The sequence below is a fragment of the Lytechinus pictus genome, unplaced genomic scaffold, assembly GCF_037042905.1.
Source record: "Lytechinus pictus isolate F3 Inbred unplaced genomic scaffold, Lp3.0 scaffold_19, whole genome shotgun sequence".
NCBI classification, from domain to species: Eukaryota; Metazoa; Echinodermata; class Echinoidea; order Temnopleuroida; family Toxopneustidae; genus Lytechinus; species Lytechinus pictus.
In genome coordinates this window covers 19,233,329-19,305,417 of record NW_026974140.1, presented here as the reverse complement: position 1 = coordinate 19,305,417, position 72,089 = coordinate 19,233,329, and the positions used below count along the sequence as shown (strand labels likewise).

At 35.0% G+C, this 72,089-nt stretch overlaps 2 protein-coding genes, 1 long non-coding RNA gene and 1 other non-coding gene across 4 annotated transcripts in view; 3 read left to right on the top strand and 1 right to left on the bottom strand.

Annotated features, from left to right (window-relative positions):
• LOC129260193 (medium-chain acyl-CoA ligase ACSF2, mitochondrial-like) overlaps positions 1–11,982 on the top strand; it is a 12,931-nt gene extending 949 nt beyond the window's left edge. Inside the window, exons 2-13 of the mRNA XM_054898220.2 lie at positions 1–213; positions 897–1,079; positions 1,599–1,720; positions 2,178–2,349; positions 3,008–3,106; positions 3,970–4,109; positions 4,597–4,768; positions 5,133–5,240; positions 7,044–7,195; positions 7,373–7,514; positions 7,983–8,093; positions 8,866–11,982. The exon at positions 1–213 is cut by the window's left edge and continues 1 nt beyond it. Of these exons, the coding sequence (XP_054754195.2) occupies positions 1–213; positions 897–1,079; positions 1,599–1,720; positions 2,178–2,349; positions 3,008–3,106; positions 3,970–4,109; positions 4,597–4,768; positions 5,133–5,240; positions 7,044–7,195; positions 7,373–7,514; positions 7,983–8,093; positions 8,866–9,000 (1,749 nt within the window). The 3' untranslated portion in view covers positions 9,001–11,982. The remainder of the gene's footprint in view (positions 214–896; positions 1,080–1,598; positions 1,721–2,177; positions 2,350–3,007; positions 3,107–3,969; positions 4,110–4,596; positions 4,769–5,132; positions 5,241–7,043; positions 7,196–7,372; positions 7,515–7,982; positions 8,094–8,865) is intronic.
• TRNAW-CCA (transfer RNA tryptophan (anticodon CCA)) lies at positions 6,547–6,618 on the top strand. The gene has a single exon. It is a non-coding gene; the product is annotated as a tRNA-Trp (tRNA).
• A 5,136-nt stretch (positions 11,983–17,118) lies between the features above and the next one.
• On the bottom strand, positions 17,119–36,954 carry LOC129260739 (uncharacterized). The gene is made up of 5 exons (XM_054898694.2): positions 36,858–36,954; positions 33,993–34,019; positions 27,179–27,474; positions 24,237–24,306; positions 17,119–20,168 (listed from the first exon to the last, which is right to left on the bottom strand). Exons 1-5 carry the CDS (start codon positions 36,952–36,954, stop codon positions 18,364–18,366), a joined length of 2,295 nt encoding a protein of 764 aa, XP_054754669.2. The 3' UTR covers positions 17,119–18,363.
• A 1,964-nt stretch (positions 36,955–38,918) lies between these two features.
• Positions 38,919–44,299, top strand: LOC135157704 (uncharacterized). The gene is made up of 4 exons (XR_010296677.1): positions 38,919–39,027; positions 42,258–42,347; positions 42,715–42,935; positions 43,454–44,299. It is a non-coding gene; the product is annotated as an uncharacterized LOC135157704 (long non-coding RNA).
• The last annotated feature ends 27,790 nt before the right edge of the window (positions 44,300–72,089 follow it).

The window sequence follows — 72,089 nt, the reverse complement described above, 5'->3', positions numbered from 1 at the left end:
ACTGTTCCGTGTTACCATGACTACTCGTCAGTAAGGACCAAATACACCTTGAGTTACATCCATGGTCATGACGTCATTCCCAATTCACCTGTTCCTCCTATAAAGACTATTGGTGAGTTTGTTGATGAGAGTACTGAGAAGTATCCTGATAATGATTGTGTCGTCTTCTCAGAGAATGGACAGAGGCAAACATTTCAACAAATCAGAGACAAGGTGAAAATATAATAATTGAAATTGAAATTGAAACTGAAGATTGTGGTAAATAAAGTTTCAATTTCAGTTTACATGATCATTATTGCAACCGTATACCTCTTGGCAGATGCATATCGGCTGACTTAAAGGGGCTTTCACACCGAAGTTTAGGAAAGGGGCATGGGCGGGATCGAAATTTGGGATAAGGATCGAGAAGAATGTTTGCTTTTGTCATTATTTGCAATATGTTCATAATACTTTCATCGTGTTTACCTTTTGGTTGAGATGGGTGGTCATGTAGGATTGGTATGTGTGTATGGCTCTTACTTTTTTATTTTGATAACTTTTTTTTTCATGTCTATCGATCAAAGACAATATACGTAACATATATGCTTACAGAGAAATATTGGCATACAGAGACTTGTTTTTTTTTTTAATGTCATATTTTTGTTGTTGACCCCCCCCCCCCCTTCTTGGTAATTCCTGATACCACAACAGATGTCGAGTTATATCGCACCCGGAGACCAAACAGGATTATTTGGGGTGGTTTTTTTATTTTTTTTAAACATATATACATTTTTCTTGATATGATTTTGAATTTTCTTCCCGAGTGGTGTCAATATGGATGTCATTTCATGTAGGTAGATTTAGTCACTTCATACTGCCCCCATCGTCTGAAAATCATGTTTATTCTTTTATTTCAGGTTGATAGTTTAGCTGCTGGTCTAGTCTCTCTTGGAGTAGTAAAAGGTGATAGAGTTGGTATCTGGAGTCCAAACACCTTAGAATGGATCTTAACTCAGTATGCTACAGCTAGGATTGGTGCAATCCTTGTTAATTTAAACCCAGCTTATCAGATCACTGAGATTGAATACACGCTCAAAAAGGTTATTAAATCCTTTATCACTTTCATGATATGCTTTCTAATTATTTGTCGTTTAATTAAAATATGTACATATATAATTTTTCTATGATTACCGATCTTAATGGATAGAATAAACTCCTTCAAATTGAATTTTCAAGATATCGATTTTGCCCCATGTGACTGAAGGGCATTTTTATGAGACCGTCATCAATTTCAAGCCGAACCGCTCACGATGGTGGTCTCCTGGATTCATTGATTACTTGTTTTTATTTTTTTATAAGAGAAAAGTTTATATTCACATCGTCATTTTTAATTCATTATATATCATGACTCTATTGTTTATATTTTGGAACATCTTTGTAAATTTATTTTTATATTATGAATTTTATCATTTTGAACACAGAAATAAAAACAGATAAGTAGAAAATGAAAAAGTCATTGTTTTACTTTGTTTATTTTTACTTGGTTTATTATATTGCCCATACTTCGTATAAAAATCTTTCCATCAAAGGGTATAATATTCTCAATATCATTTGTACAGGTTGGCGTTAAGGTTCTGATCGCGCCTGAGAATTTTAAGACCCAACATTATTATAAGATGGTAACAAACCTCTGCCCAGAGATGACATCCATGATTGGAGCTGGTAAAATCAAAAGCAAAAGGTAAATTAGCTTAATCTGCAAGTAAATAGTTGCTCTTATCTGACAGTAAATAACATGGTAGCTGGATGAAACCATGGTAATCGTTGAGTGTTGGATTTTTTTTTTTCAATTCAACAGTAAATTATTTTGTGTATTATGAATATATCAAATCAAAACATGAGGTGACGGTGTGAAATGTTATTGATTCTATTGGAGATGGAAGGAGGTACATGCTTGCAATGGGTAATTTACTCTTTCGATATCTAATTCGTTCACATTTTTTTTTTGGGGGGGGGGTCGAGATGAATTCAAACTTTTAAAAAGTTCGTTCACTAATTTTTCTTATCATGGCTAAAAATTGTGAAAACGAATATATGAATATTCATGAAATTGATGTTAATGCTAATTTTTTTTTAATCAAAAGTGTCATCATATACCTAATTTACAAAATCACCTGTTAAATTGATATTTCTACTAGCCTCCCTGATCTCGAGTCTGTAATCATCTTTGACAGCGAGAGTGTGAGTTTGCCAGGGGCTTATGCTATTAATGACGTCATGAATATGGGACGAACTGAGCATTATGACAGCATTGATCGCTGTAGGAAAAGTCTCCAATCTGATGACGTCATCAATATCCAGTTCACTTCGGTAAAACAATGAGTTTTATTTCGGGGGGGGGGGGGTAATTACGATGTAACAATGTAGTAAGCGACTTATACTACTCTTTAAAATACTTTAAACAAATCTCAGATTATGAAAGGTATAAACCAGGATGTGCTGGCGAGAGATTCCGTTCTACGAACTAGCCGTTACTACAGAGTTTAAAACTGTCTGTCGTATTTTTATGATTGTCCAATTCACAAAACTTTTGTCAAAATTTTGGTTGGTATTGATAACACGTTCTCAAAAATGACAGCCGAATAACATCCCTATACCGAGTACACAGTGAACTAACAACTCCATGTCTTAAAAGCAATTTTAAAAGAGGAAGATCAATATTTCATAACGCTTGATAAAGTTACCATGCTTATTAAACTTAAAAGCACCATTATCTCGTTGTTCTTATGACTGTCCATCTTGTCATCTATGCAGTTTGTTCCTTTTCCATCATATATGATATTTATTTTATATGACATCATAATTTTGTTGAGCGTCTCTTTCCTCATTTAGTCAATTTCTCCATTGTTCTGTCTCTGCTTTAATTTCACAAATAAATGTTGTAGCATCTCGTAAAGGAATGATACTCTTAATAGATCGTTACTTTCATGATTGTTTATAAAATACTAATTCTTCTTTAATTTTAAAGGGTACTACAGGGATGCCTAAAGCCACCTGTTTGACTCATTACAATCTGATTAGTAATCTCAGCATTCAATCATTCGTTCATTCGGTGAAATGTGAACAGGTAGGAAGATATGATGATCATTATTATAATGATTGTGGCGATGATGTTGATGATGATGATGATGATAATAACATGAGGGAGAATACAAATAATGATCATAAATATAATAGAAAGCTTGATTGAAGGATTTTATTGAAAATATCCATTCTCGCAGTACAAAGACTGAATTGCAATGGTTACAATGTATGTACAAGATAAAATAAATAATACAATTAAACATTTGATTCGAGAAATAAATAGTAAATGAAATAGTTACATGCATGCACAATTGAAAGTAGTACTTTTTGTAACAATTATTAATGAGAAATAAAAGTGTATTCACTGGGAATAAGTTGTACTTTTTCGGACTTTGTCAATAATTCATATATGGCATTGACTTATGAAATGGGTATCATACGAAATATTGAAAGTTCGTGTCTAAATCATGAGTTTAGAAGGAAAACTAAACAATATGTATTGCACAAGCCTATAATGATAACAACAGCAGTCCTCTATACTACTACTACTACTACTACTACTACTACTACTACTACTACTACTACTACTACTACTACTACTACTACTATACTACTACTACTACTACTACTATTACTGCTACTACTACTACTACTACTACTACTACTACTACTACTACTACTACTACTACTACACTACTACTACTACTACTACTACTACTACTATTACTACTACTACTACTATTACTACTTCTACTACTAGAGGTTTTCTACAACAGTAAGGAAATGAATATTTCAGTGGAGTTCTAAATTACCTCTCTGGATATGTTTAGGCAATAGAGGTATAATACTTCTAGTTTTGATCGTACCATATTTTGTTGGCATGTTTTTTATGAATACTTTTAACAGGTCAATTGTTTGCCTGCTCCCTTGTTTCATACCCTTGGTATGTCGACATCGCTCTTCGGAATGATGAGGGGTATGACCACGGTATATCCATCAGCTGGTTATAATAGTGGAGATATACTACGTGCTATTCAAGATGAGAAGTAAGTAGATTATGGCTAGGCTTATTAAAAAAGCTGACTCCATACGATGAATAGGCATTTTCAGAATAATATCATGAGCTTTCAATAAAAAAAAAACTCATGAACCAATGATGAAATATTACGGTGACTTCAGAAACGGCGGATCACCGCTAAATTTTTGGAAATCCCCCATCGATCATTTTTACGAAAAGTTGAACTATGTCACTGAGCAAGCGACGCGATGCCCCCACTATTTTCAGTTTTAACAGTAAACTTCATGAGACATCTTCTGGGATCTTAACTCCCTCATTACTTTTGTACATATTTTACTAAAACTTAACCAGAAACAAACAAAAAATATTCAAGGGACGCGCATTGTTAAGTGGGTTAACAATAATACGGAACATTATCGGTGCATTTGTTGCAAATGAAATTTCAATTTTAAATTATCGTATTGTGACGGAAAATACAAATATATACATATCCATAATCTTGTTTCTTTTGAAAGATGTTCACATTTCTTCGGCCCTCCTACCATGCTGATTGACATGTTACATCATCCAGACTTTGTGACCTTTGACCTTAGTAGTTGGAAGACTGTGTATACTGGTGGTAGTCATATACCAATTGAGATTATTAGACGAGTAGCTGAAGAAGTACCCTCTATCAACGAATTACTTGTAAGATTTATTTTCTTTCGTGTGGGAGACAGTAGACAATATATATATAACGGTGATTATTCAAGAAAGAATGGTTTTAAAAACTTTCATATTTTTCCTGAATGGGACACGCAAATGCACTATATATTATATTCTCCCACTTTTAAATTGTAGCTTGATTTAGTCATTATAATCTGAGCAAACGTAATTAGGATCAGTCTAAACACTTTTCCATTGAAGTGTATACATATTTTTATTTATTCCACGAGTTTTGAATGTTGATTTCTGGATGAAAAGCATACTCTACAATGGTAATTGTGGGCCGTCATTTAACATTTTGAGAACAGCATCTATTCATTATTAATATATATATTTTTTTGGTCAGTTGGTTTATGGAATGACTGAGTCTACAGGAGCCACATGCTCGACCCTTAATAGTGACCCGGAAGAAGTTCGTTACTCCACTGTTGGAAGACCCATGCCATGGAGTGAGGTATTCATAGTCTTTAGATTAATTTTACACATTGTAATATTTTGAGGGATTTTTTTTTATTACCTTGTCAGGGTAGTCACTTTATAGATTGTCTGATCTTCCAAGAATTCGTTGAAAAGTGTTCCGCTAGACATCCAAATGTTAAATTTGTTGTGGGCTTCTACACTTTAATTGGTTTTAAGCATGGGTGTCGATCTGTTTTTATTAATTTCAGTTTAAAGGGAGCAGTTGCTTTACTAGTCTATAAAAAAAGGGGTAGACATGGCGTAAAGGGCAAAATTTATAAAAAGCTGTGAGCGATCGAGCAAAATTTTGACATGATATTTTAAAATATGTTATCATATTTCACTTATTTTATTTTATTCCTTTTTTTCTTGATCGTAATTTTTTTTTGGGTCCATTCCCCAAAACCCCACATCTGTATGATAGCTGTATTTCTACAACAAGGCTAGGTAAGGGCTAGATCAATATTGTGAGCGCGAAGAGCGAGCTGAATTTAAAAAAATACCTGAAAATTATCAATTTTGAGGACTCTTTACGGTTTTCATGGTGATATACAATTATACACTCTTAATTTTCAATTCTCACTTTTGTTTTACATACGTTCTCCACTTATTTGCATGATGAACCTGAATAAAGCAAACTACCAAATATCAAGTGATATTCAAAAGGGTGGTAAAATGAACAAGGCACACCATGCGCTTGGTTGCGGCGATCGAGGGACAAAATTTCAAAAAGATAATACCATGTATTAAAAACCTAAACAAGAAAATGTTATGATATTTCATCCTGTAATTTTATCTTTCTCCATCCATCTGCTTGTAACAGTTTGTGAAAAGAATGAAATTTATGACAAAACCATATCAATTGTCATAATGCGTAACTACGATTGCCATCATCATCATTATTATTACTATCTTTATTATAATAATTACAATGGGTATTACTATTAATATCAATATCTTCTTCTTCTGCTGCTTTCTTCTCCTGCCTCATCCTTCATTTTTGTTGTTTTTCTTTTCCCATTCTCAATGGTCTTTAAAACATAATTACGATTTTCAAAGACCGACACTCTTCAATGATCTTATCAGACAGACATATTTTGGTAGAAGGATTAAAACAAGATTATGAATTATTGTTCTATGGGAAATAACAGTTTTAAAACGATAAAAGATTATCCAAAAAAAAATCACTCAGACATTGTATTGGACTATTGGTACCGGTGTATTGTACAAAATCACTTGTGAAAGAATGACAAATATTGCATCATGCCAAAGTTTGATGTAGATAATGAAGAGTTTGTCTTGATTCCGTGGCGCAACGGTAGCGCGTCTGACTCCAGATCAGAAGGTTGCGTGTTCAAATCACGTCGGGATCAATCGTAGTTTTTTTTTAAAACTAGATCCTTTATTATTTCTTCTTCTTTTCCTTCTTCTTCCGGTCTTCTTCTTCTTCTTCGTCTTCTTCCTACTACTACTACTACTACTATTATTAGTAGTAGTAGTAGTATCATATTCGTTGTAATAAAATATTATGATGCTTAGATTATTTTGGGTGGGTTATAACACAGGCCATCCCCCACCTGAAATATTGAGGGATATTCCCCCCCCCCCGGACCGACACCCACGGTTTTAAGTAAATGATTAATATACAAATTCTGTGAATCACCATCATCATCATCATAATCATCATCGTCATCAACAAGGCATCCCCACCACTACCCTCGTCTACCACCACCGTCATCTAATGATCACCGTCATCGTCGTCCTCATCATCAACATTATCATTGATGCTATTTTTCAGATGAAAATATCGAATCCGTCAACTGGTGATGTAGTCGCTGTAGGAGAGGAAGGTGAACTTTGCATCCGGGCTCCTTGGGTGATGGTTGGTTACTGGGGTGATGAAGAGAAAACAAAAGAAACATTAGATGATAAAAGATGGCTTCATACAGGGTAAGAAACGTTCGTTTAGAAAATATGAAATAGGTGTACGCGTCATACCATATCGATGGAGTCGATCTAAGCTTCATACATAGATTTGTACATTTATAGATTTGCCAATTCATTTTTCTAGATTTTTCCAATCTCTCATAACTTTTTTCTTTTTTTTCCTTGTCATTTGTCAATCAGAGATTTAGCCAAAATGGATTCTAATGGTTACATCAGTATTGTAGGTCGAATCAAAGATGTTGTAATCAGAGGAGCAGAAAATATATCAACTATCCAGATTGAACAATGTCTTCATACCCATCCTAAAATAGAAAATGTTCAGGTAACCATGACAACTATCCCTACAGTTAAGTGTCACACAGTGTGTTCACATATGTGAACATATTTACACGCCGTTAAAGTGCTTAAATTCAACAGTGTGAAGATGTGAACACCTCGACACTGTGACTGTTCACATCGTGTTCACATTGTCGACTATGTGAATATGTGATTGTTAAAATGCTCAAATTTAACAATGTGAAGGTGATTTCACATTGCGTTCCACACGTGAACACACTGTGTTTTTCCAGATATGAATATCAGCATACTTAAACGTGCCACTCTTCATCAAAAGAACCTGATATTACCTTTTATAAAAGTTTAAAGTCTACCTGGCATCATGGGTATTGTCTTTTCTAGAGAAATTGTGTGTGTGTTGCCTTGCAGTAGTATTAGGTTGTAGTTTTATCTAGTATTTTCTTTGAAGTAAATATGGTTATTGCTTATTCTTTTAACCTAATTGTGTATGTAGGTCGTTGGTGTACCTGACGAGAGAATGATTGAGGAACTCTGCGCATGCGTAAAGCTGAAGGCAGGAGAATCCTGCACAAAAGAAGAAATTCAAGAGTTTTGCCGAGGGAAGGTAATGTCTATGAATCTTAGATTTCATCTTCGTTTAGTTCATTTATAAGCATAAGAGCATGCGAGAACGTGTTCGTTTAGAAATTCCAAAGCCTTGGTCCAGTAGATACAGGATTAAAAAATCTTAGATGCATCTATCTTTATTTTACGTCCGTCGGAGAGAGTGTAAAGCCATCGAGAAGAAAATTGTCAACCAGGTGTTTTTACAGTACATATTACAGAATACATTCAATGAAAATAAAATATATACGAGAATGAATACGTAGGTGAACATGAATATAGTGTATCATTTTGTTTCAATGTTCTCCTTCTTAATATTCCTCTTCTCATTACTCTTGCATTTCTTAATTGTTTCATTTCTTTCTGACCCCCATCCCCTCTATTTTCGCTCCATCCCTGGAGTCGACTATTACTCAATCCTCCGTCGTTTCTATTTCTCATCTAATGTTTCTATTGTTTGTACTTCCAAACTCGACTTGTCACATTTCTCTTGATTTAAACCTTCTTTTTGTCGTACTCTTAAGTTTTGCTATATTGATTGTTTGTATCTTATATTCGCTTTGTTGCTAGTATATTAATCTCATGAATATTGAATTTATTTTACTGATTATATTTTGTCCTTCAGGACCATGATGTAAAACAGCCATTGTGCTGATACATGTTTTTATCCTGAATAAATATTTTGAAATAAATAAATAAATATTATGTCGATGTTTAATTATAAGTCATGCCTATCAAGATAATCCCCTCTCTTTCTTATTTTGTTTGTTCAGCTATCTCATTACATGGTTCCACGATATGTTGAGTTTGTGAAGACGTTTCCACAGACCACATCTGGAAAGGTAAAAAAGTTTCAGCTCAAAGAAGAAATGAAACAAAAACTCAACCTAGAGGAGAAAAGAGACTGAAGAAAACGTAAAGCTTATATACGTGGTTGTTATCTACCATAAGACTGGATAAGTTTTGCAATTCATTTTCAATAAACGGCACTATCAAGGAATGGTGTTGACACAAATATGAATCGGCAAAGACAAGGAGCTGAAAATATATCAGTAAATAAATAAAAGAATTGAAATAGGCACTAATTATACAACCCGGGACATTGAAATGGTGAAGTAAAAAGCTCAGATAATAACAGGAAAGGGGATCTTCTCTGCATAAATTTATTTCCATGTTCAATTCTTTACAAAGGGGCGTCTAACCCACCCATGTGATATTGAAATAGGGGGTAGAAGAAAAAAAATGCACAAAATATAACGTTTTATTCAGATACGACCTCTCCCATTTCAAAATACACTGTTGCTGCCCTTGGGTCCATTAATCAGAGGTGAATAGGGGTTATATTTGTGTATAAAAAATAACATTTGTGACAATGTTTATTCAAGGTAATCAGTAGCTTTGGTGGAAACAATCGAAATAAGAGTTGGTTTATGATAAGGGTGACTGAAAAGTTTATTAACAACACTTCAATGAAATGAAAATGTTCGAGGCAATATTTTTCATCGAAGGAAAGTTTTAAAATCCAAACCAAGTCTTAATTGATAATGAGCATAACCTATTGAGTTTAATCAACAGACTGTTATTTGTTATGAAGAAAAATTAACTCACCCCTGGCTCAAAGATATATCTTTCATTTAGAAATGTAGGAACTCCCTAAAACCCTAAAAGGTCTGGGGCCATGATGCCCCCCCCCCCCCTCGACGCTTCGCGCAATATTTCCGAAACACAAAAAGATAGCGCCGCAAAATTTTATGGCCCGTATTCTGAACTCGGTTTTAAATAAACCCTGGTTTAAAGTTGGGGTTTAACTATGGAGCGCCAATTGGAACACAAATCACTATCAGTACATTTTCAATTTATTAACTCATATGACACCCAAATTGTTCATAATTGTCTCGGAATGATAACTGAAGTATTTTTCTTCATTATGAAATCAAAAAGAAACAAAATAGTAAACATAGGAAATATACAATATAAACATAATTTTGAAATTTTTGGCTCCCTATAATTTTAGCACAGAGTTAGACCGTAGTCTAAGTTAATTCTGACTTCAGAATACGGGCCTTCTTTCTTTGAAGTCTCGCGCAACGACCATGCATACGGGTGTAGCATCGCGACGCCACGTGACTTTTTACGAGACAATGTCATGCCGAAAATGGCTAATTTTTATACTTTGTGTACAAAGTCTATGGGAGATGAAATTCATAAAAGGGTGTAATTTTTCATTCTAATTGGTCTGCTCAATATTAATTTAGGGTTTAATTTAGTTGTTAAATGGTCTGTAATAATTTCTATTAAAAACAATGAAAAACAAAAGATAAAAAAACAGAGAAATACATAAGAAATTCTAAAAACAACGAAATGCATAAGGGAAAAAATGGCTTTCGCAATTTTTCTTTAAGAAAACCTTTATATTAGAGTACAAAGATGACATCTGGAAAAAAAAACAGGAAGAAGATTTGAAGTGAAATTGGGAGTTGAATTTGCAAATAATGTTTTTCAAGAATTAATAAATTTGCATATGTTATTCATAATGAATAAAAAATATTTATTTTCAGATTTTTTTAATACTGGCTTCTAGTTAATGTGGCAAAGAATATGCGTGACAAATTTCGGCGCGATCGCGCTATTGGCGGCTGAGATCAGAAGGGGGGTGGGGATCATGCCCCCCAGTCCTCAATACATCTCAAATAGCCCAGTCCTTTAAGGGTTAATGTGGTTTAGTTACTCAAATTCTTGAATGTCAAACCAACTGGATCTGATATTGAATAAACTATATTGTCCTTAATTCGATGACTATTCAAAATGCATTGATAATCAGAATAAAGGAATATATTTTACATTTTGTCTGTTGTTTTTATCGGATAAACGGAATAAATTATTGACATTCGAAGCACGTTATTGATCACTCGATTTCTTAATTTATTTGACGAAAGTGAGGGTATGAAATGGATGACCAAACCCGTATAAGGCTAAAGATAACTGCCATAAGGGCCACACTGGATGCTTTCATTATTTGCCAGAAAAAAAAAAAAAATCTCTTCCCAATTATATTTGAACGAAAACACTGAAAACAATATTGTTAAAAAAAGTCCTAACAATTCTCTCTTTCTCCTATATCCTATACACTCCTTCAATTTTGTCTTAACACTCTTAGAAGGAAGGGTTAGAGGGTTCAAAGCTTGCCCCGTAATTGGAACCTTTAAAGGTTCTCCATAAAAGGTTGTGTATTTCCTTGAACAGCCACTTTGGAAACTTTTAGGATCTTTTAAAACCTTTCAAAGTTCTTGAGTATGTATAGAACCTTTGTGCTGTAATTTCTCAGCTGAGTAGGGCGATCCATCCAATGTTATTTATCATGTATGATTATGTTGTAATTTTGTAGTTGGGTAAATCAAATCAAATCAAATCAAACCTTTTTTAGGGGAACACTCTTTCTCGAGGATTGCAAATACGGGACAGAAAGGTACTAATTCGCACCATTATTTTTTTCTGAGTGTATTTTCCCCTTCTCTCTCCTTCCTTTCTTAATTCCTTCCTTCTTTCCCCTCTCTTTGTTTGTTTCTTTCTTTCCATTTTTTTACATCAATCTTACATCCTTCGAGAAAAAAAAGGAATAAATGTGATGTTATACTATGAAATAAAAAAAGAATAAGTGGGATATGAATGCCTATTCAGGAGAACATACCTTGAACTGTTTCATTGAAATGTCAAAACTTTAATATTCCTTGACAAAATTTAATGATTTTTTTCAGTGTTTTGTTTGTGAGATTTTACTCAATCCTTGAGTACCCTTTCCATAGATATAATTAGAAATAACTAGATTCTTGTGAAAATAAATATATTCTATTATTGACAATTAAATGGTATTTTCTTTTCATTTTGACAAGAAAAAAAATGTCTTCTATTAGTGTCTCTCTGATTAATCAAAATGTGAGCAGATTGTGTTTAGAGTATACATTATTATCAAACACTACTTTCACTACAATCAATATTACACATGAATATCTCTGTACGCCACCTATTATAACAGAAAGACAAAAATAAGATTTTATCTGTGAATAAATAACATTTAATGATTTTTACCTCCAAATAGATTATCCACAAGGTGTACTAAAAATAGATTCTTCAAAAACAGTTCCTTCTGATCAAATTGATAAAATGGATGGTCAGGAATGTCATATCTGACAGATGTAGGGGGTATTTCATTAAACAAAATAATAGTCAATGAATTTCAATGACTATATGTTACAAGCTACTGAATTGCTTGCATCTGATTGGCTGAGAGCACATTTGTCAATGAAAATCACTGACAAGATGCTTTATGAAACACTCCCAATCTTATACAAAGATAAAACTTCTAAAAATAAAGAGCAGAAACGGACTGAGGGTTGACAGCATTTTCCAATTTTATCAACATGCTGTCACATCTCAGCCCTTTCAACAGATGACTTACCCCCTCCCATCCTCACAGTGTACTAATATCATTCTCTTGATTGGCTTTAGCTATAACCCCTACAGCCCTGTAAACATAATGATCATCGGAGCACATGATGAACACTAGATGTATACTAACCCGCATTCGCCCACAATCAGTATTCATAAAACAATACTCATCTAATTGATATCATAACATCAGAAATGAAAAGAATTATGCTACCTACTTATAAGAAAATTTTCAAAATATCAATTACATAAATCAACCAAGAATTTCAAATAAAAATAATCTCATTTTAAATTCTAATTCATGGGAACTATTGTTCGAGAGGAACAATGACATTGGAATCTTTACAATGACGTAATGGGGTCTACGTTTTCATTCCACGATGATATTATTTAACTTTGCATATTGTATTAAGCCTTATCATAAGACCAAATAATACAAAAACTCACATTTGAAGGGTGTATATCCATTTTCAAAGAAATAAAATGAGAAATGATTTCCTTGCCTTTACCAAATGTTCTAATAAAATGTTCTTGACTTTTGCAACAAATTTGTATTAAAGCAATGGACACACTCATTTTAGAAGCTAGTTCTGTTTCTAAATTTGTATATAAAATATTGATACAAATACACTTAACTCTTGTGCAGTACAAAAAGTGACACAAAAAAGCATATATTTCCATATCACTAAACTGACATACACAATTGAAACAATGAGTTAAACTAAGAATGCTTTGTGCCCTTCTCTTCCACGAGGTTGGCTTTTGTGCTTTATTTTGATTACTTTGTACAAAATGTTACTATTAGTCCAAATTTTCAGACTTTGTTTAATTTTAACGTTAAACCCTTTCTGGTGGGTGTTTAATAAAGCTGTTCATAAGTTAAGAGCGACTTTAAGAATGACTGGTGATCCTTTCTTGTGGAAAATAATCACCAATGAACATTTAATGGTAAATATCACTTACCACAAGAAAAGATCATCAGTCATTCTTAAAGTCACTCTTAACTTACAAACAGCTTTATGAAACAGCCCCCTGAACAGAAGGCACTGAAAAGTCCCTTTCCAGAACTTGAAGAAGAAACAAACTTAATATATGACTCAGTGCTATGAACCACAAATCTCAGGGTAAAATGTGACTTAAAGACCTTGATTAATATTACAGAAGTCTTGAAAAAAAAAAAATCCTGAACTTGATGTCTGCCGTATACTTTATTGTTCGTATTGATTTAAAAATATCAAGGAAAAAAATAGAATGAAATCCATGCAGACACTTTAAGATATATGTGACTAGTATGTAATTTCTAATAATAAATTAGGATGGTGTTTATGTTTATTTGTTTATTTTCACTTATTCTTGGCACTAAAGCATGATTTTCAGAGGCATTTTTTTCAGGGCTTTATGTTAACATGTCAGACACGGCGTTACAGCTCAGGGTTTTTTTTTTCAAAGTGAAATCAATGTCAATCAATGTCTTTGATGCAAACTCAATGATGACTACACATCAACTGAGATTGATCTGAACGTGCAACTCAGAATATAAGTGCAATTTCAAGTAAACCAACTCTTTACAAAATACCTATATAGGGTATCTACAATCATCTTTATTAGCTATAGGAGGGGGGTGGGGTACTGAGTCATTGAATCACTTTCAATAGTACTGTTTACATCAACACTTTTCAAATGAGAACATGAGAATCATTCAAGTTGACATAATGCTTGCAAGCATAACGATATTGGATGTTTCTCTTTCTTACATGAATTCCAAAAGGTCCAATTCTCAAGGATTCTGTAACACAAATGTTAGCAACTAATCCTGTGATTATTTACATTTTTGATTGTTCATTGTAGTCAATGCAATTAATCATAAACTTAGATCTATGATCAACTACTAAGCTTTATGAAACAGAGCCCTGGGTCTTGTTCCCTAAAAGGATGCTGCAAGAAACTCATTTGCAATCAATTGCAAAAATGCAATCAAGTAATCAATTGCAAATTAATTCATACTTTCTGTGGCAAAACGAAGCAGACCTGAGATTCGAGGCAAACTGCCAGACTATGATTATTTTGGGGATTTATGATTGATTTTGAGTCCATATATTGATTAGCAATTGACGATGAATTCCTCTTGCAAACATGAAGCAACTGGGCCATAGTTACATACATCACACACATATAACCATGCACTTGGTCAAACATTCAAAATATATTAAAAGATGGTAGGTTTCACACATCCAGCTGTTGTACTTTTTGTGTTTAAGTACACAGTAAAATGCAGCTTAACATTTACTAGCCCACAGGCAAAAACCCCAGCTTCTAAAATCCTACCAGAATTGTCTGAATTTTCAGACTACATGGAGGGAATGGGAATTATATACTGTAGGTTCTCCAAACACGAAGCTGGAACTGAAGCAAGATTTTACAAATACCTACTTAACGATTGAAGAACCAATAAATAATCATATGTGCCTGCAAACTATATCTTTTGCTGGAGTGGATATCATAAACTCTGACCAAAACTATAAATATCTTTCTTCCTGCAAGCAAGCACATCTTTTTGTACCTTTATCAGGTAAAGATTGGTGTATTAAAAGAAAAATACGGCAAATTAAAGATTGGCAACTTACAATTTATGGCATCATTGAATTTGTACTTAAGCCAAAACAGAGAAAAGTTGGAACTCGATTATGACAAACTTGTATTTGCCCCTCCCCCAAAATCGTAAATGATTTTAGCAGTTAACCAACGTCAAATAGGATGAAATGCTGCTAATTAAAAAAAATTAAAAATAAAAACACTGAATTATACAATACTGCACGGTGACTTTAAAATTGTGTCTATATATATAGTACATATACATAACTTCAAATGAACCTTTATCAAAATTGGTACAAAAGCTGTCAATCATCTTGAGATACATGTACAATTGTAATCAATGCTACAAAGCCTGAAGCACTTACCTTAGGTTAAATGGTTGGATTGAGGGTAATGAGATTGCGGTTATACTCACTTGGGGAAGTGAGTTAACCTACACAATGGCAATTTTGCTACAAGATAGCGCTATGCATATAACAGTATCCATGCCATGCTGAGAAAGTATCTATAGACAACCAGTGCCGGCCACACAGAAACGTTGTTAGCCTAACAGAGCGCTAACAGTAAGCCCAGTCACATCTTTCAGATTGTGAAGTCAAAACATTTATTTAAATGAGTGATTAATTGTCATAAAATTAGGCATTGCTGCCACATTTCTGGTTGTAACAGGGCTTCTATAAGCACATTGAGAGCGAACAACGTGTTTGTCTGGCCCGGGGGGGGGGGGGGCACTTCCATTGATGAGTGGATACCATGCGCGACCATGGGGTCTCGAAAAGCACCCTAAACACGTATTTTCCATATTCTGAAAATGCAACCTTAACAAGTATTGGTGTGTGAAACCCTACCTTTAATAAGTATTGGAAGCAAAACAATACTCTTGGCAAGTATTTGAACCCCTAAACAAGTACAGCGATCCCGGGACAGCGATATTTTAATTGTTATATGTCACGGAAGTAGATACCCTTTTTTCATTATTTTAGTGTTTTTGACAACCTTATTACGTTATGTACGTAACGTGCCCTATCTTGAAAAAGACATCCTTTTAACATGTTTTTTTGGTTGCGCATGGTATCCACTCGTCAATGGAAGTGCCCCCCCCCCCCGGGCTGTCTGGTCAGTACTGGTCTTTATAGAACAATTGAATACACATATTGTTTTAATCAAATTTTTACCAGATTGCCCAATATATTGAGAAAGAAAAATACATATAAGCACTTAAAAGCAAGATAGAGAAGAAAATTTTTCATACAATATCACAAGATGGTACTGGTAAAGAGCAAGAATCTAATACATCATTTTACATATACTAAATCACTTAAATAACTGGAATAGAAAAAGGAAATACATATAACTTTAAAAAGCATTTTGCAAGACTATCATCAGACATCAAAGTTCATTGAATCATTCAAAGATAATCAGTCTAGATATTCAACTTCACATACATGTAGAATACCCTTTCTTTAAAAAACACTTCACAAGAGAATAAAAGTACAAAATAGATTACCTACTGAGTGAATATTTGCACATGAGAAAAACTTGAGTGTTCATATCAAAATTACTTGTGACACATAAGCATCCATCTACTGCATTTGCGTTATAACAGCATGTCATAAGCTGGAATAACCATTTCACAAATAATTAAAACTGACAATGACAAGCAAAAGTATTCATGAGTTACAGAAAATGAAAAGAAAATGATTGTTTTCTCTGATACAAAAGCAAACAATTTTTTCATATTCACATAGTGATTGATAATCATGGACAGATAGCAATATCAAAAACATCCTTGATTGCATTGATTCAATTTTCTTTTTACAGTTTGAAGATCAAATCATGAGAAATTGCATACGAAAAGATAAACATTTTAGTTTAAAAAATCAAGACCTACTTCCGTAGAGCTAGAACTATCACAGTAAAATAATGGATCAACTGTAAATCTTTCAAAGGATTACAAATGTAATAAGAAAGTATAAATTATTTATTTTCTAATCTATTTATTCATTTATATACTTATTTATTTATTTATTCATCTATTCATTCATTTATTTATTTTATCATTTATTAATTCATTGAGTCATATATTCATTCATTCATCTATTTATATATTTCAAATATTCTGTCTGGGTATGTATACCATCTCATGAAGCTTCTGCATTAAGGGGCACCCTGATCATCTAAACTAAGGGTATTTACATTATTGTATAAAACAAATTGATTGAATTGACTGAGGTGATGAATCCTCTATTTATTTTTCTTGGAAATTTCATTTTATCCACAAGAAGTTTAGACTTGACTTCCAAAATTACACTTTACATTTTGCATATATATGATATTGAATAAAATCAGAAATTTGCATGATGTTAGGGATGGAAAGGTCGGGCTCTGCATTTATCTTCTTGAATTTTGGTGAACTGGATCTCAACACTGGCCAATGATTGCATATGGTTACTACATCTTGAATGGACTCTCTCGACTTAATACAAGTAAATATACTGCATTACTGAGGAATGAGTATCAAATTAAAATCACACATGTATTTTCTTTAAGTCAATGCATTCAAACAGGAATGCTTTGCATTATTCATGCATAGTTTTATTATACAAAAAGAAGGAATTGCATTTTGTAAGGGCACATGCAAATATGGTTCATTCATTATTCTCAATGTATCATCATTCTATAGTCATGTAGAACATGCATGCAAAACACAGAGAATCTATGAATGTGGGTCCTTATGCTAAACTTACTGTTCTTTAGCAAAGTATAGAACACGTACATAAGAATAGAATCCATAAATGAAGAATACTTTCTACATTCTAACTTTGAATCAGCATCTACCTCGAGCATTAAAAATAATAACCTTTATATCCAGAAAAGGCCCACAACTATTACTTTTAAAATTAATGGAATATAATGGTTTCTAAAAGTACATTGACTTCAAATCTTAATATGATAAAATAATAAAAACGAGGTAGGAATATCTCTAGTCATCTCCTATAACACAATTCAATACAATACTAAAAATAGAGGGCAGCAGACACATCTTAATGTTTTCTGTTAATTACTTTACAAAAATAATGATTTTGTTTTGATTCAGTGGACAATATGAATACACAAGGGCACTTATTCTATGACACAAAAATAATTTAATATCACTTTTGATTTGAAATACCATTTATCAGGCTATATATCTCTGTATAAAATATTATAAAATCTGTTGCACAGTTGTCCCGTCATATCCTCCAAACCTCCACCTTCTCAGCAACTACACACCAATTGGCATGGTCGTAGTAGCTCTTCACAATATGAAGATTCTCAATGTTTCTTTCAATCAAGTCAGTTAATTCACCCTCTTTGAATACATGGTAGTATCGAAGGTAAAGGGAAGCATCATCCGGAGGGTTCTTGAGGTCAGTCTTATCTTCTTTCTTCTTGTCCTGGCCAAATGATACATCACTATTGCTTGTATCTTGCTGGTAAATTGACCTTAGGTTTGGGTTACTGGCTGGTTGACGACTACCAAGAACACTTCTGGGGGTGACACCATTCTTGGAATGCCATCCAGGATCATCTCCTGGCCGATCCTGGTTGTAGGAAAGACTATCGGAGGAAGGTTTCCTTGATAATGCCAAAGGGCTTTCAGGGAATCTAAAATCTTTGGGCATCAGTTTCTCAAGCATAGAAAGAGAATGGGATCGAGTTCTCAAGTCAGATGCAGGTGACTGATCTTTGTTCAGTTGAGATTGTTTAGTAGGATTGATTGGGTAGGTTGTTAGACTTTCATCCGAAGAGGATACTGAATCAAAAGATGATTCAAGATCTCGTTCAGATCCAGACTGTGAAAGACGACTCCTTCCTTTGAAAGGCTTGAAGATCTCTCTCTTTGCTGTTGCCAAGTTCAATCCAACCACAGACTTTTTCTTAGTCTTTCCTTCTGATTTATACAGGAGTTCTAAAGATTTTGTGATGACCCCATTCCATGAGCTGTAGCTCCTCTCTTTGGGCTCATCAGGACGCAGATTCAGTTTCAACTGTTGCTTTCGCCAATTGAGCAACTTCTTTGTGGCCTCTGAGCATTCTCCATTGACGCTACCATTACTTACAAACCCTGAGGTATCACTGCTCCACGTAGAAGCTTTCAAGTCATTTCCTCTGAGGTTTTTAACATCTATTGCACCTTCTGAGTTGTGTGAAAAAGAAGACAAATTTCTCCTATTAGCACCAAATTTTTCTAAGGAAGTTCTGGGTGAATTGCTTCTTTCAAAATCTCTTTCATCCAACGATTGAGAGCTTAACAGTGGTGAAGTTCGCTTTTTAACACTTCTGAGTGATTTTGAGCTTTTAGGTAGAATACTGTCACAGCTGTTTGAGCCATTTAGTAAAAGGTGAGACCGGGACTGTCTTTTCTTTAAGGATCGACCGGTTGCAGTACTCATCGAACCATCTTTATTGATGATACACCATTGGTTCTTGGTGTCCTCATCAATGTCATCATCATCATCTCCAAAGACACTATTGACATCACCTTGTGTAATGTCATCTTCACTCTTGAATGGGGATGTAGGAGAGAAAGAAGCTGGATAAACCTGTAGGAAACCATCCCACATAGTCCCTCCTCGCTCTCCTTCTTCCACACTGCTGCTTCTGCTGATCAATCGTCTACTCACCCCGCTATCTGACTGGCACCTAGTCTTAGCAGTCCTTGGTTTAGCACTCAGGACCACACTCTCCTCACAGCTGTAGCACTTCCGCAGTACCCTGGTTTCATCTGATTTCAGTTGGTCCCTACGACTTGAGAACTTCTCCCGAAACCAGTCTCTTTCAGTAGTATGTCTCTGGAGTGTTTTAGCCTTCCTAGATCTTAAACCACCATTCTGGACTGATGGAATGGCTGGATGGAGTTTCATCTTGGATAGTTTGCTCTCCAATTTCCCGTTGAATGCTTTGTTTGGTTTCTTGCCTAACTTCTGCTTATCATCATCATCTTCACTGGCTGAACTGCTACTGTTATGTTTATGTATCTCCCTGTTCTGTTTACCTGTGGCAAAGTGACCAAATAATAAATGAAATATAAATCTATTAATTCTTATATTTCATAAATAAATAAAGATGGCAAGATCATGCTACCATGAAAGTACACATGTAATGGCGATGATAATGATGATGATCATCATCAATAACTAAGAACAAAAATGTTCTTCATTTCTTTCATACATTGATCAACATCAGTGAAGTACATAAATGCAAATATGTTTGTAAATACTAACAAGAAATTATTCAGTGATAAAATTCTGAATAAATAATTTGGACAACTCCAATTTTCTAAATTGTTACATATTTGCTTCCTTGATGAGGTTCAACAAGTTTCAATCATTCAATGTGTTAAACACAACATGACTGTTGCAGAACTGTCCAACAAGATACAAGTTTAGCATAGTAATGCTAAATGTCTGTGACTATCTGAAGCAAAGTGAGTCTTCTACTAATGAAGGTTCCCTTGAGGTATATTTCAATGATCAACTTTCCAATAGCCAGACAAAGTAGCAATCAACTTCTATTCCTAATTAGCAAGTGCTTGCAGTTTGCTCCAAACTCAATTAGATTTCTTGATTGAGTCTTATCCTGAGAGGGTTCCCGTACCACAACATCAACTATAGGACCAATTTTCATGATTGATTGCATTGTCAATGATGTGTAATCAATTGTTAAAATCAATCTATGATCAATCACTAATTACATAATGCTTGCTTGTCCATGATCACTACTTTTCAAGCAAAAAAAAATCATTTTAAAATATTCATTGAAATACAAGCCTAACTAAAACTCATTCCCCTACATGAAAGAAGAGAATCTAATCGCAACAAGCATTTACCACTTATTTGTGTTAACATTATGATAACAAAGCAATCATTTTTAGATATTTTTTTTAAACACTGCATAATCACTATTTCAAAATGTGGATCACATCAGTGCATTACAGTTATTATTACAAAATGGTATTTGCATCGCCATGAGTTTCAATTAGATTTCATAAGAGAGATATTTCAAGCGGACTACGGATGATCATTTTTCATATGATGCTTGAGGGTTTCTCAAGGTGCCGGTGATGTTACATAATACAACACTGTCTGGCCGGGAAAAAATCCACAGAGAATATTAATCTTACATAAATAAATTTGTCTAACACAGCTTTTACATTAATTAGGTATATTCACCTGTGCTGGCTATTTCTCTTCAATTCTTTATTTACATCACTTTGTTAACTGAAGAGATATGTTTTTTAACTCTGATTTGAATGAATGTCTCCTCTGGAGGCGTGTAACAGAGACTTTCGAGGTAAGTTTAATCAAATTTGTGCTAGATTTAGATAGGATAAGATTTATTCAGTGTATGAGGAAGCAATGTAACCACAAAAACCTCATCTCTCCTACTCAAGTAAGGGTTAAAAAATGTCATAGAAATGATATATTTGACCTTTGAGATTACTACCCACTGTATCACACAAGTACCAGTAAATTACAAAAAAAATCCCTAAAAATACTTGAATGATACTTGTATGATGGGATTCTATTTTAAAGGTACAGACTAATAGTGAGAGAAAAGGAAAACTGACATGAATCTGATCAAAAACAGCAAGATATTGTCTTAAAAAAGATCCATCTAGTTATTTTAATTATTGTCATCATTTATTTGGCATTTCGACCAAAGCAACTTATTGGAGAATATAAGACTAAAATAAATAATAGGATGTTTACAGGATAAGCCTACATGTTTTCTGCTGTGGCCTGGACTTGTATGGCTACACCCACAATAACAAAAAAAACATTTTTTTTACATCAAACTTGTGATTTCTGATTTCTGGGAACTTTAAAGACAAATAATTAAGATGACTGTGTGTGTCAATCCTTAGCCTCCATATACATGTATATGTTGATATGGAAACCTTTTTGCTCTTTTCTAAACTCTCAGGCAAAGGATGTTGATTAAGTTCTATTTACAAACTTGGTTTTATCTCTTGAAGGTAAAACCTCTTGTGTCCAAGAAGCCTGTTTAAATCTCTCATCTATCTCTTAACTTGTCTTTTTTCAAAGGGTATCGTTTACATCTAGAATATTATTTGCATGATAATACAAGACAAACATCTACCACTAGGATGACAAACAACATGTCACATGATGTTGCCAAAGAGTTATTTGAGGTTTAAAACTAGCTCGTATTTAAGCCCCATGTAGATGCACTCACCAGTTAGCCATCACTAAAGATTAGGTGTCATATGAAAGAGTACACTCATTAATGACTAACAACTGCATGGATGTAACTTTTGAACCTTTAGATCACTCTTGTTTTTAATTATTTGTTTTAATCATTTTTGCTGCATAATGTCACGTTTTCTCCTTGCCACATGAAAGAAGATTGATGGTGCTTCTTTATCAAAACAACTCTAGAATTACTATGAGAGACCTCTTTAGAAGATATAATGTTCTGTTCAATCTAACAATCTTCAGATTAATTCATTAAATAACAATATATGAATGTTCAACTATACTTATTTCACCCAGGCCATTAAGTTGTTAAGACTGAACTATGTCTCGTTATCTTTTGTGCAGAATCAGAAGGTTATCAATGAATAAATGAGAAAATAGTAATTGCCTTCCCATTTTGCAGCATCTTCCTAGTTTGAAGAAATCACTGCAGCTCTCACTTCAATCAACAGGTATTTTAAGAACATGACTAAGAAGCATAATATGACTGTTTATAATGAAAATATGGCGTGATTTTCATATGAAGTTCTACAGCAAGTTAAAGAAATAAAGCATTTTTTTTCAATTCAATTTATTCAAATTCCATTCAATAAAAAACAAAAGATACAATATCAGAGAAGTACATAATTGGTAACAAAGCAATTTAACATACATAAATACAAAATGAAATTTGGGAGACTGCAAAAGACCGAAAGGTCTTGACGAAGCAGACCCCGAGTGCCATCATGGCGATACATACTTTGGCATAGGTTCAAATGATGACATGAAAAAAAGTATGAATGTCCTATGATTATTTTCAATAAGCATCTTCATAATATCAATGATATTCTTCAAGTGATAATGTTTATCTGTCTAAACCAGTGCTTCTCAACCTTTTTTTACTCGAGGACCACTTTGACTCTCAGATTTTTTTGAGGCCCACCAGCCAAAATTTTAAGAAAACCATTTTGATGAAAAATGTTTCATGAAATTTGAACATAAAGCTCTGAAGCACATTTGAAACAAACAGTTTGAGAACTAATCTGCATTTGCAACTGTCCTGTAAATGGGCGACGATTACCTTAATACACAATATGCATACACATGAGGTTCACATCAAAGTTAGATCGAAACCATCATAGTGTGCATACATGCTTTGCAACATGCATGATATCTATTAAAGCGTGCTTTAGTTTTGTTTGACCCACGTACATGTAGACAGATCAAACTTAACATGTTCGAACAAGTCTGTAAAATATAGTTTTTCTTCTACTGTTTTTTCTCCCCCTGGAACTCAACTCAACAGCTGTGAGAGCTTTGCGGCCCACCAGTGGGCCCGTTGAGAAGCGCTGGTATAAACTCCTACTTTAGAGTTTAAATAACTTTTGGTTTCATTCTGAGCAAACCTAAGATAAGCATCATGATGAGGAGATAACAAGAATATAATAATTAATGAAACAACATGAGTCTTGCCTGATATTCATTTTAGCCAATGCTTAAGAACTGGGGCACTATTCCACAAAATTCTACTATTAATGGTAACTTAGTGAAATCATTGATTTTGACTTTCGAGTAAGGTTAATATGGTAATAATGATTGATGGTAGAGTAACAAGATACATATGTATATGCTATAGGCCCCTGCTAGTTATAGTTTTTATCTGAGTGTAGGTGATCATAAAAAATCTGTGATGAAAAGGCCCATACGATCAGGGCCCTCTTACATAAACCTTAGCAATTGCAGCTGGACTGATTTCTAAAATTGATAGTATGATTATTGTGTATGATCATTTGTAAAATTAGTCTGATTATTGATTACTTAGAAGCTTTGTGTTAAAAGACACAAATGAGGTTTTGGGTATTTACCTTTGTTTCTCCTGGTCCGTGTGTTCTTGGGCTGGAGGTGCCAAGGCACTAAAACATCTTGGGCATCAAACTACAAGAGAGAAAAATACATTTTGAAAGAAATATGAAAGTAATACCATAATGTCAACATCATTATTGTCACATCCCTGGTGCGAAGTATAAAGTGCTGTAGTGAGTTGAATTTGACCTTTGATTTCTGGGTCAATATTTGTGATTCTAACATTAAAGACTTGCTTGAATGCATCCCTAACTTTATCATTTTCTTGAAACGCTGAATGTGTAACATAAAACAAGCAAGGCGGCAAACTTCTGCCAATTTGCAGACATAAAAGCTAACTGCCATTCTAGATGGTTACAAAGTGGGAGAATCGGTCTCCTTGGATTAAGCTGAAGTTATTTGATCACTGTTGCAATAGATTGGATCAAATCTTCAAGAATTACGGGACAGCATGTACAGAATATCAACTATCAATGGTCTGGTTTCATTTTATCTGAAAAGTTGTATCCTTCAAATTTATTGAGCTTGAAAAGGGCAAGGCTTGAGAGTGTTTGAGAGTGATACTATCAAGAGAACCTTTTCAGATCACTGTGTACCAGAATAACTCTTTTGCAAAATACTCACAAATGGTGTTTGGGCTAAAGGTCACTTAAGAAATAATGAATTGATAAAAAAAAAACAATAACGTCGCCTCTTGAAAGTTTAAACTAAAAGAAAAGGGGAAAAAGGTTGTAGAGATAAAACGCCAAAAGGATACAAGCCTGTACAACAAATTATTAATGATATAACATTGGCAATGCCCCTCATTCACTACCAAGACTGAAGTTGGCAAATATATTTGCATGCAAAGACCTAAAAACAGTTTTTTACGGTTAAAAACAAATATGGAAAGTCAAAATTAGAACTTGAGGAAATTCCCTGAGATCAAGTGAATTCAAGTTTCAAACACAAAGGTTTTTTCAATTCAAGTATTTCAAATGATTTTTTATAACTTTGTACTCCATGATTTTATTTCTTTTCAAGCAAAACAATCATAAATCAAACCAAAGCTTGATATTGTTTGTGTCTGTTTTTCATCAGACTTTTACTAAGATGCATCAAAAGTATTTCCTCTTCCGATGACGGGTATAGAAGCTTGGGGTTTCATTCTCTAATATTTATTAAAGCAACATGCATTTAAGGGGATTATACTACAAATCTGAATATTTTTTTCCATTTTAGACCCAGTCTCTGCCTTACCCAAAGATTATCTATTGCCTCTCAGCCTGGAAGTGATAAACAAGAGTCTGAATCCTTCTCCATACCACCTAGACCTATCGATCCCTGTATGCCTTGATTTGCTAAAAGAGCCTAGATTGATGGTATGCCCAACTCAAGCACGTATCCCGATTCTTCTACTTTACTTCAGAAACTAAACAAGCATGCATCAAGTTCATGTATATGCTGATGTTCAATGTAAATGCCACTTTCCTCTGAAGCACATACTAGTATTGATCGTTAGCAGACTGGCTCCTCTCCCCCGAGGGTGCGTCTTATCTTTCTCGTCTCAAAATTAAATAATAGAAAAGCAGAGCTGAGAGAAGATATAGCAACAGTCGTTTGGATAAGATCAATAAATCCGCAAAATACCCGAGGTGTTCTAATTTGCTGAAGTAAGTTTGTTTTCAAACCAGTTGGGATAGAGCAGTGTAATTTTTTTTTCTTACACCAGCAGTGCATGATCATGGGTGCCTTGGTAAATTTTCTTGGAAATAATTTCAATTATTCTCAAATCCACAGTGCCAATTCTTATTTTGGTATTTATTCTTGCCCTGATTTAGTGAAAATAAATGTTTTAATTGTAAGAGTTTCCCTAATCATGTTTCACCACATTAAGACTTTGTTGAGCAATGCATACTGTTACTGCATCTGGAACATGTCTGTGAGGTTTTTGTCTGGAAGCAAATCTGTTCCTGTTTGGGGTGTGTTCAATTATAGTTCTCATTAACCCATTACTAGTTAAAACTGGTTTCCACTTAAGTAGTTTTAGGCTTTAGATGGGAACGGGGTCTTGGTTTAGAGTGGCGCCTAATGTGAATCAGTAAGGACCATGACATTCTGGCAATCCATGAAGCTAAAGAAAGCATAAGAGTAAGGTTAATGAGACCTTTACTGAAAGTAATCAAACTCTAAATCATCAAGACAGGAGGATCATGGAATAAAAGCCAGAAAGATTTCAAGATATAAACAAAAAAAAGAAGGTTCGTCTAGAAATAATGAAAAGTGCACCACTGAAATAAAGTATGAGGGAGACAAAGAGAAAGAGGTGTGTGGGGGTGTGTGTTGTGGTATGGGGGTCAGGGGGTTACATAGTGCAGCTAGTAATGTATCATATGTATTTTTTACATAAAGATTGAAGAGGAGTGTTTATACTTTTCTATGTAAATAATAATGAATTGGGTATCTTGAGAAATGTATTAAGGTAATTGCTTAAATACTCATAACACATTTCAATTTATCATGAAAGAAAAGTTTCTATATGACTTAAGTATTAACATGTAGGCAAAAAAAAATTGTTTGCTGTAACCCAACAGATTAATGTAAAAGCTATCGAAATTTATTTGAATTTGAATTTGACATCACACCCCCACCCCCCCCCCAGATATATGTGCTGACACTGCTGACTGATCCTAATATTCATCATTTGTTATTAATTGTTTTCATTTAATAAAAAAATGACAAATGGCTAGCTCATGAATGTTTCTTGTTCTCCATTGTGTAAAGCATGGCTCTATGATATAGAGGAGTTCCTGCCACATGCACAAAAAATAGATCAAGGAGCTTTTACATCACAATGATGAAAAAAATAAATAACCAACAGATCCTAACTTTTACCTCTTACAAAAACAAGTTTTGATTGATTCATTTTTTATTATCTTTTTTTTTTTTTGGGGGGGGGAATTACCTGTCTCTGCTTTTGCTCCAGAGCCCAAACATATATCATGACCAGCCCTCCTGGTCGACATATTCTTGCTAGCTCCTGAATGGCCTGGATGCGCCTCTCAACCGTGGCAAAATGGTGGACGACAGCGATGGAGATGACGGCATCAAAGCAGTTGCTACGATACGGGAGACGAAGATTATCACACACCATAACCTCATGGCCTCTCTTAGCTGAGATGTCGACCAGATTAATGCAACAATCTGAACCAATCTTGAAGGTTTGGTTGTTAATCCCTAGATACTTGCCATTGCCACATCCTAAGAGAAGATGAAAGAATACAAAAACAATGAAAGATACAGCTAAATGTTAATTACTCTGTAGGGATTTTCCCCCAGCAGGATGAAACCATAGATGAAACTAATAAAGAATCTCAGTTCTGTTTTGTAATCAATATCAGCAATTGAAAAATCTATTCCGATAACATAAGGAACATACTCCACTCTGATGAAAAGAACCACTTTCAGCATTACTAACACGATATCACCAGACAACTTGTAAAGTATAATTTATGATGATATTTTATGTGTGTTGCATAATTATGTAGAAAAACTATCTAAATCTGTTATTATAATTGTTTAAAACACAATCTTAATTGTATCAAATCTGTGCAGTTTTTAATCCTTTTCATCTAGCATTTTTTTTGCGGGCAAATGCAATGCACATATTTTTGCACTTCACCAGCGCCATAAAAGAAAATGTTGAAAAAGGGGTAAAGTCTGACCCTGTCAAATGCTCTTTTCAAAATGTAGGATTTCCAGTCATTCCATTTTGCATGACCACACGCAGATAATATTTCCAGGGTGGGGGGGCAAGACTCGAAAATTTGGTGCACATCTCACATTTGCACATTTTTCATAGTTTTCATGAAATGTTAAGGAAAAAAAATGTTTTTCACAACAGCAGATCGCGAATGTGCCCCTCCCCCTTCCCCCTTGCTGCGTACGACCATTCCCTGAAGTCCACTTAAACATATCTCATTATAACAGAAATATACATCAATTTAAACATATAATCTTTCTAAAACATATATAGAGAGAGATTGAAAAACTTATTAAAGAAAGAAACAAGCAAAAAGTAACACAAATTATGCATGTTATGTGTGATTTCAAAATCTCGTGTATTAACCCTTTTATTGCGATGAGGCCAATACTTTTGTATATTAATAGAGATTTTTTTTACTATATGTATATATATATATATATACAGGGGCGTCGATCCTTTTTTTAAGATTTGGGGGGCAAAATCATGAAACAACTTTCCAAAGGCGCTCGATATCACATAAAACGAACAAACTCACACAAACACACACACACATATGCATATATATATATATATATATATATATATATATATTTATATGACTCATGAGATAGAAACACATATCTCACCAACAAATTAATGCGAGCACGAAGCGCGAGCTGAAATTTTTTAGTATACTGACCTGAAAACAGGAAAAAGGTGCCTGTTTAGGACTGTTTGTAGTAACTCATGAGGAGGATACATATCTCACTACACAGATAATGCGAGTGCCGAGGGCGAGCTGAAATTTCTTTATATTCTGACCAGAAAGCTTGATATTCTATGCATTTTTGGTACCAATGATTAAGATGGGTATCTAAAAAACAATAGATGCGAGCGCGAAGTGCGAGCTTAAAATTTGATATTTCGATCTGAAAAAAATGACAGTTTAATGGACATTTGTAATAAAGAACAAGATTGTATCCAGCAAAAGATTATTGCAAATCGAAGCGGGAGTTCTTTTGACGTTTAGTCCTGAAAAAGGGACATTGTATTCACCTATGTAATCATGAAAAGTATGGGGTTTTGCTACAGAAATGATGCGAGCGCGAGCTGAAAATTTTTATATTCCAATCTGAGAAGCGGATAATTTAAGCACGATTTTAAATAAAGAACGAGTTGTGTAGCTCAATCTCAATATACGACTGGTTGCGTAATTATACACTCCCGGTACTAGCAACGGGTTTTAGCAAAGTTTTGGGCTAAAATATCGAATCATCTTCATAAAACACTATAGTAGCTCTCTTAAACTAAAGGCCATAGAGGTGGCACAATGTGAAATGTGTAAAGAAGAAAAGTGACTGACCTTCTTTTTATTAAAGCATTGGAAAATAAGATCAAAATTAAAGGATTTGCTCTACGCTTTTGTATGATTCTGGGATTTTTAAAATGAATTAAAGATTTCATGACATTTGTCATTCTGTGGGCAACTGCCCCGCCCCAGTCCACTCTGTAAGGGCATGCGATAAGCTTTGTTATGACCATTCAACAATAAAATGTATAACCAGGTGCCGCTGATCATTCTTGACCGGCGCCGATCTAGATTTGGTTGGCAATAGGCCCTTCTTCATTATTCTACCGGCACCTATTTATTGTAACCAGGGGAAGCTGATTATTCTTGACCGGCGCCGAATTAGAACAAGTAGTGCTGATTATTTTTACCGACGTCACGTAAGATTCAGGCAGCGGCAATTCATAATTGACTGGCGCCGATTTAGAACCAGGAGGCGCCGATTATTCTTGACTGGCGCTGATTTTTAACCAGTTGGTGCTGATTATTCTTGTCCGGCGCCGATCTAGATTTGGTTGGCAATAGGCCCTTCTTCATTATTCTACCGGCGCCTATTTATTGGAACCAGGGGACGCTGATTATTCTTGACCGGCGCCGATTTAGAACAAGTAGTGCTGATTATTTTTACCGACATCACGTAAGAATCAGGCAGCAGCAATTCATAATTGACTGGCGCCGATTTAGAACCAGGAGGTGCCGATTATTCTTGACTGGCGCCGATTTTTAACCAGGTGGTGCTGATTATTCTTGTCCGGCGCCTGTTAAGACTCGGGCAGCACCGATTTATAACCAGATGGCGCTGATTATTCTTGACCAGCCCCGATTTAGATTTAGGTGGCGCAGATTATCCTTGATCGGCGCCGGTTAAGACTCTGGCAGTGCCGATTTATAACCAAATGGCGCTGATTATTCTTGTCCGGCGCCGATTTAGATTAAGGTGGCGCTGATTATTCTTGATCGGCGCCAGTTATATGCAGGCAGCGCACTGCTGATTATTTTTAACCGGCGAAGTTGTTGGGAAAAGGGTAGTTAAAAGAAAAGATAAGGAAGATGATATGATTGTGCTTTGCTGGGGATAGTCTTTCCTTACTGTTGCTAATATTATATCAGTGTATAATATTTTTAAGCGGCGCCTTTTCTTTTCTTTCCTTTATTTCTATTTTTTCAAGCAGCGCCTTTTCTTTCTTTTACTTTTTTTTTTTGAGCGGCGCCTTCGGCGCCGCTCAAATATTAGGGGTGGCGCGCGCCCCCTGCGCCACCCCCCTGGATCCGCCACTGATGCAGAGAAATTTAGAAGAAAAAAAAGGATGACCCCAAATGGATTCTTTATACAAGAGTGCAGTGAATTTAACCACCTGAAATCTTACACACGAGAGGCCACAGGATTGAAACCACTTGAAAATATGTGAAAGGTTGTTTTTTTGCCAATCGTACCCTATTCACATACTTTTCAGGTAGGCCCTACATCAATTTAATACCCCCATCTCACTAGATGGCGATTCCACTGCGATCGTCAAAAATCGACAAAGCGTGGTATAACGTAGCTTGATCGTGCCTTGATCTTTTCAATCTTCTCCGTCGTACTTTGATCTTTTCTGAAGCGGCAAGGATCGCCACCATCTTTATGGTCGCCACAAAATTTTGAACATGTTCAAAACTTACGTAGCGAGATCGCGGAGGTGCTAAAGCGTATCACAATCGAGTCATGAGCGTATTACAAACGACATATTCGTAGCTGTAACGGAGCCCCAACGCATAAAGCGTAGTATAAGCGCATTAAAAGCGGCACCGATCGCCCGTGGTTTTCAGGCCCGTTCCCAAGACAATTCTGCTACGCTGCTTCCGTTTACAAGGCGACTGCCTTGCGCTCGACACGCTTCACACAGCTTCCACCACGACGCTTCCTTCTTTGGGTGGCATGTGGCACACGTTCTCAGCCCGCTACAGGCGTTCGCGTTGCGCTTTTGCTGCGCCGCTGATGACTGGGCAGCGATTGCGCAACAACCGTCCGCGCTGCTATAAAACGCCGTGCCGATGGTGGCGGATTATCATATTTGCAACAGATTACGAGGCGATACCACGGCGTTTTCAAACATACCTCCCAAAAAAAGGACCAGAAAAGGGAAAGCTGCCCAAGCTACCCCTCTTAGGCCGGCGGTCGAAGAGGAAGATCAAGGGGTTATGGTGGTGGTAGAGGAGGAGGAGGTAGAGGAGGAAGAGGAGGAGGTACAGGAGGAGGATGGAAATCTTACTGCTGAGCCAGCTGGAAAGAGAAAAAAGACGCTCACATGTCTTCATGACGAAATGGGTTACCTCTGCAGAAATAAATAAATTGATTATGTTTTGAAAATAAATTGAATTCTAACCACAGTGACAGTAGACAACATCAAATTTTGTTAATGATTCGATCACTAATGTATTGATTGGGAAAGGCAATCTTTAGGGAGATTCTGGCATTGTGCCTCCCTTTTTATGAGTGCTCTCACATCAGTAGACTACTTCTTGTCAGCAAATTTGAAAGGAATTTACCAAATATTTTTGAGTGACAAACTTTGTGGAAAAAAATAAACAGAATATCAAAGATTTTTATGCTCTTTTATGAAATTCTGGATGCATCCCTCATATTAACTATTAGGCTCATCGACATCTTTTGAATGAAATTTTAAAAATATTGTATATTATGACTTAGGTGACAGCCAGGATCGGACCCTGTATCTTTTTGGCCTCCTCCTTCTCCTGTCCTCGCATTCAACTTTTAAGTGATGTTCTTTTAGAATGCCAAGATGTATAAGTCCAACCAAATTCTGGACATCCATGTTGGTCGGAGGTTGGCAATCGACTGAAAAATGTGTCATGTGCTGCGATTAGTATGCCGATTGCTTGAAATCGTTTCAAGAGCCCATCATGAACATAACATAATCGCTTCATTCGTAGCACCACCGTACCGAGGTCCTTACTAGCGTATGAGCCTCGTTGTACGATCGCTTTGATCGCAGAAGCAGCGCATCACATCTGCCTCGAATCGTCGCAAGAAAGTGGCATCGTCGTACTTTCAGCGTATTACCATCGCCTTCAGCGCAGGTCGGTCGCATAGAAGTTGCAGTGCAATCGTCTCGCAGGCTAAAAATAGAATTCGAGGAAGATTCTGCTACGATTTGCGGGATTTACACAGATCGCCATGGTCGCCACGATCGCCTTCCTAGTGAGATGGGGGTATTACCCCCTTAATGTTTGTAAATCCTTCGTTATTAAAAAACTTAGATTGCAGGAAAGAAAAGCCTCATATGGGGAAAAAGATACTCTCAAAATATAAATGAAAAAAATCTTAAGTAACGTAATGTTTTCCTTAACTTCTCTTTTTACAAGCATACTCTTCTGGCCATTTTGATGTATTATTGACATCAAAACAGCTAGAAATGTGCAGAAACTATCCTGTAAGCCAGTTCGTAGTTCCACTCTCAGAAGATTCTGGGCATGATCAGAGGAAGGTCGTTTGTACTAAAGTGACATGGTGGTTTAGAATTTTATGAGATAAGCACCAACTTCGATGTCTTGATTATTTTTATATTCTTTTGAATTGTGTTTTTCATTCACATCCACAAAAAACAATGCGTACACGAATGACTGGTATATTTCAGTTTGCCAAGTACATGTACATTGTACAACATCCTCTAATATGCATTCAAAGTAGAAATGCAACAAATACCTTCATAGAGTGTTCATTGATGTGCTATTATAGTCAGCTGGTCTATTCAATTTCTTCATCCCGCTATGTAAGGCATGCATACGTAATATCTTGCTTTGAAATCTGACTTAATCTTAATGAAAGAAATGAAAGGTCATTTGACCAAAATTGTCCATGAAGTAACTACGAACTGGTATATTACCTGTTGTGTATGCTCACTTGTGAGAGTGCATACCAATTAAGTGGAGAAACCCAACTCCCCTATACCAGAGATATAAACCTCTTTTCAATTACTAGTTGAAAGGAAATAACTCGTGTTATCAGCATTTAAACAAAACAAAAAAGAAACCATATAATTCCTGTCATGATTGGATTTTAATGTATACCTTTCAGAAGATAGAAAATGGGGGAAAATCCCCAAAAATTAAAGGGTGGGATTAAAAAAAGATAATATGGGGTTACAAGGCAATTTTATGAAGAAAAAAAACTGATAAGAAATTTACAAGGGGTATTTTTTAATAGAGGTCATAATGAAGAGAGAAAGAGAAAGAGAAAGAGAAGGGGTGAATATAGTAAGAGAAGCCTTGCTAGTGCCACAATAAAAGGTTTGATACTCATTTCAAAGTTCACCTGATTACAAATGTAGCTTGGGGAATTTTACTAGTAAGCTTGATGGATTTGTGCAGGCTGCTAAGATTTCACAAGGGAAAAGCATTGAAAATGAGTTTCTTTATGAAAACAGATATAATGCAGCCTGCCATAGGACATATAACATCTTTGAAAATGAGCATGAATCAGAGCCAGAGGCATGTGGAATGCAATAGGAGAAGGCCGTGTTCACATGACAACATCCTAAATTTAAAAAAAATTATAGTGAGTGCGATATTTTGAAATCCTGATACATCAAAGCTGAATCACGAACTGATCCCTTTTCATTATCTGCTGCCTTAAAGTATACTATAATTTAAATTCTAGCTCTTTGTGATTTGAAAACCTCTTACCGGCATCCACATCCCTCTTCAGGTTATCTGATTGTTAAGACAACATTATAAAATATAATTTTTTCAAAATGCATGATATTTGACCTGCTTTTAACAGATCTTCCTGTAGATGACTCTGATTACTTCTCAAGTGAAAGCTTACCAACATTGGTAACATCTTGTGATTGTGAAAAAAAATGTGGTCTTTAATCATTTATATTTCTTGTTGAAGTATTGTTGAATTTAGTAATTAAATAGTTGTCAATAAAAAAGTTGTATCAAGTAAAGGTACATAAATCTCTGTCATTATTTCCAAGTGAGATTAATGTTGAATTCATATAAAAATACTAATAGGAAGAACCTTTTGCCAAATGCCCAGAAAATAATTCTGCATATTGCTGATTAATATCATTAGAATAACCATGCTTGAATAGAAATAATGAAGAAACTAATAACAGAAGAAGTCTATTTTTATTAATATCAGGCATAAAGTTTAGAATGGTATCAAGCTAACTAGGTAAAATAATATTCAGTCACAGATTAATCAAAGAATAGAAATCAAATTGATATACTCTCCAGTCTCCACTGATGGTGAATAAAATTTACATTCCTGTGTTACAGTGTATAAGAGTGGATATATTCTGGTCACACATTCCAAGGTTGTGCAGTGGGTCAAAAGGCTTCATTTCACCTAATCATTGTGGATTATTCTTTCTTCTCAATTTCAGAGGTAGATTGCAGATCGGTCTACATCCGCTTGAAGCAGGCTGCTTCGCATACTTTTCGTTTGATCTCATCACAAATGGTCCAATAGTTTGTCTACAACCTAACCATCTACTAACTATTTCCTCTAGCTCCGTTTTACTGTTGTAATTAGGATATACATGTACCCAATACCATTTCATAAATATCCAGTCGGTGTAAGAGCACTTTATGGTTAGATGAACATCATTTGGCAAAGTAAGAACATTATCAGTACACAATATGGAAATTAGACCAACTACTTGTAAATGAGAATTGGACTATAAAGTTAGTATTGGACCAAGTGCATGATAGACCAAACAGCAATAAATATACTAAATTGAAAGATCCCATGGGTATACCCATGTGGTTTCAGACTCTACATTAACTGCTCATATACACTCTAAATTCAAAGGATTTAAAATAAATCCACATCGGCTGTGAATAGTGACCAGTCAAATATTAAGATTTGAACCTTGTTGATTTAAGTATAAATCTAAAATATTTGAATTTAATTCTTTGGAGATTTAAAAGTTAATCCTTAAGATTTAAAAAAAAAATCAAAATTTGGCTAGTCACTATTCACAGCCGATCTGGATTTACTTTAAATCCTTGGAATTTAGAGTGTACGTTTACAAACAAGTTTTTCAAAAAGGAAAAAAATATAAGATTTATCACATATGATATTCTGATGTTAAAAGAGAGTTTAGACATTCATTTTTCTGTCAATGTATCATAAAATGTAACCCACCCCTACCCTCATTCGCTTTCTCTTAAAAGACACAATCATTTCATACCAATTATGAGCTCACTAGTACATCAATTTTATAATTCAAGGGAAGTTATCAATATTGTTATAAAAACTATAAAAACCAACATGCAAACTTTGAATAAAAAGATTACATTAAAGAAGTTGAAAACTACCTATTTCACTTGATTGGGGTCTGGAAAACTACTTATACATCATCAAGGGGCCAATGTTTTTAAAGCTTCTAAATTCTTTTGATAGAATAAAAATTTGCTTTCCCATAGACGTTTTGCAAGACTGTTTTATTGTTAGTTATAAACTGCATATTGGTCAACACATTGTGCCCTGTTCCAACTCAATCTTATGTAGATATGAAAATATGTGGTATATTGAGATCACATCATGTTGAACAGAATAAATGGGATAAAAATCAATTTCTTTTTGTCACCCTATTCCTTTTCCTTTAAACCGTTCTGTAGACTTAACACATATGCTGAATCTAAGTCAAAGTAATTATAAATGGATAGACATCTGTATTTCTCACGATTATCAATACCAGCTGTTCAAGTAGTCCTTTGTTATTTAAACAGTGAAAATACTTCTGCAATCTGGTTTGATATAATGATCCAACCATCCCTGCAATTCTTAATGAAAGACATATTAACCCATAGGACACAAGAAGCTCAGATCAGTGTACTTAACATATTGGAGTGAGATATGCCAGTAGTCAAATGGTTTACAGACCATAGTAATATGAAATGAAATGTGTACAACATAATTTCTCTGTGATTTGGAACTCCACCCTAGAGATGTAATTGAAAGCATTCAAAAAAAGATTGAAGCAGTTCCTATATCTTAAATATGTATAGTTATTTTTTTCTTGCAGATTGATCCCTTTTTTTCTGTTTGTGTTTTTGTTTGTTGTTTACATATCACATTTAATTCTTTGTGTTATCGTTTCTCTATACCATGTCATGTTATCAATGTTCTGGGAATTGCGCTTACACAAGGCCACTTGGCTTTATTTATGCAGTTCCCCAATTCATTTTCATTTTTTACTCTTGATGTAAATATATTGTTTCTCATACCTTGTTTTATAATAGTTTTTATCAAGAATGAACTAAATGCAAATTGAATTGAATTGTATTGGTGCCAAGAGCATGAAGCAAACAATAGGTTGGGTTTTTGTAATGATATTGGTCACATTATTAATAGCTCAATGTGTGGAGGTATCAGTGTTAAATGCTTCCTTGCTCAAAGAACTCAATGAATGATAACACCAGTACTTCATGTTGGGTGTTGTGCCTGGTGTTTGTTTCACCCTAGGCCTAACACTAGTACCTAAAACCAGTCTCCGAAAACACCTGACTTTAATACACCCATATTTGGAGGCCAACATATGCAGTTATTATGTGCTCCAGCTGTATGCCTGGGTGCAATGTCCTTCAATACATAGATCTTTCTCCTCTCATCAGGAAACCATTCGACAACCATCTTCCTCAATTCCCTCATTGCCAACTTGGATCTTCATCTTCATCTGTATGCTGCCTCCATCTAGTATCAGACTGTATGTTCGGAATTCGGTAAATACCCTGCACATTGCAAATCATAAAAAAGGTTGAACTTGATGGCAACCACATTCACGGTTATCACAAAGGAATATGCCTTTGGCTTTGAGCAAGTCATTTTTTGTGGGTAGCATTTTACCACAAATCATCATTCAAACAAGGTATTCTAGCAGGTCACCCCCACAACAAAATGTATAGCCATCAAAAGAAAAAAATACCCACAAACTTAATCTGAGTGTTGCATGATAAAGAATGACACTAAATCAGACAAAAGTAAAAGAATATAAAGTTGAAAAATAATGCAATCTCTCTTCCTCTTTCTCAATCTTTCTGTTTGTATTTGCTTGCTCAAATCACACACTTTCTCTCTCTTTCTTCCTCATTGTCTGTCTATTCGTCTTCTCTCTCTCTCTCCATTTTTCTTCTCACCACCCTCTCTTTCTTTATTATGTTTCCATGTAGCTTTCATCATTACTGTCTTATACGAGTCACAAGGACTTCCACTTCTATATCCTTTTACCTAGAATCAACACTCTATTGTATATGAAGTCCTGCGGCAGACAATATCACACAAGACTTCACCTAGGATGGTTAACCACTGATGATGATACTCCAAAGCTTGTTGGACACCAAGGCTAATAAGAATGGCCTCAGGGGTATTTCATCAATCTACTGGAGACATGAGAAGCTGTACACAGTTTGGCCATGGAGATCTCTGTGATGTGGCACCCAGGTTCATCTTCATGGAATTATAGAAAGGCCAGAAAACAACAAGAGATTTACATTTAGAGTAAAAATGTATGTCTGATCACTCCTAGAGCTTTTCAAAAAATACAGATCCCAATCTATGCTGGAAAATATTGAAAAATAAAATGGATAAGTAAATTTAAAATTGCAAGTAAAAAGCTTCGGTGAATTATCAATATTAAGATGGAAATGAAGAGGTCCGCTGAGAAGCTTCATTTGTAAAACGTGGAACATCCCAAAAACCAAATTTTAATTGGTAGCACATAATTGGCAATAAAATATACTGGAATACCACCATGGTATAACTATAGCCCTTTCTCATCATGCACTAAACCACCTCAATTAGAGCAAACATACACCATCATTCCCACTAGCCAGCAGGCATAAAGACTGTATACAAAGACTAATCCATTATCCCTTCTACTTCCCCTAGTGAGCAATCAACGGTACTACTTGTTGCATCTAGCTAAGTCGTTTCGTAGAAAACTACCACCATCTGATGATCAGCTATCATTAACTCACCGGATATTATTAGTTACGCCCTGCTTGTTCACGTAATACAGAAAATGTCTACGTTCTGGTTCCATAATTCCATGAGGGCAGAGGCCGATTGAAACCAGAACGTGGATATTTCCTGTATAAGCGCAAGAACAAGCAGGGTGTAACGATTTTATCTCTTTAAGTGTATCCTTATATTATTGTAGAATAAGGGAAATCAATAGAATTGAACTACAAGAAAACTGCAACAACCTGCATTTTGAGAGTGATTTTTGAAAGTAAGTCATTCATGACATCACAATGATCACAGTAAAAGTGACCAAGTAAAACAGGTAAATACGGTTTGTCTCACAAACAAATCGACCAAACAGATTACAGAATCCATGAGAAATATGGCCCACCCACTAAGGCCCGAATTCTCGAAGGGTGGCTAACTTAGCCCATGGTGCTAAATCGCGTCATTTGACGTCATTTAGCCCATGGTGCTAAATTTTGCATTTCTCGAAGCTCGGCTAACTTAGCCCGGGCTAAATCGTGGGCTAAATCGCGTCATTTGACGTCACAAATTTAGCCACCCCTTTGGCCATGGGCGAAATCGTGGGCTAAATTAGCCCACTGATTTTGACCAATCAGATAGCAGATTATCAACATGAACAATAATTGTTTTATTTTCTGCATCGCGAGAACGAGCCGACGATATGGACGGGAAGGGGGTCGTAATGCCGTATTTATCTTCACATCTTCGAACAAAACCGTAAGTATGCATTTTGACGTAAGAGTTTTGATCATTGTAGAGCCTTCGGCTGATTTTTCATTTATCTGTGCCAACGCGAAATATCAGAATATGATTCGGAATACCTGATGACGCGGAAGTCTTACATCAAGAGTTACAGCATGAAGTAATGACACAGTCCCATACGTTCAATTTTGTGTGTGACTGACTGACTGTCCTGTGCAGTCTGTCCATACACACTCCAAGGATCACGATCGACCGCGTTCAGGAAAACTGCTGTAAATGAAGTGAACGGTGTTCCCAATATCATGATAATGTCCTTATAAAGCTTAGATCTGCATGGCATGGGCCATTGGAAAGGCGGGGGGGGGGGACCTGTCCCCCCTAAAATTTAGGTTGATGACTTTTTTTTTTTTTTTTTGCTTGTCAAAATTTTTTGCGATCCCTAAAATTTAGGTTTAATAACCTTTTTTTTTGTCTTGTCTTTCCGTTAATGCCCACAATCATTGACCTGAATTTTGCCGGGACCGGCAGGTGCAATACACCGGGTGAACACCCTACCGTACTCTTTGACGAATAGTGACGGTGTATTGGATTTAACGTGCATAGGTTGGGTTTCTCCTATAGGCTATACATGGGACCAACATTTGCGTCCTTTCCGATGGACGGAGTGCTTTCCAACTGCATTCACACCTGCACTGAATACAGTGGTGAGGCACGCTAACACAACGCTAAATAGCATCAGATTTTTTTGTTAGACGCGTTTCGGCATGAGCGGGACTCAAGTCAAACCCCTCACGAGTCACGTTGAGATCTACGATCTTATCCGAAACATGCGCTCTAACCGACTGAGCTACGCTACCTTTTTTTGGGCTTGTCAAATTTTTTCCGTGTCCATCCAAAAATTTCAGGTTGCCCCCCCCCCCCTTAATTTTTTGGCTTCCGCCGCCAATGTAGCTATGGCCATGCTGGCCAGGGCAGGGTTATCATAAATGACTAGGCCTAGACTATAGTAATTACGGTATGGCAACTGCAAAACTCACTCGGTCACTGGCATCGCAAAGACAAGCTAAGTAAAGTGACCAGAAAGTTTACTTTAAAGTTTGATGTTTTCTTTATTTCAATTTTTGAGTCATTACTCATCACTCAATCAATGAACAAGGTCATGATAGAATGATTACTCATTTTTTGGGGGGGCATTCACCCAGGTTAAAGATAGTGGTGGATTGATCCACATGATGGAGCCTGTGTATAAAACTATAAAAAAGAACTGCACACTCATCAAGTTTTGTCCCCAACCCCTCCCCCCCCTCCAAGAAGAAAAAATACTGTGACTTTGTGTTTGGGAATGTTGATATTTCTTTGAAAAAAAAATAAATGCACCCGTGAGGCCATGACTCATCATTATAATTTATAGACCCCTGTATTTCTTATTTTTTTGTATTAATCTCTTCTATAAAGTTCTAAAACTTATGTCACCTAGTACTGTGTATAGATCTAGATTATTTGGAATGACCTTTGTTTCTGGGGATTGTTTTCTTTAACAATTTTTTTATTTACATTGGGAGGCAGCGTAGCTCAGTAGGTTAGAGCGCATGTTTCAGATAAGATTGTAGATCTCAATGTGAGGGGTTCGAGTCCCGCTCATGGGCGGAAATCTGTCCCGAAAGGTAGGGGGGACAACGGGCTGATCCAGCCTTCGCCAATGGGGGGGGGGTGAAAACATTTTCAGCCATATGATATGTTAATCCCTGATCGGCTGGTTGAAGGTAATTTTTGTCTGTTTCATTGAAGGAGTAGTCCTCATGGTCACTTTTTAGCTTTATTCTTATAAATCAACATAAATATATGATATCATTGTCCTTATATAATGCTAGCGCGAAGCGCGAGCAAAATTTTTCGGAAAATTTATGTATTTTTTTCCTAAAATTTGAACATTCTGGGCAATGTTTGTTATCTTGAAAAAGATGTATATACAACTGAATATATATTACGACCGCGAAGTGCGAGCAGAGGTTAACTGATGGAAAAGGTACCTGTTAAAGACTGTTTGCAATTAGCCCTGAAGACGTTACATATTTCAACAATCAAATAATGCGAGCGCGAAGCATGAGCGAAAATTTTATATAGTGACATGAAAGATTGTTTTTATTTTCCAAGTTTTCCCCTCATCTTATTTTATTCACTCTGGAAAATTTGACAAGCAAAAAAAAAAAAAAAAAAAAGGTTTTCACCCAAAATGTAAGGTCATTTAGTCCAAAATACATGTATTATTTCGAATGTTAATGATGCATTTTTCTCCATCATAAAAGACCAAAAATAGTAGGGGGGACATTTGATATTGTGTCCCCCCTACTATTTTTGGTAGGGGGGACATATCTCCCCCTGGGATTTCCGCCCATGGTCCCGTTCAAGCCAAAATTTGTCTAACAAAAAATCTGATGCTATAGCATTGTGTGTTCCTGTTAGCATGTCTCAGACTCTCATCACTGTATTTAGTGCAGGTGTGAATGCAGTTGGAAAACACTCCGTCCATCGGAAAGGACGCAAATGTTGGTCCCGTGTATAGGAGAGTCACAACCTATGCACTTTAAAACCAATACACTATTCGTCAAAGATGGGTGTTCGCCCAGTCACGGTATTTATTGCACCTGCCGGTCCCGGCAAAATTCAGGTCATTGAGGTCAAGTCAAACTTGACGTTCATATGCCATAATAATATAATGATTGTGGACATTAACGGAAAGACAATGCTACCATCAATCATCCCCACTGTAGAGCCAAAGAAGTTCAGCGGAACAACCAATATACAGAGAGTAGAGACTGAAATTTTTGGTCTACCATTTAATTAACATGCAGGTAGACAATTTTGAAGTCATTGTGCATGTTTATTATTTCTATTTGATCCCTAGATCAAATAAATCCCTTTAAAGTACCAACAGGAGCACACAAAATATTACTATTTGTACTAACAAGTAGATTCTAGATTAGACCAAAAGCGTCAGTCTGCGACTCTATCTATGTACATTGGTTGTTCCGCTGAACTTCTTTGGCTCTGCTTACCAATTGGGATTATAGTAAAATGTCAGAAATTGTTGAATAAATCCCCCAAAACAACAGTTATTCCTGTCTAATTCTTGATAAAGATAAATATCATACAGTATTACGATATCAGAATTTATCAAGTCTACTACTGATTGTTATTCATATCATAGTAAGATTTTTATTTCCTTTTTATTTCTTCATTATTAGGCACTACCTAAGCCACAATACTGAAAATGGCTAATGTTCTCCAACAGTGTCGTCACTCATCATTGTTGAGTATGGAGTATGGAAAGAGAGGTTTGTTTCATTTTTTTTTATTTCATTAATTTTCTAACCATAAGAAAATCTTGATATATCGGTTTCCTATTTTATGCCAACTGTAACCAATTATATTTTAGGGGCCATCTTTTTTTGTTATCACAATAAATGAAAACCTGTTTGATGGATAACTGTAATCTTATTATTTTACACTTACTGCAGAACATATTAAAGTCATTTGTAATTTCCTTTCCATTATTTTGATTGGGTAGGCAGTTTACCTTTAGAGTGACGATGTTCGGAATATGGCAAAAAAGGTGATGATCTCGGAATGCATGTCCACAATCCATATTATTTAACTCGTCCACATTTTAAAATTTTATTTTTTACTTTATCTAACCCACAGATACTTGAACATGTTGGAATGTCACCTTGAGGACCAAGATATGGGGAGAATAATGCTTGAATGGTGCACAGATGAGTCTTTTCAACTCTGGTATGCTTCTCCAAGAAAACGGCCATGCACATCACCAGAATGCTAGAACAGGATCAGGGAGTGAATATCTGAGGAAGGGTTCTTTTCCAGTACTTTGATACAATTGTCTTCACTTCATTTGTTTGCTGTTGGTGAGTTATTTCCCATCTACTTAATGTCCCATGATAATGAGCTTTTGTCAATAGTATGTTGTTTTTTTTTCCTTAATACAATACAAATCAAACTTATGTAAAAATAATCCATAATAAAGACAAAATAGTCATAATACATTATGAATACAAAATAACGATGTGAGCTTAAAGCCATCATGAGCGGTTATGCAACTTCACCCAAGCTGACATGATCTTACTTGTATGTATGCAGTCAACTTGGCCCTTACATACTGTATTTCATCCTTTTTCAGTCCTGTTGTTAGTCAAATTTTATTATAATTTGATTCTCTTCATATGTACGATCAGACAATTTTAAAGAGTTAACTGCAAAATTTTCTATTGCAGGAGAAATGAGAAATCGAAAAGAAAATGCATTTTGCTTCTTCAGGTAAAAGGGGTATTACTATTAATTGTTACATCAATGAAGATATATTTCTAGAAAGAATACTGAAGAGCAATTTTTTTAATATGTATTCTGTTCTTGATCCTTACTGCAGGTATCCGTTGCTCTTCTTTTTTGATGAATTCCTGCCTGCATTCTCTCGTCAATCAATCAAGATAGCGTGCTATTTCGCATTCCATTGGCCATGTCATAATCTACGCATGAACATGGACACTGAGTTAAAACTGGTAGCTTGCTCAATCCCGTACATCTCTTGACTGTCACCAGCTATCTATTCCTAGAGGTTTTAAAGCTACTGTACCACAGCCAATTTGGACAGCACCATCTCAAGACATAAACTCCTGTACCTTGTAACACCAGGATGTAATAAATTGACAGGTTTATTACTTATTTGCAAAGAAAATAATATTTTCTTAGTTGTTGGGGTGTTTCCACGCATTCCTGTATTTCAATAGTGATCTAATGACCATCTTGCTTTTAAAACCCAAATTCACAATATTTTTCTTGTTTGATAAAAGGTTAGGTACTTCTGGGTGGATATAAATGACACACATGTTGGGTTAATAAGCAACAGTTGTATCATACTTAACTCAGTTTTGCCAAGAGATGGACTGACTTTAGGTCATTCTTATTATTCAAGTCTATTGTCTCACTTATCTTTTTTTTAATTAAGAATCAATGCTTAACCCTAAAATTTTCTGCGATCATTCCGCCGCGCGAAATTTTTTGACCGCGCCACCGGCAGAGTTTATACTTTTAAGTCTCGCGCATCTTTTGAGACCAAATTTACGACGCCCGGGTATGCGGTTTCGAAATTACGCAACATTTTGTAAGTGCATGTCAGACCAAAAATTGTTCCAAAACGTGATTTTGTGTACAAAGTCAATGCAAATTGAGTTTTCTCATCTTATTCATAAAGATATGATTATTTTTACTTTAAACAGCTGAAATTTATGTATTTTTTCCTAAAATTTGAACATTCTGGGCAATGTTTGTTATCTTGAAAAAGATGTATATACAACTGAATATATATTACGACCGCGAAGTGCGAGCAGAGGTTAACTGATGGAAAAGGTACCTGTTAAAGACTGTTTGCAATTAGCCATGAAATATATTTGACATTTTTTCCGAGTATCTTATCATTCATAGTGATAAATGTAGACAGTAAATTAAATTTTTGTGTCATATAAACGACTTTTGATCATATTAAAAAACAACAATGTACTGAATAAACTAATCTATCTACTATAAATGTACATACGTTTTGTTTATATATTGTATTCCAGGTGTGTTATCAGCAGAAAACATGATTTTTTTCTCTCTCTCTCTCCATGTGCCTGTGTTCAGTTATTACAGGAGGCAAAAAATAAATTAATATAAGAAATACTTTATTCACTTTCAGATTAAAATTGTGCCAAGGAAAGATTAAGGTTATGTGTAAGGCAGGGGTGGTAGTAATGTGAATGATATGTTGGTAAAGGTTGTGTATGAAGGAAGTAAACTGACTGCTTGTGCAAGAGGATACAATTAGAGAAAATGGCTGTAGTGGGTACTACAATGTTATTTACTATAAACTTTTAATTGGGAGAAAAGTTTTTTGGTATGTAAAGATACATGATAATGTGCATGTGATGAAAGCAAATGAGAAGTGAAAGGAGGGAAGGTAGCTATATCACCGAGAGAATGACATGTGGGGTTAGCATATCATAAGACTTTGTTTAAATGTTAATTTTTATTGTAGGAATTGTAATCCCCTCAGAAATTATTTTATTTTATTTTTTTTAAAGCAGGGGCATTTTGACCAAATATCTTGAATTAAGCAATTGGTCTTCGGGAGGGGATGGAGGGAGGCAAAGTTATTACAAGGCAGGGGCTGCGGAACAGTTAATCACAATCGGTCAAGCCCCCCCCCCCCCACCCGCAGCCCCTGCAAGCTGGACACCAGGCTGATAATTTCAGAATTGACCATAATTAGCAATTATCTTTCAATCTAGGAGTACCTTGGACATTTTGTCATAATTTCCCCCAATTTCAAATATATTTTTATGATCGGTGGAATACCGTTTTTACTCATCCAGGGTTGATAAGTCAACATTTTTCTGGCTAAAATACTGTATTGCCTTTGAAAAAATGAATACATGCTCTTACGAATGTGCAAGCATGGTGTCTAACTTGGTTACCCCCCCCCCCCCCGCCAACTGGAGTAGCAATAACAGAAATAGGTTAGGGATAATGCAATTACGGTGACCAGTGAGTGTTCTTGGAGGAGCTTACCAATTAATATCTTGGCTCCTTCCAAAATTGTTAGCTCTGGCACAAATGTTGGAAGTTTTTGCTCGCGCACAACTTTTTAAAAATTAATTTTACCAGATACGCCATATCAAGCCCCCTTTAAATTTTTGGTTCATCCAGGACTTCATCGATCATGGGGTGCAGAAATTAAATGTTCCTCCCCCCCCCCAAAAAAAAATAGATAAAATCAATCGAAAATAAAAATGATAAAGAAAAAAATATAAACTAGTTAAGTAAATTATAAGAGGTAGACTATAAATAAAGGAATAAAAATAACGAAATAAACAAATTTAAAGAATTCTGTTTTTGAAGGTGAAAGATAATTAAATTAAAAAAAATAATAGAAAATGGAATTTCATACAAATACTGCTGCAACTTCCCCATTGATAAAAATATAACTTATTGGAAAAAATACAATTAATAGAACATAAAATTTTAAAAATATTACTTCAAATAGGAAAGTTTAAGAGAAAGAAATAAATGGCACTCGATAGTGGGGTCGAGGTCATGTTGCTTGCGCCGGCCCCAGCCCCTAACTCATAAATCTTTCACATGCATCTAAACGTCACATACAAGACCCCAATTTTTTTCAAGATTCAATTTTTAAGGATAGCCATAGCAGCATGGCATTTCATTTTCAATCAAAACTCGATCCACCCACTTTGACAAGGTAGGTAGGCTTCGTAAACAGAATCAGATCGATGATGTATTTCACACAATGTGCACTATAAATGGCAAGTTTTTTAGTTGCATTTTCCGTACTCAGTACTACGATATGTGCTCGATTTGGACTAAGGTTAGATCTAACCTATAGTCTATACATACCTAACAAAAGGTTAAAATTAGAGTAGGCCCCTACAGCTTTTTTCGCATTTAAGGTACCACTCTGTAGAACAGTGCAGTCTTGGTCCTCACGATGCGTAGCCCAGGGGGCTCCGGCCGGAGCTCCATGGGTTACGCGATACGTTGCCCGGAACGGTGCAGGCAGGGGCAGCGCTCGCAGGCGGCGTGCCGTCGGCGGTAAATATATACCTACGTTGGCCCAAGTTAATTAACAAATTAATGACAATGTTCGCTGTCAATACCATCTCGCAAAGAAATTCAAGTGCATGTTGCTGATACATGATTTTTTATTGGTTGAGTCCTGCTTCATAACCCCTGCGATGGCGACGTTTTCATGTCCCTAGCAGACTAAACTCTCAATACGGCGCTGAGCATGCTCAGTACTGCTTTATTACACTGAGCATGCTCAGTACAGTGCTAAATAGAGCGCTAACTTCAGTCATCGATCGTGGTAGATTTAGCCCCCCGTGCTAAATATTTAGCACCCCGTGCTAAATATTTAGCCCGATGGGCTAAGTTAGCCGGGGGTGCTAACTAGCCCACGCTTTGAGAAATGCTCGGTGGGCTAAATTAGCCCACGGGGGATAGTTAGCCCAGTGGGCTAAGTTAGCACGGGCTAAGTTAGCCACCCTTTGAGAATTCGGGCCTAAGAGATAAGACTTGGTATCCAATCTATCAAATAGGAAATAACATTGACCCACTGCAGTAAACAGCTTTAAAGTGTAATTAATCAGGTATTCCTCTGTAAATTGGCAACAATTATTTTTATTTTCCAATCATTAAATTGTTTGAAGAATAAAAGAAATGTAAAATTGTAGTATGAACCAGAGTGAACAAAAATGACCTCCATAAAAATTGACTATTTCCATATAAAGATGGTTATTACATAATTTTTCACCTCATCGCCAATATAAGTTTGATGACTAGTTACGATTAAACAATTCTTATCATAAAATGGCACAATATATAACTAATTTGATCCCTATACACTCACAAATGATTTGTAATTCCTTCAGCATTCTGGCAATAGATCTAGAATACAGCAAAATTGTTAATGTCTATAATTATAAACTGCAATATAGGTTATGAAAATATTTTGATGTAGAATGTAGATAAGAAACAACGTACAGTAGATAAACAGCAAGAAAAATTAGACCAATCAGAAAAATGATTACCTGGGGCCCATCTAAAAGAGTTGTGATCGATCTGATCAACCACAAATATGAAAAGCAAGCAATGCCAACAATTACAATTATGTTTGTTCAAAATATTTTTCACTCTGATGAATATTCATACATTCATCTTTTTTCTTTTAAATTCAATGAGCTTTTTCCTTGTTTACAGCTCTAGGACATTGTGCACATTTCCTGTAAAAAACTTATGACATTGATGGATTTCCACATAGCTGAGATTGATTAGATCAATCATAACTCTTTGTATGACGGGGCCCTGATCTTCCTTTGCCCATATGCATCAAATCTTTCTCGCCACTTAGAAACAACCAATAGTTATCTAACTATGGTATCATTACAAAAAGAATGGGGAGATGTGTTTGTCAGATTATATTCAATGAATTTGATATCTTTTCTGAGTAATTGAAATTATCTTTCTTAAAGTGTGATTTATTAATGTTTATGAATAAACATTTTCCTTCTTATGTTCCATTTTGAGATAGAATTTGAAAGGCCAATCTTAAAATTGAAATGATGTGAAACGTATCCAAAACTAGATTTAGATAGTGAGAATCAAGTAAGTCCACAAGCAGTATACTGCCATCTAGAGTAGATATGAATACAGGATAGAACAAGTAATAGTATGGCTTACAACAACTTATAAGCCCAGGGACAAAGCTACAAACCTGAACAAGAACATTTCAGTATTTTTAAAAATGAAAATCAATATTTTGGTGAGGAAATCAGTGTTTTCAAAGAAATACCATAGGACAACACATAAAAATGAAACTTGAGAAATCAGTATTTTGCATGAAACCATCAGTATTCTTCTGATTTTCAGTACTAAATATGGAAAACATCCATATTACTTGGCAGATCTGCAGGAATACAATGTTCAGTGATTGATGGTACAATTGATTTGTAACTAAACACACACAATGATGAATGCAATCAAGACAGACATACAATCAATCACAAGGCTAATACTCACAGGGAAAAGGAAAAGAAGATGATAAACAAGGCTCCCTATGCTGGTTTGACATACTTAATCAAACCCAATCAAGATATTTTCAGCCTGATTGGTTTAGTTCAGCTAGGAGATTATGGGGTCAATCTATCTTGATCATAGCAATTAACAATGCTCTTGTTTCTTATTCTAATATTTATAGTACATTTTTCAAACTTTTTGAGGAAGCACCAAGTAAGAGGTCGGTCAATAAAGGTATATCAAACCTGATGATTGTAGATTGACCTTAATTACTATTATAGACCGAACAGGAAAAAAATATCATGATCAGGTATAACTGAATAAAATCCATATTTTATTGTTCAAAATGAAATCCAAAATGCAAATACCCATTCACTGTGGCCCTGGCAACCAATGAGCAGCACCAGATCGACGTAGCTCTATCCCTTGAATCGTAGAACGCCAAACTGGGTAGCAGCAACTTCAATCTTTTTAACACCGCTGCCAGGGCTTAAACTCCTGGTTGTGAGACAGACGTTTACCTACTGAGCCAACACACTGGTAAGCTAGTTTTGAAAGTGAAAACCTAGCAACATTTTGACCAGAATGTGTTGGTGTATCAAGTAACAAGACCTGTGAGATGAGTCTGTTCATTAATCTCTATCTTTTGAGAGAGGAATCAATTTGAAGGTAAAACATTGAATATGGTATCAAGATACATGGTACTACGCCATTAAAAGCACAGCCAAATGTTCTGATATGATGACTAGAAAACTTTTACATTGCCATGCTGAGCTAAAAGTAAGCATTGTTTTTTTCGGAACCATCACGTAAATAATATACGTGACCTTATAAATAGTTTATCAATAAGTTCAATAATATATTGTTTGTATATACTGATTTCCTCCATTCTTATGAATTCTTAATTCGTCACCACATACATCAACTTCATATAAAATCAAAGAGAACTTTGATTTTAAAAGCCTTCAATAAACACATAATGGAGTTGAGATCACCAAAAAAAATCTTAAAGCCATTAATACAAAATTGCTTTCTAAAGATTATAAAACTTTTGAGCAGAATTCAATAGTTTTAACAAAAGTATTTATGGGTCTCACCATGGACCTATTACTGGTCTCACTAACAAAAATGAGTCAGTGAAAAGAAATGGGCTATCATAATAGTTTTTATTTGTATTTTTTATTCAATCTGTATTCTACAGAAAGTCATAAACAAGAAGAAGGATCTACAGTATACCAACATAAATTCTAATAAAAGGCCTTGAAGAGTTCTTAATTGTACAGTCAAGCATAGTCTAATGAATATCTGTATAGAAGGACCACCTGTCTTTATAGACCATAAGTTTTAAAAAGAGATTTAACGTATCTCAATCAGCAGACTAATTCAAATTCAAAGAATGCACCTTAAAGGATGATTAAAAATTGTATATACAGAAAACAAGTGGAATGCCTCTGGCCGTCTCACCTGCATCACGCGATTCAATATAGCAGCAGTGCTGATTTTGAAAACTACTATAACTCGCACAAGATGTTCAGTGATACTTGGTTACTCTTATTTCCACGTTTTATGAACTAGACCAATACACTTATAGAGATATGATGGCAATTCAACAAATACCCCCAACGTGGCCAAAGTTCTTTGACCTTACATGACCTTTGACCTTGATCATGTGACCTGAAACTCGCACAGGATGTTCAGTGATACTTGATTACTATTATGTCCAAGTTTTATGAACTAGACCAACACACTTTCAAATTTATGGCTGTAATTCAACAAATACCCCAATTTGGCCAAAGTTCATTGACCCTAAATGACCTTTGACCTTGATCATGTGACCTGAAACTTGCACAGGATGTTCAGTAATACTTGATTACTATTATGTCCAAGTTTCATGAATCAGATCCATAAACTTTCAAAGTTATGATGGTAATTCAACAGATACCCCCAATTCGGCCAAAGTTCATTGACCCTAAATGACCTTTGACCTTGGTCATGTGACGTGAAACTCATGCAGGATGTTCAGTGATACTTGATTAACCTTATGTATAAGTTTCATGAACTAGGTCCATATATTTTCTAAGTTATGATGACATTTCAAAAACTTAACCTTAGGTTAAGATTTTGATGTTGATTCCCCCAACATGGTCTAAGTTCATTGACCCTAAATGACCTTTGACCTTGGTCATGTGACATGAAACTCAGGCAGGATGTTCAGTAATACTTGATTAACCTTATGGCCAAGTTTCATGAACTAGGTCCATATACTTTCTAAGTTATGCTGTCATTTCAAAAACTTAACCTCAGGTTAAGATTTGGTGTTGACGCCGCCGCCGTCGCCGCCGCCGTCGGAAAAGCGGCGCCTATAGTCTCACTCTGCTATGCAGGTGAGACAAAAACTGTTATACAACACTGTTTACTATGTGAAATTTACAGTAGTTGTTTAATTCTAAATATTTCATCTTCAATGATTTTACATGATTGTTAAACAAACTTGTTTAAACAACTACTGTTAAAATCAAGAAGTAAACAGACTTGTATACAAACTTTAAACAGGGTTTCTATTGTGTAATATAATCAGATTGTAAATTTGCCCTTTCAGCCTCTGCTCCTGGTCAATACATAAACAATACAATAAATGATAATGTATAAAAACGATTGATACACAAATTAAACCAAAAAAAAGAGTGTCTTTAAGGCGAGCACATAATACGACCGCCTGTAACGCAGAAATGTACTAATTGGTCAAGCAAGTAAAGTGGAAGGCGGCGACTTCACCTTTGACCTTCTGACCTACATGTAAATATCAATAGAAATCCTGGGATCCATGCTAGTATCATTCCATGGACCTACTAGGTCCATGATCATACACACCAAATTATATGAGCCTAGATTAAGTTAAACTAAAGTTATCGTGTTTACAAGGACATCAGAAGGGTAAGATGAAAACACGTCACTGTGACCTTGACCTTTGGACCTTTAAATCAAAACGGGTCCTGGGATCCATGCTAGTATCATACACACCAAATTATATGAGCCTAGGTTAAATTAAACTGAAGTTAATTGCGTTTACAAGGAAAAGTTATTGAACGGACAGACAGACACCGAGCGTGATACCATAATACGTCGCGTAGGACAGGCGTATAAAAAAACACATACATATATACCAGTAAAAAACCTTTCCCCTTCACTTCCCTGTCCAAATAAAGTTTCATAAAAAAGCAGGGGTAGATTCCTACACAATATTCTTTTGTATTTTATATCTGACATGTAATTAATTGTGAAATTGAATTGTGGAAAACCTTGACCCAAGCAGTGAGAACCAGCCAAGTGAAAACCAGATGTCTACTTATTTAATCCTTTTATCTCCATGTATGGCTTAAATCATATTTGCACATTGCATTACAAGCTCTGTTATTTTCATACTGTTCAAAACCAGGAAGATATGAGTACCATGTACACTGGTGCTGAAAATTTTGTGAACCCCACAGAAAATGTACATAATATAAGGTGTTCAAGTTCTACCATGTTTTGGATATTATTGTAAAGGCAGGTGATAAAATATTACAGTCAATATAGTTTGTTTCTGTGGGCTCACCGAACAGTGTAATGTTGTTGTCTACATTTAACACTGAAGGAGTGCATACTGTGATTGGGGTCACTAACCTTTGAGCACCACTTAACATGTACTATGATACTTTGCATGCAATGAAAGAGTACTTATTAATCTAATCAATGATTGAAAAGGTTGATAATGTCCAATACTAGAACAAAACAAATTAAAACTGAACATTATTCAACTTTGCTGGCTTCCATCATTTTCCGAAAGAGGGTTACATTACTACAGAACCAGAAAATAATATTTTTTTAATTGAACTGAACTGAACTGAATTTATTACCAAATAATGTCAAAATGGACATTTGATACAGGGTAAATTGTCATACCTGTATAATGATAATAATATAGAGTGTTTCTAAAGCGCCAAATCCACATTGATTATGTGCTTCATTGGTAAAAGGACTCCACAGACATAGCAAGTACTGCTAGTGGGACGTGGAGCCCCTATCCTACAATATATATAATCATAATTGATAGCATACAGTACAGTTTGGCCTTCTCCAACATATCCCATAAACTATCATGTATTGTAAGGGATTATGGGTGCTGATCAGACGTCAAGGGTATTACTTAAAGTAACCATAAATCATAGACTTGTTTATGAATCTCATTTGTTCTGGTCATTTTGATGAAATATCATACTCTACTGGTCATAAGATAATGCAAAATGGTACAATTCAAAATCAATAACTATGAACTGTAAAAACAATTAGTTATTTATGCAAATATCTAAATTATGTGACTATGTTCAACTTGGCTAGACACAAATGAATTGCATGAACGATTCTCTTTTTACATGTAATTCTATAGGTTCAGTAACTTCCTTTCAATGAAACTCAATATATTTTGTGAGAGTTATAATGGAAATAAAGAAATTCAATGCTTAATAATAATAATAATGATGATAATTATAATAAAAAATAATAAGAAGATATTAATAATAATAAACATTGCTTTTATAGTGCATATAGCAATGATATTTTCATGTCTTTATGCACCTAAGAAAGAAAAATAAAGAGTAGGGAATAAAAGAAAAGCCTATTTTGAAGAATAAATATATAACAATCAATAATAGATTAATGGGACAGAAAGGAATGTCTTTTTGTTTGATTTTGTTGACAAGTTTAATCACCTGGTTTAATTTCATAAATTTCGATAGTAATGTATAATACAATTATAATAAAACCTATATACCTCAATGCATGCCAGCATACATGTACAGGTACATGTAGGTCAGACCCCAGTTAGTTGACTGAACTGACTCAGGTAAATCTGATATATATATTTTTTTCTATTTGTTTTCAAAGAAAATGAGTGAAAGGGAGCAAAAAAAAAAAGATTGAAATCTCACACACAATGCTAGAAAGCAACCATTTAAAAGAATACCTTGACATTTAATATTGAATGAAATTCTGGATGACCACTGAGGATAAATCTTATTTCATATGGTTTCAGTGAGTGGGCAGATTCAAGGATATAATATTAACAAACAAATTGAAAATATATGTCTGAACTTTCAAAAGCCACAAATATTTTCATGAGATGAAGGATGAATGGTCTTTTCAATATCTTTAGGAGAGATGCACTAATTGTATACCCTTGATGATGGCAGTCACAAACTAGCACATCAATGATGTGGAGCTCATCCGGCATCTCGCAACGAAATTTAACACAATTTTCATTTCAGCCCAGTCGACACTGTAGTGAATTATATTGGTGACATAAATTGAGGATACAGAATTGAAATTGATGAAGAAATGACGTAGAAGCATTTTTTGTGATCTACAAATAAATTTCATATAAATTAAGCATAAATAATTTTCTAGTCAAAATTTCTAAACGCTGTGTAGAACCTTATTGAACCTCATGTAGCTCTCAGATGGAACAAAAATAATCAAAGCAATCAACAAATAAATAAGTATTTTTTTGTGAGTTTTGAAAATATATGAATAAATTAGCATATTTAATGAGTTTCAAAATTCTGTGTTGAAATTTTGTATCACCACCTGGAGCTATCATATAAAACAAACAAAATTGAAATTGATCAACAAATGAAGAAGAAAAAACATTATTTGTGATTTATGAATAAATTTTTCATAAATTAGCATAAATAATTTTCTAGACAAAATTTAAAAATTCTGTGTATAAATTTGGTGAACCTCATGAAGTTCTACGAGATGGAAGAAAAAAAAAATCAAAATCGGTCAACAGTTAAAGAAGGAGAAGCATTTTATGTGAATTTTAAAAAAATATGCATAAATTAGCATATTTAACTAGTTTCAAAATTCTGTGTAGAAGTTTTGAATCCCCCACCTTATGCTATCATATAAAGCAAACAGAATTGAAATCAGACTTGAAATTACGAAAAAGAAGCATTTTGAAATTCAGTCAACAAATAAAGAAGAGGCATTTTCTGTGATTTATAAATTTTGCATAAATTAGCTTAAATAATTTTCTACTCCAGATTTAAATATTCTGTGTAAAAGTTTGGTGAACCTCATGACGCTCTACCAGATGGAAGAAAAAAGATCAAAATCAGTCAACAAATGAAGAAGCATTTTATGTGAAGTTTTAAAAATATGCATAAATTAATTTTGCATAAATTAGCATAAAATTGTTCTATTCAAAATTTCAAAAAATTTTGTAGAAGTTTGGTGAACCTCATGAAGCTCTACCAGATGGAAGCAAAAAATTCTAAATCGGTCGACAAATGAAGAAGCATTTTTTGTGAATTTTTAAAAATGCGCAAAAATTAGCATATTTAATGAGTTTCAAAATTCTGTGTAGAAGTTTTGAATCCCCCACCTAGTGCTATCATATAAAGCAAACATAATTGAAATCGGACTTGAAATGGCAAAGGAGAAGCATTTTGAAATTGTGGACAGACGACAGATGACGGACGACAGACGATGGACGCCACGGCATAAGCTCATCTGGCCGGATGAGCTAAAAACATAAATAGATAAAATCCACCCTTAAACTAATGTTTTTACTTAATTAAAAAACAACCAAATGAAAACTGCAAATGATACAGAATCAATAATATTAATCTTTCAAATACAAGGTTGTATTCAAGCGATATTCTTTTGGCTTTTGAAACAAGTTGTAGTACAATACACTAGATGCAAGTTAACATTATCAAGACTTGTTTGTAGATTTAAAAAAAAATTTACACCCAAAAGTGATATATTTTTGGCAAGATAGGCTGTCACTTGCAGAAGAATATGATTGGAGCAAATTGCTGAAATTTAAGTTTGGAAAATAGTTAAATTTTCAAATTGCTGCATCGGATCTTGCCATATAAAGAGAATTTAGTTCGATGGAATATCACATCAGACATGGCTTGTAACCATTGTAAACAAATTGAAACTCTAGATTATGTTTTGTTGCATTGTCCACATGTGAATTTATTTTGGCAGAAACTACAGTATCTCATTAAGATCCAGTTTAATGTGAATATTCAAATTAATGAGAAAACATTATTGATTGGCCACGATGTTGAAAATAAAAATATGGCCTTTCTGAATGTAATTTTGGTTTTCACACAATATACGATTTATAGAGTTTATATGCTGGCTCAGTTCACTTCAAACAAATCCAGTTATTTTTCTATGTTGTCAGATTTCAAGAGAGAATTAGTCACTAATTTGAGATTACTTGAAAGGAGTAATAAGATGAAAATAACAGAAAAACAGTACAATAAAATCAAAAGCTTGTGAAATGTGAAACTAAATGTATATACATGTATTGTTTGTGTTTGTTTATTGGTTCTAATGTAAGAATACCTCTGATGAGGACAAAAAAAAACAAGACTTGTTTGGGCAATAAATAACCTTGGGAAAAGCTTTGTTGATGTCGAGTGCTCTAGCACAAACAGATTGATTTCCATAAAATCACATTTACATACTTTTGAGCATTATGTTTGGGTGTGTTAATTGTATGAAATTACACTGAAGTGGTGAATCTACATGACTTCCTATCTGAGTGCCTTTTCATGATCAATCATCTATAACTTAATCATAATTTAGCTTCCAAAAAGCTTACAAAAATTGTCAGATTGTGGGTACTAAAAATCATTTTACCATTGTGTGAAACCACCACGAATAGACATTTTCAGCGTTGCATAGTGCTTACACATGTCAATGATGTATCTTACCCAAATCAGAGCAATGTTTGTTGGTTCTATTTCTATACTTGAACTTATTGAAAGTTTTTTCCAAATTCATGAATGGGAATATACAACATGCAAACTAAGGATTTTGCTGAAAATCATATCACATTATTATTGGTTTCTAACCAAATATGTCAGTTTGTGGTGACTAAAAACAACTGAAAACATCATTCTTTGACATTTTTTTTTATTGGTAAGGTGGAGCATCCTTGCAAAAAGGCTGTATAGGAAAAGTGTATCATTAATTTTGCGTAATTTTAATACTTTCAAACTTTTATTTTGAATTCTGAGCAGGTAACTTCTTGGGGGGGGGTAACCTGAAACTAAGGTGATAACAAATGATATATATATATATATATTTTGTATTTTACCTTGTACATAATTTCGCAATTCAGCCTTTGGCTGCGATGAAGTTTTCTTAATAAACCATTTCAAAAATACAATAAACCTATCTCTATGCAAATTACAATGAAGTTGTAAAGTTGTAAAATGAAGAGCAAAAATTCATGCATTTATTACTTTTAAAACCTGATAAATTATTTCATTTTATGAAAATGTTATGAAATATAGTAGTATATGACTGCAACATTTTACTTGATGAAATGATTATTTCTTGAATAGATTGGTACTTTAATCTGGGGTAATGGAAAACAGGCAAACATGATGATTGATTGTGAAACCTATCGGATAGCCAACTTTCAGTATCAGGTCAAGATTTAAAAGCATGTCAGGAATTGTAAAATACAAGAGCGCTAGTACCGCAATGGATACCCGAATATTCCAGTGGGAAATTTATTACTGAAAACGAACGCTGCATCTCAGATGTAAAATTGAACATGGAAGATAAAAGTCATTCAGTGAAAACACTGCAGGGAGAATGAGATGAAATCTACCGAGACAGAAAATGTCGGGGGGGGGGGGGGGGGGGGGGTTAGATTTCAAACAACCCACATGAACACAAGAAAAAAACTAACAAATTAGCTCATGCTCATCCACCCGTAGAAATACATACAACAAATGTTTCATCACTTACGGAGTGCAAGCAACAACAAGGAGACAATACAAGGTTGTCTGATAAAAGGCCCAACATGATCTAGGCATTTAGCTCCTTTATCAATTTTTTTCACAATGATACCTGCCTATGCATTTATGGGGGAAAATAAGTAGTTGCTGTATACAAGCCTATAGGAAAAATTGATGTCAACTTCCATGACCCCCAAACCAACCGATCTTTTATAACAAGGAATTTGTGCTCTATTGAAAATAGAATCAGGTGGTTATATATTCATTGAATCACATGGAGGCAATAAACTATATATTTATGTAGTAGGGTACTTACCAGATCAAAAAAGAGAAGATGATTTCAATAACAGATTGTGAATAGCAAATACAAGGCTTATGTGTTAATAGATGGCCTTTTCACACGTAAATCTTGGATCATCATTATAATGATGATTACGATTCGTCTTTAGAATCATCAGACCTTTTACACGCTCATTCGAAAACTATGATTTAAATTCGAATTTCTGAGCGAAGGTGGTATTTGTCCTTGGTGACTTATCAATCAAAGCACTGCATCGCAAAATAATACAAACTACGATGAGTGCATGACAACTGTATTATTTGTAGAACTTAAAACTCCGTCCCCAAAAGATGTTTTGGAGGTCAAGCTTTTAACACACAAAATTTGTACCGTAATTTGAGTGAAACTTAACTGGATTCACCTCCGGAGTAGAATTTTAATTTGTGATGTGATTAGTGTTTGTGATTTTAATCACGTTCTAGCTTGGTTTTACACATGCTAAAAATTTGTCACTAGCCTTATTTTTCACTGGAATCATCATTCAAACTAAGATTTTTTTTGTTTTACCGTGTGAAAGGCCGGAGATTCTTGTACATGTATTTCGGCCTACATAAAATGTTGCACTGCAAATCCTTAAATAGATGATATATTTATTTCTAAATGTAAGGTAGTAGTGCTTACCTCTTTACACATTTTAATCTGGGTCCTGTCTTATAAAGTGTTACAACTACGTTAACTTTTCCCTTACAGAAACTACAATGAAAACATTGATACTGACAGGCTGCTGAGTTATGTTACCTTGGTACATGTAGATGCCATAATGGCAAATTATAATTGTAAATCTTTATGAAATAGGTCCCCTAATTTATTGGTATTACATAACATTAGAAGGGACTTGGTGAGGGTATGTTCAACTATGTTCATTAATTGGCTAACTGCTAAAATATTATAATTAGAATAATACATACCATTTAATACACCATACTTTAATCAATGTCCATCAGGTAAAATTAATTCCTTGATATTGCTGCAATGAACAACCTACATACAATACAACCATTTCCAGATTACAAAAACCAAATCCTTATCATGTTTTGCTCATTGCATGTTGATAGCCATTACTGCTGGAGCAGACATACATCTATTATAAGTGGCCTACGTCATGTAGGTTATGGAAGTACCCTTACATGTATACCACTTACTGTACCTCTTTACTGTAAGAAAATTAAAGTGATATATTCCTATTTAAGATAATAGAATACATTTTTTCTCTCTTTTTTACAGTATTTCTGGTCTTATCTATTGAAATGCTACAATCACCCGTCCCCCATTTAAAATAGGCAGTTTTCTATTTGGTTTCATTCAAGATACACCATCCCATAATGGACCCTGTTGGCAGTAATTTTGTCTAGACTGATTCACTAAACCAATCCAGAAGAATGTTTCTTTTCCATTCGCGGTCAGACCACTTATAGCATGTGCTCAATTGTATGGAAACATTCCAAATGTTCACACTTTCATGTGATTCTAACTCATTCTTCCACCTTTTCAAATTTCCCCCAAGAGGCAAGAAGAAAAGAAGCACTACTGGGTGAAGATTGCCTTCTTGCAGACTGCCCATTCACAGACACACTGAAGTGGTCTAATGAAGCAGTCTGCATCGTCTTCAAAACCCTGTTCTCATCTAATTTCTTAAACCAGTATAACAGAAGCCAGTGTAAAAAGATCAAAGTGGAAGCAATGTAACCAAGACCACTTTGCCTTGTTAAACTGATTTAAACATAGACTCAGCAGGGGAGGATCCAGGATTTTCCAAGGGGGGGGCACATTTTTCGTAGGAAAAAAAAGGTCTTCCCTTTCAAAAGAGGGGGCACACTTCTGTTTTAATCGCATTTTTACATTACAAATTTTAATTTTGCCTATCAAAAAGGAGGGGGGGGCACGGGCTGGCTGTGCCCCCCCCCCCCCTGGATCCGCCACTGAGTCTCAAGAATCAGCCCTCGCCAAGAAGTTTGTATGTTGGGTGCACTCTGTATGCACGGTGCAATGTGTGTATGATGCCTATAGCTATGCTACGGTTTCGGTGAAATGTGCGACCCTGTTAGCAACAAGATCACATTTTTCTTGCATATCAATCTTCTAAACTGGTTTTCCAAAGTGGTTTAAGGAAACCAGTTCAGGATAGTAGATGAGAACATGGTCGTAGATCAGCTCTGAGGATCACTTCTTTAATTGTATAAGTCGCTTCAGATGCTGGATTGATCCAATGTGGGATATATCAAGAAGACTAGTCACATGGGTCTTTAGACAAGACTAGCATGCACGTGTCTATACACAAGTCCCAGTCAGGACCTTAAGGCTTCGTATTCAGACCTCGAAAGAAGGGTTAACTAGCAAACTAGAAAGTGACTGTGAAAGTTGAAAGGTCTATCATCTCATCATATCAACCAGGTCTCTCATTATGCTTCAGTGTAGACATTGATAATTGAGTTGCCTGTATGCTTGCCGTCATCATTGATGTAATGGTGCATCTACTCTTGTAATATTTCTCTCCATCCTTGTTGCCAGGTGTCATTGTTCTCACACTCTTCAAGGATGATGGAAGACCTATCGATAAACGAGCCTCACTCCTCCTTCAATCCATCTCCTGTTACAATGATGTTATTCCTTGATTTATCAATCATTCTCCATATTCATCTCTCTCTCTATTCATGAATATCTCCCTTGAAGTTTTTTTCTTATGTTCCATACTTGACTTTTGAATTTCAAACTGGATTCTTCTCATGTATTACACCTCTCTCTCAGCAGTCTATGATGATGCTTTTCTTTGAAAACAGCCACTTTCATTGTTTTTTTTACTCATTCCAAAGATCCTCCATTCTACATGTATCTTTCTCCCCCTCTCTTGTGTATTCTCTTTTTAACTTGCACCATCACACTTGTATCTAAACATGTCTTCTCTCTCCCTCACACCTCTCCCCTATCACATTATCTTAATCCCTTATTCAATATCTTTGTCCTGTTAATCAATTTTCTTTAATAAAGAAGATTCTTCAATCTTTCTAATAAGTCTTTGAAGTTCGACACATAAATCTAAAATATCAAATCTGACATGAAACGAATAGGCCTATTGGCAGAAATGTATATTTGACAAAATAGTACGCTTATGGAAAATTTCAATCTACTCTTCAATAAAAAAATAGCTTTTTTATTTTTATCAAAACCATTATTTCAAGAAGCAAGAGAACTGTTTACAAGTCTTTGTTCATGATTTTTTATTAATTGGATTTTTTCATGAAAAATTTGTTAGAATTGAAATTTGATTTAGCAGATTATCATATGGTTAAAAAAGACTCCTATATCTCCTAACTAATGCCACTTCTGTATGAAAAAAAGGTTCATTTTTCCTGATTTTTTCCTGAAAAATACATTGTGACGATCCTATAGCATTAACGTCACAATGACATCTGTGTCTACATTTATGACCCATGTGTTACTCTTTGAGGAAATGATGTATACCAGAGGTTTCTCAGATCATTAGAGAATCAATTACCGGTATACATGGGCAGGAACAGCACATGATTAGACCGATGTGTAAATTTCGTCAGCGGTCATCCGAACCGTCGTATCAGTCAATTTTGATTTTTTTTTTTTTAATCGATTTTGAGATTTTTGCAGAAAATAAAGTACAAGATCTACTCTATTTATAACTAAATTTATAGGCAGCAATTTATTTTATTTTCTGAGATATGAGAGGATTTTCATTGTGATGCCACACAAATTTTTTTCATAAACTGCGCAATCCCATTGGAAACGTGTACTGTAACAGAGCGATACGACGTTTTGACTGACCGCAATTTCAATGCGCGCGGTCAACCAAACCGTCGTATCGGAACTGGGCACTGCATTGACTTTGCACGTGAAAAGCGATACGTTTTGACTGATCGTGCACATTGAAATCGCAGTCAGTCAAAACGTTGTATCGCTTTTTCTCTATGGCGTTTTTGTACAGGGAAAGTCGCTCAAACCATAGGGTTACAAGCATGTACGGTAGCTCTTTTGCCATATTTTCTCTGATCCTTGCTTTTGTGTAAAAATAAAGATACCAATAACAAGCAATTTTCTTGGTCTTTCCAACCATGTATTTTGTCAAGCAATGAATATGTTGTAAGGCTGGGGAAAGTGTGAAAATTATAGTAAACTTTGAAGTCGATTTTCTCTGAAATGGGTTTGCACCGCCGCCGTTATGTGTGATACGACAGTTCGGATGACCGCCGACGATTTTATAAATGGATACATACACGTACAAGACTCTATGAAGACTTGTGTACATTAACTTGACCATAAAGTCAAACTGACATGTGGGATGTGGCCAAATGCATGGGTCTTGTGTTTTAAGGTCTTTAAATACCAATCTGACTATTTAACTGCTCTGCATATAAAGCAAAGCGAATTTGATTTTTACTAGTATAATATACCAAAAGTGCATTTTGAATAATGTTCCAATTCATAACTTTATAAACAGTTATGATGCAAAGGATAGAAAAAAGGTTTTATTGGATAGATTCTAAATGTACGCGAAAATTTATTTTGATTAAATTATGATTTGGCTAATTGATTGGATCAGCGCAACAGAAGAGTACCAACTTGAATTTGGTGAAGACACGAATGGGAGATGAAAAGTGCACGGGGCTTTGAAGTGCACTTTTCCTCAAGATAAGGGAGGGTTAAATTGAAGTAATCCTGAGGGATCATTCTAAAATACATTCATCCGCTGAATAAATAGAACTGATAGAATAATCATCCAGACTTTCCTTCCATACAATGAGAAATATGGTCATGATAGCAAGAGTTTTTTGTCTCGAGAGATGAAATGATTTCTGAATCTAACATTCTGTTGTAATGAAATGTGTGATGATAGATAGATGTACATGTCAATATGGAGTGTATTTCAACAGAACCTGAATGAATTAATTCAATCATCAATCATGGATATTCTAACAAATTTAGTGTACATACTGTATGTAGAAATTAATGACTATCTAAAGAAATTGGATGACCAGTTGGTTGCGAAATTGCAACCTTTTCTCAATTTCATAAATCATGATTAAGATCCTGTCTACGCATCCTCCATCAAGCCAGCCATCAGATCTGAATAAATATAAATGGCATGATAAAGTGGTTTTTTTTTTCAATTTGTGTTTTAAAAATGAAAATATGGTAGCTTGTTAGTATCTTCCCTCAAATAGTTCAGTATCAGTGATGATAATCATTACAGTACAGTGTACAAGTGAATTTAAATTTGTATTCTTCATGGCAATTTGTGAAAGAGTATTTACATGTTCAATATTACATTTTCAATTCAATTTTGAAGATACAGCCAGGTAGTCAACAGCAATCTATATAATTTGATATCAGTGAAAGTATTAGAATTCACCTCCGGAGTAAACAGACAAGACAAGGCTTCCACAGGTTTTCCTATCAAACATTTCAAGCAATTATAAGCAACAATACAGAGAAACATTATACTTTAAGTATATCATCACCAGGTCATAAGAATATAGGAGAATTGGAGTGATGCCCTCCTAGTTACCGTGGTGATGAAGAGGATGGAAATAGGGATGACATGTAATCATGGGAGCATGTCTACTCAGCCAAACATATTGATGATAGCCTGCCTGATGAAGAGATTGCAAATGCATGCATGTCTGCTCTTCTAGTTTCTTAAATAGTATGCATATTCAGACCCTACATGTATACAGGTCTGTTTTTTGGTAAGTCTTGTGAGTATATACGGCAAGACTAATGCACTTATTTTTTCCTACAAAGTTATGCTTTAATTAAAACAATGTTTCAAGCTTTATCCAACCTACTTGCTATTGATTGGTTTGATATACTACAATATTATCTATATTTTCAGCTTGTACTTTTTTTCATACTACACTGTACATCTTTAATTGTATTGGTGTATGGGGGGGGGGGGGGGGAAGCACATCCCACGTGCCACTTTCAGAGGTAAACATATAGAAGGGAAAAGTTTCTTTTTTGAAAAGGATACCTTTAAACCTTAAGAACCTATAAAGTACAATTATAACATAACTTTTTAATCACAAAACAAAATTTAAAAAAATCAGGAAAATATGCATGCATGTATTAGCTTTATATAACAAACTACAAACATAGGAATAGGGCTTGTTTACTTTAAGGTAAGAACTATGATTCATTCCCTTAACTCTCATTCTGTATTTTCCTCTCCCCCTGTCTTTCTATTACTCTCCAGTATACAGTTAACACAGAAAGCTCTCTAATTTATCCTTGCTCATAGATCTATATCACTAGATAGTAGATTCTATGCATCCTCAATTACATGATAGTGTCTGCTTTCCAGATCTCTACCTTTTTCCCTCATTCAATCCATTTACATATTATTTACATGTACGTAATTCACCGCTTTGCACTTGTTCCATCATTTAATGAACCCACGTCAGTCATGATAAGGCCACAATTGGCGGTCTTCCTATTACTCTGAAACAGGGACTTCTGTGGGCTTTCCTCTGTTTCTCTGCAAATCCAAAGCAGATTTCCAATTGATATGCAGCGCATGTTCTTCATTTGAAACAATTTGTATGATCTCAGAGAGTTCATCCCTCTCTCTCTCTTCTTTGCCATCTCTGAAATGCAGGATTTCAATTTTTGAACCCCGCCTCCCTCTCTTCTCACCATCTTGCAGGTTTTCCATTATAGTATCCCTCTTCTTAATTCTCAATGTGCGTTTTGCACAAACATAGTCAGTAATGGAATTAATTTTCTTAATATGTTGACGAAATTCATCTATCTTCACGACATTAATTCAGCTTATTCAAGTGTGCTATCAAACTTTATGTATCATCTTGTATTTTACAAAATCATTACTACCATCAAATCACTTTGCTCCTGTGGAGATTGTCAACAGGTCTATGCAATACTGGTATTGAAGCATGCATCTCAAGTGTATATTAATAAATTGTTTATTCAAAATATTGATTGTTTGCTCAAAATTGAGTGAGATAATTTTTGGTCTCATTGCATGTGAAATTTCATCTATCTTCAAAACTTTGATTCGGTTTATTCTAGTTTGCTATCAAATCAAGGTTAAACCTCCCACTGGTATAAAGATCTTCGTCTGTTTTTTACCTGGTAATCCATCTCCTGTCAAACATCCTCAATGCATCCTACACATTCTCACTTCTACATGAGCCGCAATCAGATGTTATACAGTGTTTATTTCTCACTACACATTTCTCCATCACCAACCAACATCAATCTCTTTTTCTCAGAGCTACTAAACAAGAGAAAAACATCCCTGATGGGTGGGATTAAATTTCTACTTCCTCCATCTCCCCCAACCAGACGTAATCCTCCACTCCTCTGAGATACTGTTCAAAATCAGGGCCGGATGTGATAATGAACAGAAAACGGATCACCATTTGAGCATTTCAGCTACCGGTACAATAAACCTTACCCTTTACATGTGTAAATTGTTCCCTCTCACACACACACCCACACACACACACACACCCTCTCTCTCTTTCTCATTTCTCCATCTCTCTCCCTGTCCTTAATCATATTCTTCTTGATATTAGGTTTTATATTTTTACATCACCCTTTTTTCCATCTCGTCCTCAATTTCTCTTCCTTTTCCATCTTCTTTGGACATCTTCCTCTTCTTTCACTCTTGATTTCATTATTTTCCTACATTATCATTAATGTGTCTTTTTTCTCTCTCTCTCTCTCTTACACAAACTTTATTCATTCATCTACCAAAAATAAAAATAATAGTAACATTTTCTTTACAGGTTAAGAGTTTAGTCCCATACACCTATGTCACGGGGGGGGGGGGGGGTAATATACAACTAGCCACCCATCCCTATCTCTACCCACCCCATTCCCTTCTTTCCTTTGTCTATCCATTCTTTCTCCTACTGATGTCTTTGGGTACTACATGTAGTTTGTTCATATCTACACTAGATTGAGAGCTAGAAGGTCATTAGCTCTATACAATATACAGGTTAAGTTTAACTAAATCCCTTCTGCTTCTAAGTAGAAATAAATTGTCTCTTCCTGGATTTCCACACATATTTTGTTTTCTATCTCATCTGAATGCTTAAGTTCATTTCCTGACTGCAAAAAAATAATACACTGGTTTTGATTTTCATGAATTTGATGTAATTATGGATGCACTTGTCTGATCCATGTGAAAAGGATTATGAAATTTTACTTCTACAATCCAATTTGTATGAATCCAGTTAGCAGCAAAGTGGATAAGGATAGATATTTGAATCAGGACACATAATAAATAAATATTGTGACTGAATAAGATTACATATCATTGTGTTAGTGCAAGAATGGCCTTAATACCACACTTTTGTGCATCGCATGCCCTTAGCAGCACACATAAGTACATTGCAAAAGGGCACTACTTCACCGATGTGGTGCGTGAAAGTGTTTTGCTACAGGCTTTCTTGCACCAATAAGAACATATATACCTGTACCCTGCTAATTTCACATCTAGCAATTTCTAAGAGTTTAATGAAAGAAATATATTTCTTTTTTATGAGAATGGTTGATGTCAAATAAACAATCTTTAACTTAGAGTTTAAAATTTCAAATATTTTGAGAGATTATATTTCTTCAAATTTTCAAAAACACAAAAGCTTGAAGAATGCAATACATTTATAAACCAAAGAGCATTCACGCATCATTATCCTCTTCTTAGAACACATTTTCTGCAAGGAAACAAAAAGCATATCATGACTTATGTCACTTCAATGCATTTCAAAGAAATTTAACAAATAATTAGTAATATACACATTCTAGACAGTCTAATGACTCTCATTACTATCAACTATTCCTTATTTTTCTGATCATAGCCACCGTATATAAAAGTAAACATTTCAGCTGAAATGGAAATAGTAAATGAGCAGATAAGGAGATTGAACGAATCAGGTCATTCTTAGAACGAATCACATCTTGTATTCATAGTGCCTTCTCTTATACCCCTGCAAGATTGCTTTCAACCTAAAGTATTCCATGAATAACTAACAAGCAAAAGAAAAGATAATAAGAGTGCACCTCATCAACGTGATGAGGTATTTGAGGATGGTTTAGAGGGTAAGCTGGCAGGTTCATGGAAATTGAAATTGGAATCCTCTCAGTCTACTACAGAAACATCATTGGGAAATTTTACGGCAATGGGTGTCTACCAAAAGAAAAAGAAAGGATTCAAGATGTATTATGGCCCACCTGATTAATGCATCATGGTCCAGGATTGAAGCTTGATTATCAGGTAATTCATCATATTTGTATAACAAACAACAAAATAGGCTCTTGATACACCTCTACAGCTTTTGTGAGAATTGATGAGGTAAAATATCTCATTCTGGAGACATAAAGAGCATATTTATATAAATATATATATATATATGTGTATATATATAAAGAACTAGAAAAGATGCAGGCATTAAATGGCACGTCAACAAAATGAAAAAAATATGGCACTGTGCACTTTTTGAAGCATGTCATCGAAAAGTGATTTTGCCTTGAATGTATATTAGAGCTAATATACCAATTTGGCCACAGGTCTGACACATAAAACAGCAATGAGGTGGGAATTAAGATTCTAATTGGGATATAATTAGAATTCAGTTATTGAAGATATTGCATTCTTTATTAGCAAAAACAGAAAAGGGAGCATGAAGGTTAGAAGTTTAACAAAGGATGTATTTGAACATGTACCAGACTAAGATATAAAATCCTAACTTACAATGTCATGCATCAAAGATCAAAATACACAGTGTACGTCTATCATCAATACAGTATTTCATTATTTTGGTAACAATGCTGATAAATCAAACATTTCATGTGGGATACACTAAATTGTACTGCAGCTGGCTGCCTAATACCAGTATTTAGTACACAAACCTAGGGCGGGTTTAAAATTTAGTAAATACTATCTTCACAATAAAAAAAAAAATTAATTCACATGTAAATTCAGTGGTACAAAAAATAAATTGTGACTGATAAAGTGATTATCAAACGAACCACACCAAGAAGGAGTAATAAAGAAGAAAATAATTGAAAAGGGGGGAAATGAGATCTAAAAACCAGATTCGGCATGTGTGTGAAATTACTATGGGACATGCTATTCCCTAAATTGATCCATGAAATATTCAAACTATAGCCTGGCACTTACTGTATTGCAAAGGATGCAAGAATCATCTATTCCAAATTCTCGTTAAAATAACTTGACCTTTCAATTTCATATCAAACTTCTATGATGCATTGCCATCCCCCATAGGATCAGTGTAGGGTTATTTCTAGGAGAGGATGAATTAATGCTAAATGGGTTGTAAACGAGTATAGATTTAACACTGCACAGAGCGGGAGAAAAATTCAAAGACTGAATTCCTACATGTAGGTCTTATGTGTAAGAAAGTCTCTGGTTTTAACTGGTAATAGTGAGTCAAAGAATTGTGATTGGTAGTTTGTATACATGTACAGTGAAATCAATGTCTCACTTGCGCCAAACATATGATATTTGTTTACATCAAGAAGGGCATACAAATTAAACTCCTAAGATTTGAGAGCACCAAACACCCTTTTGATCACGAAGGGTATACAAATTAAACTCCCATGATTTGAGAGCACCAAACAGCCTTTTGATCAAGAAGGGCATACAAATTAAACTCCTATGATTTGAGAGCACCAAACACCCTTTTGATCAAGAAGGGCATACAAATTAAACTCCTATGATTTGAGAGCACCAAACACCCTTTTGATCAAGAAGGGCATACAAATTAAACTCCCATGATTTGAGAGCACCAAAAAGCCTTTTGATCAAGAAGGGCATACAAATTAAACTACCATGATTTGAGAGCACCAAACACCCTTTTGATCAAGAAGGGCATACAAATTAAACTCCTATGATTTGAGAGCACCTAACACCCTTTTGATCAAGAAGGGCATACAAATTAAACTCCCATGATTTGAGAGCACCAAACAGCCTTTTGATCAAGAAGGGCATACAAATTAAAGTCCCATGATTTGAGAGCACCAAACACCCTTTTGATCAAGAAGGGCATACAAATTAAAGTCCCATGATTTGAGAGCACCAAACACCCTTTTGATCAAGAAGGGCATACAAATTAAACTCCTATGATTTGAGAGCACCTAACACCCTTTTGATCAAGAAGGGCATACAAATTAAACTCCCATGATTTGAGAGCACCAAACACCCTTTTGATCAAGAAGGGCATACAAATTGAAATCCCATGATTTGAGAGCACCAAACACCCTTTTGCAAGTTTTGCTGCTGATCTGATTGTACTGAATTATTGCCAATCTATCGCCAATATGAGGAAGAGAGAAGTGATTTATTACTCCAAATTTTTCAAATACTGTTCTTGACATTGTTTTTCAAATGATGTCCTTAATTTGTCAAAATTTGTTATAATTATGAAGATAATTATGAATTCCATAAAGCCCAAACCGAGTATCCCAGCTTTTCCATGTGCTAAAAGGCCTTAAATAGGGCGACAATGTACCCAAGGTATTAAAATACATAATGCATTGCAACAGATATTTTGGTATATTATATTCATCACACCTTGTTTATATTTCTTATGCCAAAAAAGTCACTCTTGTGTGCACACAGTGTTTGACAAAGATGCATGCCAGTTATGCCTCATGCCAAAAGGGCACAACCACAAATACACTTCGTTTACGGCCCTTAAATTGTCATTTCTGGCGTAATTATGCCATTTTGGCAGAAATACGCGTCCATTTTACAATATGCCAAAAAGACCTTAACACATTTTTCGCATATGAAACTAAATATTTTGATCTTTCATCAAAATATTTGATATGGTATTGTGTAAAACATAGTCATTAAACTCATTTGTTGAGATTGAATTCAGAAACGAAGAAACGGACACAAACTTTACAATACATGTATAAGAAATGGAAAAACTTTAAAGGCTTTTATCTCTGAATTGCCAAAAAAACGGCTAAGGCCCTTCTAGCATTCGGCCGACGATATACATATGAAAGACTCCAAACTGGAACCTACATGTATGATAAACAGCATTCACATATGTACAAAATATACACTGATATCATTCCATGGCATTTCTTTTTTTTTGGCACTGAAGAGTAATATTGGTTGTGAACTCAAACAATATTCTGCAAGAAGCATACTGTATATCATAATAATGCCCCAAAGAGCTTTCTCTTGATGATATAGGATGTGCAGATATTGGTCAGGTAGATAGTATCGATGGAAAAAATCCATTATTCAGATCCCCCCAGACTGCAATATTATCCGCTATGATATCAACACAAAAATGACAGCAGCCAAATGAAATATTTATACCGGTTGCATGTCCCTCTTATCTTTCTCTCCTCTTCCTCAGTTTCTACCATCTCTTTCTCTCAACCATAATTCTATCTTTCATCACCTTTGATTCCAATTACTGGGGTATAAATTATGACAATTCAGTCAATGAGAAGCAATGCAATGATCTACAAGCACACAATCTATGTGAAGGAGGAAGATACATTTCTGATATTAGTAAAAAAAAATTATAAAAAAAAATTTAAGTGACCTACTTTTCTTGTATGCATGATACACGTAACCAGGAATCTTCAATGTCTTTTGAATACTTAGAATTCAAAAGAAGCTTCTTGAGAATAACCAAAAATAAAAATAAAATCAGAGATAGAAAGAAATATAAAATACATGTATGGTACAGAATTTTGTATCATCTCCATGTATAAGAATCTTCAGTTCAATTTTCATGTCATATCCTATTCCTTCTCTCCCCCCCCCCTTGCGTCTTATCATCTCATCCTCTCTCTTCCTCTGTCTCTCTTTGTTTATCTATCTCCCTCTTCCTGTACCTCTTTCATATGAACTTGATGAGCTTAATGAGCCAACGTTGTGAAAGCTGCCAGCTCTATGTTTGTACTATGCAATTAGTTAAATGCTACTGTATAAAAAGAACTGTCAAATTTCACACCAAACTTGCAATTTGCAGACTATTTCTAAACTTGTTCTATTCCTGGATCAAAAAACACTTGTTGTTTGATTCATCAAGGTTCAGCTATTAACAAACTGCACCTGTTCTACCCCCCCCCCCCCCACTTCCACAATGGATATCAAGCTTGATTTCTTGATTGGGATACTGTTTGTTGTTTGCTGGATCAGGAAGTGCAGATGAAGAAGGGCCATCTATTTCTCATCCCATCTGCTCTTCCTACTCTACATTCATCTGAATATAATTACCTGATTGTAACAAACAGGAAAGAAGTAGGAGATGTTTTAAGTAGATCATCTGTGGGGGAGTGTTTCGCTAAGCATCCTGTCAGTGATAGACAAGTTGCTTTCAGTCAATCAAGAACTTCAGTAGAGTTGTCTGGGAAAATCTTGACCATTTCTTTCATGGAACTCTCCCAAGAGGAGCATTTCATGAAAGAACTTGTCTGAAGTTTTCTCGGACAAGTCCTGTTTTAACAGACAGTTACCATAGTAACAGGGCTTGTCAGCCAATAAGATCAAGAGAATTGCCAGACGAAAATTTTGATAAAATGCTCCCCTGGTCAACCTGAAGAAAGACCATGGGTGCAGATATCAGAGTCTGGGACAGAGGTTTGATACAGTCAACCAGGAATGAAGTTGAGGCCGGCCTCAAGGTCATATAATGCCAGCCTTGGCCCAGGGCCGAGTCACATGTAAAAAGTCTATGAGAGGTTATCACCATCGGCCTCATGACTTAGAAGTACCAGCCTTGACTACATCCCTGCAGTCAAACACCTGCCCGCTTAAATTGAACCAGTTACTCACCAACATCTGCTATGATACTGCCTGGTTCTAACTCCAGTAAGAACTCCTTAACCCTTGGCCATGCCTTATAACGAGTGTCACTAAAATGTGGTGCAATTCGTTCATACACATCATGGACATGTTTCTTCTCCAGGGCAACGGATTCTGCTTCACGGTCCATGTGTTAGGGTTGGATCACCTCTCCCCTGATAAAAGATGGCTTTGATGGTGATGCAACATGGAGCACTCAAGATCTGGAGATATAACATGAAATAATGAATTTTTATTTTTTCAAAGAAAAAAATTAATCTTCTTTTCGATCCCTCCAGAATAAAGGCCACCTGTATGGCCCCCTTTTCCACTTCCCTTGGCTCGCCATAACATATAGGTTAAAGTTCTTTATAAAATTAATTGATGATTATTAATTTATTATCATCATCATCATCTTTATCATCATTATCAATGTCATTATTTTAGAGCAAATGTA

Excerpts from the sequence above, each read along its gene's own strand:
- LOC129260739 (XM_054898694.2), bottom strand. The coding sequence starts at position 36,954 with ATGGTTGTCGAATGGTTTCCTGATGAGAGGAGAAAGATCTATGTATTG. Across the intron at positions 27,475-33,992 it reads GAAGAGGGATGTGGATGCCG|GATGTGGCAATGGCAAGTAT; the intron begins GTAAGAGGTTTT and ends ATCTTCTCTTAG. Across the intron at positions 24,307-27,178 it reads TGGAGCAAAAGCAGAGACAG|TTTGATGCCCAAGATGTTTT; the intron begins GTAATTCCCCCC and ends TCTCTCTTGTAG.